This window comes from Papilio machaon, chromosome 17, assembly GCF_912999745.1.
Source record: "Papilio machaon chromosome 17, ilPapMach1.1, whole genome shotgun sequence".
Taxonomy (NCBI): domain Eukaryota; kingdom Metazoa; phylum Arthropoda; class Insecta; order Lepidoptera; family Papilionidae; genus Papilio; species Papilio machaon.
This window is the reverse complement of record NC_060002.1, coordinates 1,362,846-1,434,934: the sequence shown is the minus strand read 5'-3', so window position 1 is coordinate 1,434,934 and position 72,089 is coordinate 1,362,846. Positions and strand designations below refer to the sequence as shown.

Genomic DNA, 72,089 nt, shown 5'->3' with positions numbered 1-72,089 from the left:
CAGTATTTCCTACATTTGTTACCCCTTCCGATATATTGTCATCATGAAGGGTTGTAGTCCCCAGAGATAGGGGAAGTGGCGAATGCAATCACGCGCTTCATTGCAACAACAACAATGAAATCGCTTGACTTGATAATGACGTGACTGTTGTTCTGACAGGGGTTGATAAGAATGGGACCAGATTAGACTTTGATTTGGCATATTGGGACTGGTAATACGCTGAGAGTATAATCGTGCAAAAGGTACTTTGAAGGTAAATTTAAATTTGATGAAGTATACGTAAAACTAATCGTCCACCCATCCATAGTAATGACCTTTATTATTAATATGAGGATAAATATAATCCTAGCACAATACATAATTTATTCCTAGATATGTTTTCTTAGTACAAAACCTACTTTCACCTTCAAAAATCAATTTTTGTCATCACGGGACGACTTTAAAGGCTCTCATAAAAAGCTGGCAATATATTTAAATGCCTCTAGTTGCAATCGTATTGAAAGCTATTATGTTCAGCAGTGTACATATAACAATAAAAACAAATTGAAGTGCGCAAGTAAACATTATTTCTATTACTTTGATTCTTTTTTTCGCAGACTTAAGTACGAGTTTATCGAACAAAATTTAAAAAAAAAAAATACATTGCGAAAAATAAAAAATAATAGTCGAAATGTTATAGAGTTTGTAGTCTGCATAATTGGATGCTCATATTTTAAAATATTGAAGACTGACCTGGTCAAGGTTGCGGGAGTACTGGATGCGGGTGGTACAGGACCTGGCATTGGGGCAAACGATGGGAGAGGCCTACGTACAGCAGTGGAGTAACATCTGACTTAAATATCTAGTAAACGCTTAAGCAGGGTTCTCGAAGTTTACTATTAGCATAGAAACATATTAACGTGTCGTTATTAAGAGATAAACTTTGTAACGAGTTACAAGTGGTGGAATTTAAATAGGAAATGTTGTATTTCCGTGCGGCGTCTCGTGAGTTTGATCGCGCCATCTTACTTATGCATAACTTGGGTAAGTTAATTTTAACACATTATTGTGTACAAGCAGTCGGTCGCAATATAGAGAATTAAAAGAAATGTTCGTTTTTTTAAGTCTCTGCAGACTTCACGGACTGTGGAATTTTAGAGCTGAGATTCCAGACTGTAATCGAATTCAGTTTTAAATTTCATAGAAATCTGTTTCAATGAATGTGAATGGCTATAAAGGTAGAGGAAGACCAAAGAAAGTATGGATGGATTGCTTGAAAGAGGATATGCGTAAGAAGGGGGTAAATTCAGATATGACGGCTGATAGAGATGTATGGAGGAGTAGTACATACTGTGCCGACCCTCTATAGGGATAAGGGCAGGTTGATGATGATGACAAATCTGTTTAAACGGTTCTAGAATTACACTGTAACAATTATCTATTAACATATAAAATAACTAGCTGTCGCCCGCGACTCCGTCTGCGCGGAATTAAAAAAATAAGTATCCTATTCAGTAAGTTAGACCAAAATACGGATGGATACATGTGAAATTTGATTGAAATCGGTTCAGTAGTTTTGGAGTTTATTGACAACATACATCGTGACACAAGATTTTTATATATATAAAATAATAACAAACAATTTTTGAGTCGTAACTGTTGAAAATATCTTTATAAATTACTGTCGGAATAAAGTTTCGACGTCACATTTTCGCTTCATACAAGTTCAAACGTCGAAGTTCAAACACAAAATGCAAAGTTTGCTCGAAACTTCACCAACTGATGTCTTGCAAATTAGGTACCGCAATAATCTACATATAAAGTTTGCGAGATGTGTTTGTTGAGCGTTCTTAAGTAATTGACATCGCGAACGTAAAACATTTACGTTGATATCACACTTCAGTTTATAATCTTAAGTGATATTAAAGACTGTCCAACTAAGTATACAAAGCGATATAGAACATAGTCTTGAAGAACACATGGGCTATTAATTAAGTTTTTTTTTTCTCACGGACGGAGTCGCGGGCGACAGCTAGTATCTCTATAATTAGAGCGTCTATAATTGTTATATAGTGTTAGATATTTGAGCTATAAATCTTCAAGATGTCGAACAGTAAAAATACTTGCAACACTAAAGACAGTCTTTAAGAAGACTAATGGTATAGACTTTGATGTTTATTTACGAACGCTCTCTGGAGCTACGGTAAAAAATTAACGCTGCCATTTTCCAGGCAAAGAATGTTTTTAATAACGTTGCAAAATACTACTAGCAAACAAATTTTAAAAGCGTATTTTAATTTTTCAATTGCTTGATGAAATAGTATGAAATGAATTGCGGGAAAAACGATGTAAAAGTTTCTTTTGTATTCGAAGTTACTTTTTTTAAAACAAAAAACAATCTAATAATTAAGTATTAAGACAATTCTTACCGAATTTATTGGTATTGGTTCACTTCTTTATCCTTCCTTTCAATTACGAAAAAAGATTATTACCTAAAACGTAATAGTTAAAACGTCAAAAACTCAACAATACTACTAAAACACGAAATTATCTTTTACAATTTCAAAGCGAACATTGTAATGATTAGAAATAGAGAAAGGATAAGAGTCGCTATTAAATGAACAACAATACAACAGACTACAAAGGTAAACATAAAGAAGACAAAATTGAAAGATGTCTTGTTCCGTCTTATCACAATAAACTGCAAAGAGATTAAAAATGGAAGTTCTTTACAGGAATTTATCTCGATGTACGTTTATTCAATGACATGTGACATGAATTTTCAAATAAAGAACCAATAACATAATTAAAGGTACACTCTTGGTAATAAAGCTGTGATGACGGGTTGGTAGCTGGTAGAGGAATTTAATAGATAATAAGTGAATTTGATTAAATGAAAACATTGTACTACTATTTATTGATTCTCTTAACAGGTTTCAAGTTCTTTTTTGTTGAAAAAAAAAAGTTGTAACTCATTTTTTTATACCGCAAATTTCGAGACTATTACGAAATATTTACGATTGATCTGCCAGTTTTTTAATTCAGCTTTTATATTATTTTTTAAACCCACTCTGAATTATATAAAGCACTTACTAAAAAAATGAGCGAAGCTAACAAATTTTTGCAATTTTACTCGAAACAATGCTAAAAGCAAAATTTTAGGTATACAGGATTTTTATGACGCACCTTTTTTCCCAGATAAAGGGAACAAAAGGTGAAGTCGGCACGGCGCGAATTCAGTAAACATGAATGGTGCAGAAATGATAAACTCCAGAAATCCTTTTGTGATGCCGTTGAACTTGTGTGCGTTTTGAATTCTGATTTCTTCCGTGGATTAAATAATGTAAATAGCGCATGTTAAATAAGTCCTCAACACCTTTATACTACTACTATTAAAAAAAGTAAAAAAAAATTACTTCAACCAAAATGTATTGAACTTTGTCTAGCATCTTTGGATAAAAAGAGTGATTAGAACTTGGCTAATTTATTACAACACATACGTAACTGCAGAAAAGCTTATAGAATTAAAAAGAATCTTACTTGGAGAAACTCTAAGTACCGTTTTTGTTTCGTTTTCAGAGCGCCTAGCACGAATATTTGACAAAATATAAATGAAATTTGTATGTGTACTTTGCGGCCGTTAGTATCGCTGCACGAATTTTGTCGATGTCGTTACGAAAGCGTTGTCTATGTGCATCACTTTGTTACTAATACGCTTCCGTGACTGGGTTTGAGGCGAATGTGTCTAATTCAGAAGCATCGGTTGGAAATATCAAAGATGAGTTACCAATTATAACACTTCATACAAGTATAACTTAAATCCCTTGCGTACCCGTCGGAGATATTGTTCCCTCCAATTCGCTAGACATCAACTGTCAAAGTTTCCCGCGCACCCGACGTTCGGTACATTCAGATTTCGATGCTCAAACAGTCTCGAAGTTAGCTCTTAACATATTTATAAGTTGATTTATGAACATACTAGCTTTTACCCGCGACTCCGTCCACGCGGAATAAAAAATAGAAAATGGGATAAAAACTATCCTATGTCCGTTTCCTGGTTCTAAGCTACCTGCCCACCAATTTTCAGTCAAATCGATTCAGCCGTTCTTGAGTTATAAATAGTGTAACTAACACGACTTTCTTTTATATATATAGATATGATGATTTTTGATAGTTCATGTTAACAATAAATAAACTGTAATAATTCAAGAGAACAAGTCCTGGGTTCGAATTCGCTATACGAACATAAACATAAAGCATATGAGTACTGTAGTATTTGATTAAATTATTTCACTTCTATACTTATGTTTCCACTGTGGACACTTCTGTACAAAAAAATCGTCATACTTTTATTTTTTGGAAAACATAATGAAATACATAATTATAGTATGTTATATTTTATATAGATGTTTCAGAACGAGAACTCACTATATAGTTGATAAAATTTAATATTAAAACAGCTGTTACACGTTAAATAGTAAAACCACGCTCTAAAATACACACTTGAATATTTTACAGTTTTTAATTTTACTCCGAATTAAAAAATGCAAATCCCTCCACTTTTTGTTTCCCCTCAAGCATACCAGATGACTGTGCAATTACTAACGTCTATTACAAGTTACAACCGAGGGGCTAAAATGTTACATAAACAGGGCTATAAATTAACTTCTCATTTATTAAAGAAAACTCTCGTAGCGATGGTGAAGTATATTTATACAACCAATACAAAAAAAAAATCCTATGACCCGTCTATAAAGAAGCCTCGCTTCAAAAAGTGTAATACTTTAAATTTAAAGTAGATAATAGAATACCTCACTAATAAAAAATTGTCAGTTAGTGACATAATTTTTATTCATATAAATCTTCTAACAAGCAATCATTTCTGCGTCAGTCGGATAAAACAGTTGGTAAGGAACGCGAAATCGTTACAAAATTTGCTACGAAGAGTATTTTTGTGAATTTCTAAGCAGGAAAAGTAGGCTGTATTGTTAGAGGGAGCAGACAAAAGGTGCCTTTACTTTTATTGCAACGCATAAAGATAAAGAGGAAATTTTGAAGATAAGACACGAAAGTGAGAAAAAATCTTAAAAAGGCTTTTTTTCTGTTGTTTTCTGAACAATGTTTTTTTTAAAGAAACTTCACAAAATGATTAAATTAATTCCAAAATCATAATTATTGTATTTTAGCGAGATAATAATATCGACTTTATTAGAAGTGCATGTTCCGATACTCTCTAATAGATGGCGATGTGGCAAGACGTAATTTTCTACATCGTGATTTGAAGAGTCATGTTTTGCCTGTCATATACATATTGTACCTCTGTATCTAAATGCATCACGTATTCTTCTAGTCATTGGTGGTTGTCATTTGTTAATGCTTTGATCTCTGAAAATTAACGTTTTCAGTAGTAATCGATCTTTGTCGTTGGTCCTCTCTAGTCAATTGTTTTGTCATAAATTAGTAAGGTAAATAAAGTAAATTATGACTAAAGAGGAACAATGGCGATTGTACCTAGTCAGACTACTCCTAGGCGAATGAAAGACAGTGTCGTAAAAATCAGACTCTAACATTCGGTATTTATGAAAATCTCTCTGAATACATTCTGATAGTTTCGACAAACACGAAGAGAAAACTTGAGCAAACGCTTCGGAAAGGTATGACTTATGAATGGAAGCCGCCTGGGAAATAAAACTGCGACGCCTCTTGTTTGAGTTGCGACCCTTATCTAAGGAAATATAATTTATGATTACTGCAAAAAGATGTTGTATGAAGCTTGTCAAAGACAAAATATCTAAGACCCCACCGAGCGGCTCGGAGACCCAAAGTAAGCGTGACTAGGCCATGTCAACGAAGCTGCCCAGTTTCAATTGGTTGGATAAGCATAATATGGTTGCCAGTTACATCACGACGTATTCTTACGCCGTCAGAACGTCGCATAAATGTAATAAAAATTTAAAAACACATTGGTTCATCGCAGGGAACGTATCTGGACGTATACATTTCAGCCCGGTCCAATCAGGTGCTAAACAACTGCGCCACCGACGCTACTTCCCTTCAAAAATATACCAACAGTTTTTATTTCCTTTGGTTCAAAATATCATCTTAAAAGGAAGCAGTAGTCCGAGAATACATTTTGTAATTGTTGCCTAAGTTTACCAATTTTTCAACATTATTTTCTATTCATTCTTGCTTTGATTAAATTCATACATTTTCTTTGAATCTATCCCTTGTAGATTTATTAAATCAACGAACAATTTCTTAAGTATAATTAAAATACTTTAGAAATTAACAGAAGAAAAATATGCAGAAAAGAAAACTAAGTTTAATTTCCAGTCCTGCGCACCGCTACGTCAAACGTGAACTGCAGGCATTTCACCTTTATAAGTTAAAGTGAACCTTGCCTAGCTTTAATGAGAGGGTTAAAGGGTATTTTTTCACTTTGCCGTACTCGACGCTTTAAAGGTAACACTGCACAGAGTTAACATACCACTCGACTTCTTAAGGAGTTATTTATAATTTAGTCGGAGAAAAGTTGAAGGCGGCACGTTACTGTAACTTTAACATACGCGCATCGATCCAGACTACTTTTAACTCATGTGATGGAAATAAATTGAAGGATAGTTTATTTAATAATGATACTAAACTAATGATAAATCTAGATATTACTTTCAGTCTATTATTAATACACATTATAGCTTAAGCATAGTCCCATTTAGAAAGTATTACAAAGAATCACAGGGTTTTTAATTCACTTGAGATGGTAAGAGGGAAGAGATAGTCTTTCCCGATTTTATTTTCTGTCATCCGCCCCTGTTTAAATCTTGCTATTATTTATAGCGCTAAATTAGACGCCCTTTGTCAACCGCAAAGAAGGGAGGGTTAGAGATAAAAGGGACAAGTGTTAAAAATAAATTAAACTGCGGTAAAGACACTGCAGCATCCTTAATTCCGCTTACATTTTGTAGTTTGGTGAAAATTTCTTTCAAAAAAATATGCGGATTTTCTCATGCTTCAAAGGTGTATTGATTTTATGTTCCCCTCCTATCATAAAGAACTGTGTTTGACACATCTGTTTGAAGAACTCCCTCACCCTTTTTTCGAATCGCAATTTATGGTCTTGATTTCACTGTTATTCACAAGTTTAGGCAAAATTTGCATGATTTAAAAATAGAAATCTAAATAAATATAAGAAAAAATGTATTTTTTTATTTACCGAATAGTTTATTTATATATCTACTGTTACAGGCTTCTTATTTTCATTTTCGTTCTTTACTTGTTCATTTTTCGCTTGCATATTGCTACTTTCATCCTTCACTTGTTTATTTTCTTTTTTGTTTTCCTTTTTTGTATCTTTTTCATTATTATCATCTTTATTTTTCTTTTTCGCTTGTATATTTTCATTCTCCGTCTGCAAAATCTTCTTTTCGTTCTTCTTAATTTCAACCTTCTTAGGTGGTTCTGGATTCCAATAATACTTTTCATAAATTTTATCCCAGAAATTGTATTCCTCTTGGAACAAATTCCTCTTCATAGTTAATACCTTGTCAATTTGCAAGTAGATTGCTTTTTTGTTTGTAAATGGTCGCCATTTGAAGTTGATTAAGCTGCTCTCGTAAGCAGTTGGATCTCTGAAAATTAAAACTAAAATTTATTAATATAACTGTTATTATCTAATAGTTACAACAAAAATATCTAAGAGAGCCCTGCTTGCTATGCTCTTAAGACTTTGCGGAAATCTTACTGTCATGCTTTAATATTAGTTGAACTATAAAATGTAAAACAAATAAATAATAGAAACGTACCCATATTTAACGAAATCCGACCACATTAACGTCATCCGATCTCTAGTATCCAAATCTTTGTAAGTGTTTGACCAAGTGAAGAAATCTAATAAATAAGCAGTTTGATCTCTGTGACTTGCGCCATGTATCCGATCCATGTAGTTGTGTTTAATATTCATATTACCAACATATGCGAACTCATACAAATACGTAGGCTTGTTAGATGTAGCTGCATGATGTTTTGCTGACTTCATAATCGAATATTTGAACATTGAATCAGAGAAATAGTCAACATAACTCTGTATATTCTCCAAATTTACTTCTTCGCCTTTAAAATAGTGTTGCTTTATTTCCTTAGCAATCTCTTCCTTTAATTTTTCATCTGAAAACTTTAAATCGACTGGTAAAAATTTTGAAAAATTTTCAGTCATCGCAGTACGCCATTTACCGAATTGTATTAATCTACTAATACCTTCCATATTAGCAAAACCAGTTAGTACAGGTAGTTTCTGATTTTCTCCTTTCTTTAGTATATCTGTTGGTGATTCAGTCAAAAATGGTTCGATCCCTTCATGAACGTTCTCTATACAAGGTGAAAATCCGAAGGTACTATTAGGTAAGAAGAAATTTAAACTCTTAGAGACAAGTACTTCAGGGGTCGCATTTAAATAAAATTCCGACAAATCATCTAAATCTCCCGTACCATTATATCCCATAGATATTGCGATATTTGTTGCAGTACTAATTGGATCTCTATTTATAGTGAAAGGAGATAATACTGATCCACTTTCTAAAATAAGTTTATCAATTAAACCTTCAGTAGATTTAGTAAACGTAAGCAATTCAGCCATAGCAGCTCCAACACTGAATCCAGCAAGGGTTACTTTTGTAGGATCACCGCCGAATTTGATTACGTTTTTGTTGATCCATTTTAATGCTGCTACCTGATCTTTCAATCCAGCATTACCAGGTATTACTTCATTCCCGAGACACGCAAAACCTAATGCTCCTAATCTATAGTTAAAGCTTATAACTATAATGTCATGTCTGACCAGATATTGAAATTTAGCCATATTTCCATTGCCACCTGAAAATGCTCCACTATGAATATAAACCATTACTGGTACTAAATTTTTTTCTGTGGCTACTTTGGGAACTAAAAGATTGATCACAAGACAATCTTCGTCTCCTGATAAAATAGTCTCTTCATCTTCTTCTCCAGTATAATAAGTTTGATAACAAACCGTGTTTCGTATTTTCGCATCGAAAACTCCCTTCCATGGCTCTACCGGTAACGGACCCTGAAATATTATTTAAAAAAAAACATTTGTCTAAATAAAATCCGAAAATATAACTATGTAATTTTACGAAGTTGTTTTTTTTTTTTTCATTGACAGTGGATTAAAAAGGATTAATTTTAGTTGATATGAAATAAACAGATAACATGTTACCTACTTGTTTAATAATTGTGTGATATTTTTTCAATGATTAAATTCATTAGAAAATCTCTCAAAATAAATTATTTGGAAAATTTACATGAACACAATAATTGAAAACTGCAACATTTCGTAAATAAAATTACAATCGTAGTTATTTCATAACAACTAAGAGTTCTAATTTTTTTTATAACAGAAGGAGGCAAACGAGCAGCGGGAACACCAAGGTGTTCATCGACGATTTTCATTTGTTTTGTGTTCATTTTACTATAATTGTCTAATAAACTTACCTTATATTTGTCACGTCCTTTAGGAGCAGTTGCATACGGCACACCATAAAATTCATAATAATCACCATCCCAATACTTCTCACCCCTAACAAATCCCTGTTCTAATTCAACAGTTCTAAAGTCACCCTCGGCGTACACACAGCCGAAAAACAAAAACACTAACCACCACATATCCGAACCATATAGTAATAGTGTTTTAAACGTACTTAATAATTCTTTAACGATAAGTTATCTGTATCTTATCATATTGACATAATTTTTCTGATTTAATTAATACCACGTCAGTTATTTTATATCAATATTCTACTGACGTGTAAACATGCTATTAATTTGTAGATGTTAAGCATAGGTTTACACTGTTGATAATATCAGAGATTTCAAAAGACACCAATGGAAAGAATCGAAAAAGGCAGATTTGAAGATACAGTTACGGAATTGAAAAATATAATCTGCCGATTGTTTATTTTACTCTGTTAATTTATATAACTAGTGCTAATTGATAATATTACTCTGATTTTTTTTATAATCACGCTTAAAGTTAAAAAGTTTTTCCAAAAACCAACTTCAAACGCTCGACCTGAAAAATAGACATTTTCAGTTTCGATACCTACAGACCGTTGAAATGACCGTATTAAAATGTAATTATAATATTGTCTCTTTTTTTTTCAATAGGAATAAGAGGGATACAGTAATGTTTTGATACAAGTTTGTCGACTGGCATCGCTTAACGTTAGGATAACGAAGTAACTAACTAGATAGCTTTTGTTTAAAGTAACAACAGTATATGTAAAAAAAATATCTATTAACGTTTTGAATAAAATTTTGTCTTACAATATTTATTACACTAACAAGTAGATAAATATTAAAACGTGTATATTTACGTTTCTATGATATAATGATAAACAAAAAAAGAAAAAAAAAACGGCAGAAACAATAAATCTTGGCGTTTACGAGTATTGTAAAAATTCATAAAAATAAGTCGTTTGAATCTCTCGTGAAATATCGCAACGTTATAAATATCAGGTTCGTTTTCGCTTCGTTACATAATTAAAAAATATCTACGGCTGCTTTTGTCGAAATTTATTCGAGACGTTTCTAATTCGTTGGAACTGTAATTTCCCGGAGGATATCTCGATTTATGTCATAAGAGTTTAGCGATTTAATAGAGTTATTTAATGTAATGAACATTATTGCCATATTTCTGTGTAATGATCAAAAAGGGAATAACGACTGAGATGAAGAAAGATAGATCGATATGGAGTTAAATTGTTTAAACTTTCGTGAGACATCATAATTAATTAATTAAGACGGACGATCAAACGTGAGTTAAGCCGTTTCTTAATTAATTGATCGATATGGAGGATGGAAGCCTGATGCGCCGACCTTACGTAAGTGGGATAAGAAAAGGGAGATGATAATTATTACAGAAATTAATTTATAAACAGACACAACTTTGACCAGCTATAACCCCAATATTTCATAGAGTTTAGTCGATAGGGGGTAAAAAAATAAAAGCGAGTTGCCTTAAATTAATTTTAAAAAAGCAGTGAACTTCCAGCTCCAATTTACCAATAAAGTGAACATATAGTTCTTAGTGTTTTAGTGTACATTAAATATTTTACGTATTATTGAAATAAAGGTAAAAAAGCTGAAAATCGCTTCAGTACATTATCTTGAACCACTCATTTATTCCCTGCATTATCCTCTAATATAATTCTCAGAGGTCGTGAGTTATGTGCTAATGTGTTCCAGTAATGGGACTACTTGAGATTACAATTAGTCTGTTCTTATGATATTAAGCTTTGGTTTCTTACTATATGAGTTTAATGAACCGTGGATTTTCACAGCCGAAACATCGCAGAGACGAATAGTATGTTTCTGTATGCTCATTTTGGCTGTGTAAACCTACGACAATAACAGAATATTTTAGTTTATTTTTTCTGAGGAGTGTGTATCTCAGTATTATTTCTCGTTACCTTTTCCTTTCGGTTTTAATCTCCACTATTTGACGTTTCATCCATTCAGCCTCGTAACGCCCACTGCTGGGCATAAGCCTCCCCAAAGATCGCCACGATGATCGGTCCTGTGCCACCCGCATCCATGATACTCCCGCAACCTTGACCAGATCATCGGTCCATCTTGCGGAAGGCCTGCCCACGCTGCGTCGACCTGTACGTGGCCTGTTTACGTTTATGAGCGTTTTTTTTTTCAGTTCCTAACTTGTCATAGCGTAATGATAAATAGTAAAGGCTGTGAAATTCCTTAATAATTAAACGGACAAATGTAAATCGAATTTTTAATTTCGATGGTCATTTGTTTAAGTGATGAAATAGATTCTTTTTTTTTAATTAAGCCATTGACTTCTATGCAGAACAATATCAAAAAATACTAGAATTTAAACAGAGTGCAGAGAAAAAGTTCACTTATTTAGAGAACAAGAATATATTTTTAGAAAAAAGAAACAAAGCTTTAGAAGAGAGGATCGAAGAGCTGGAGCAGCGAGAAAAAGAAAAAAATATTGAAATAATTGGTTTGGAAAAACAAAATAATGAGGATATAATGGAAGTCATCAAGAAAATCTCAATTAAATTAAACTTAAATCCTAAAGAGATCGAGGATGCCAAGAGGGTAGGCAAAATAAAAAGCAGCGGCAAACCGCAAGCAGTGGTCGTTACATTACGCACGAAGACTGCACGAGATCAGTGGGTAGCTGCGCGCAAATCTAAAATCGCTAACTCACTATTGTATAATAATGGCAACGACAACCCGATTTACATCAATGAGGATATTACCAAATATAAACGACAGTTGCTTTGGGAGACGAAACTTCAACTAAAGTCAAAATTTAAATACATATGGGTTCAAAATGGAAACATATTGGTGAGAAAAAATGAGACAGAAAAAACTATTTACAAAATTCGTAATGAGAACGATATTGAGCAAGTTGCGGGTAATAGTCTAAGAGCCCGTGAACCCCAGACCTTCGTTATTTTATAAAAGCTGAAAGTTTGTCAGCGCATGCTCCCAACACAGGTAAGAACGATGGACTATTATGAAGTTTGGGTTACCGTGGCTTTGGCAGGTAAACGGTACTAAAGGTGTGTAAAATACCGATCTAAATTCGTCAAATTATAAAGTGTGATTTTTTGGTATTACCTTCAGAATATTATTAAAAATCACGTTATTGATTGCCAGACACTTAACATCGTGGCAACCCCTTGCCAGACACCCCTAATGTTCATGAAATTATAATTCTACTTATGTTATAGTATAAAAGCTGATTTTTATATATAATACTTAGGTAATAATTAGATGATGTTTCCTCATCAGCCAGACATTTTTGATAGTTCCAACCCCTTGCCAGACAATGATGTAGGGTCGCTGTAGGAGCGAGCGCGAGACAGTATATGTATGGTGGGTGCGAGTGAGATGGCGAGATAGGTCTATCGCGATCCCTCAATAACAGATTATAAAAAAAAAAAACAAATAAATAATACTCAAAAATTTTATTAAAAATATATTAATAACATTACAAGTTATTATAGAGCAAGAGCCCGTGAACCCCAGACCTTTATTATTAGTAGTAGTAAAAATAGTATCCATTTCAATGGAATTCTCTGCATATATTCTCTCCAATGAATCAGTATATAATTCATGTAAATGGAATTATATACTGATGACAGCGGCCATTGTTGATAATATCTTCTTCTATGATGCTACAAATTTCATTGAAAGATTCTTGGTGGTACTCTCGATAATGATGCCAATCACTTTTAACAGATATTTTCGCCAATGAAAATATTTTATTATTAAACTGAATCCTACAGTCAGTGTGATAGTATATTTTCGGATTTGCAATACTTTCCAATCTACTTAACAACTCATTATACTCTTTTTGATTTTCAATGCTAGACATTATACGAGACTGAAATTGGTTTTTATCACCTTCATGGAGTGGAAGCATTTTTGATCTCACTTGTCTCTTTTTTTTATTGCAAAATAAACAAATTTTTTTACTTATATCAACACTGGTATCACTTGAATCGAACTATTTACTTCTGTGGTTGCATTAGCATTTTCACTCACTTCTTCAAGTCCGCGAATGTCCACAGCTGCCTGGGAAGGTTAAAGTTCTGTTGATTGAGAAGCTGAAGGTGGGTGTGATACAGTTAACTCAGACAAATGCGATGAACCTGGTATTGAATCGTCTGTTGATATATTTACGTCTTTAGATGGCTCTTTTTCTTGCTCTGTTTCAACAGTCTTTTTAGAATTTTTAGGTTCTGGGGTAAAATATTTTTTCATCAGTCATAAGTCATTAGTCATTTTAATCAGTATAAGTAAAAAAATTTGTTTATTTTGTAATAAAAAAAGAGACAAGTGAGATCAAAAATGCTTCCACTCCATGAAGGTGATAAAAACCAATTTCAGTCTCGTATAATGTCTAGCATTGAAAATCAAAAAGAGTATAATGAGTTGTTAAGTAGATTGGAAAGTATTGCAAATCCGAAAATATACTATCACACTGACTGTAGGATTCAGTTTAATAATAAAATATCTTCATTGGCGAAAATATCTGTTAAAAGTGATTGGCATCATTATCGAGAGTACCACCAAGAATCTTTCAATGAAATTTGTAGCATCATAGAAGAAGATATTATCAACAATGGCCGCTGTCATCAGTATATAATTCCATTTACATGAATTATATACTGATTCATTGGAGAGAATATATGCAGAGAATTCCATTGAAATGGGTACTACTTTTACTACTACTAATAATAAAGGTCTGGGGTTCACGGGCTCTTGCTCTATAATAACTTGTAATGTTATTAATATATTTTTAATTAAATTTTTGAGTATTATTTATTTGGTTTTTTTTTATAATCTGTTATTGAGGGATCGCGATAGACCTATCTCGCCATCTCACTCGCACCCACCATACATATACTGTCTCGCGCTCGCTCCTACAGCGACCCTACATCATTGTCTGGCAAGGGGTTGGAACTATCAAAAATGTCTGGCTGATGAGGAAACATCATCTAATTATTACCTAAGTATTATATATAAAAATCAGCTTTTATACTATAACATAAGTAGAATTATAATTTCATGAACATTAGGGGTGTCTGGCAAGGGGTTGCCACGATGTTAAGTGTCTGGCAATCAATAACGTGATTTTTAATAATATTCTGAAGGTAATACCAAAAAATCACACTTTATAATTTGACGAATTTAGATCGGTATTTTACACACCTTTAGTACCGTTTACCTGCCAAAGCCACGGTAACCCAAACTTCATAATAGTCCATCGTTCTTACCTGTGTTGGGAGCATGCGCTGACAAACTTTCAGCTTTTATAAAATAACGAAGGTCTGGGGTTCACGGGCTCTTGCTCTATAAGATAGAATAGGCGCCGGAGCCGTGTGACATACACCATTGAGTACCCCTCTATAATATTCGATTGTATAAATGATATTGCGTCTAATATTTACTTCTCCAGCTACGGTAATTCGAAACTATGGTATGAAGATATGCAAAAAGCAAGTTTTAATTTTAACATTATGCACCTTAATATACGCTCGTTAAGAAAACACTTTAACGAATTATTAGTCATATTGAATCAATTAAAGTATAATATGCAAATAATAGTTCTTTCCGAAATTAATGTTAAGAAACATGAGCTATGTCTGTACAACATAAAAGGCTACAATATGCACGCGTACACGCGTGAGTCATCGAGGGGCGGAGGACTGTTGCTATATGTCAATGAACACATAGACGTATCAGTTGAAACACTGGAAACGACTACGGCAGAAATCATTTACGCAAAAATTAAATACAACACAAAAATGTTTCATATGATAAGCTTATATAAACCTCCAAACAAACCGAAAACTAAATTTATTGAAGAGCTGGTTTTTATTCTTAACGAACGAATCCCAGACGGCGATGATGCAATAATATTGGGAGACACAAACATAGATCTAATGGACACCAAAATAAGTAGCAGTGCTGCGCGGTACAGGGACAGCGTGTGCGAGCGCGGCTTTGTAGGCGCGCTACCGACGACGCGGGTAACGCGCGAGGCGGTGGCGGGAGGCCGACGCGAGCGCTCTTGCATCGATCACCTATGGCTGAGGACGCGACGGGACGCCGCTTCGAGTGCACGTGCCTTTCTTATACAATGTTGTTTGTCAGACCATCATATTATAGGGATATCGTTGAATATTAAGCCGCATGATAATATGGCAAACACTAAGACATATGCACCCGTGGAAAAAAAAGTTATCAGGGATAATTTAGTTAAGAAGAAATTAAAAGAATATGACTGGTCCCAGCTACTGCAACTCACTTGCCCTATTATACTATACGAGAAGTTGGTAAGAATATTTAATCATATCTATGACGAATGTACTGTTACAGTTAAGGTAAACAATAAGAAGCGTTATCGTCAACCTTGGGTTGATAACAAACTATATAACATGATAATTAAAAGAGATTCGCTTTTTCGATCCTGGAAAGCCTCGCCTAATAATATGAATAAGCGACTAGAATTTACAAAATATAGAAACAAACTAAATAAGTTGATTAACATAGCTAGGAATAAGTATAGACAGACTCAAGTAAAAAATTGTAATGGGGATACTAGGAAAGTATGGGCATACATAAATACATGGTTAGGTAAAGAAAAGGGAAACATAGATAATGTAATAAAAAAGTACATGGGACAAAAGGATTCTTTAATCAATATTTGTACTAACTTTGCTAAAACTTTTACCAAAGATGTTAAAGATATCAAGCACACATGTAGTGAAAAATTTCTAAACAAAAAAGAGTATGTCGAATGTAGTAATTTATCTTTTAGGTATAAAAAAATTAACGAAATTACAGTAAACAAAATTATTGACAACTTAAGTCAAAATAAAGCACCGGGGATAGATAGAATTAGGGTACAGGACATAAAATATATAAAAAGTGATATAAGCCCAGTATTAGCGCACTTTATTAATATGTGTTTAAAAACAGGATATTATCCAGACATATTAAAAAAATCTATAATTCGCCCTATTTACAAAAATGGCTCCCATTTAGATTACAGCAACTATCGCCCCATCGCCTTGCTTTCAGTCATTAATAAGATCGCTGAAAAAGTGGTGGTGGGGCAGATTAGCTCGTTCCTAGAGAATAATAAGATACTGTCCGAGTGTCAACACGGATTTCGGCCGGGTCGGGACACCAGCACTGCGCTGACGAAGTTTATGGATACAATTAACGAATACCTAGACAGCGGAAAGCAAGTAATAGTACTGTTTATCGATTACAAAAAAGCGTTCGAAACTTTAGATTACAAAATATTACTTGAAGCTATGAGTGACTGTGGCATCCGGGGCCCAACAAATACATTTTTTAGCAATTACTTAAAACAAAGAACACTACAAGTTATGGTTGACAATGTTACAGGCGAGGAAGCCAGCGTCAGTCTAGGTGTCCCGACTGGGTCAGTGTTCGGCCCGGTTGGTTTTAATTTGTATGTTAATAGTGTTGCCAAAACAATTAAGCACTCCTGTCTGTACATGTACGCTGACGACATGTGTTTAGTATATGGCGATAAAAATGTGACACAAATACAAAAAAACATACAGGCTGATTTTGACAGTATAACAAAATGGGCGCACGATAACAGTATCGTTATTAACATAAGTAAAACTAAGTGCATGCGCATATATTCTCCTTATAATAGAGGAGCAAAAAGTATTAATAACAGTGACATAAGTATTACAGGGCATTCGTATCAGTGCCTCCATATGTCTAAACAAGCTTGTACGTGTCCGCAATTGGAATATGTTCAAAATTACAGATATCTTGGTCTAATAATAGATGAACACTTCAATTGGAAGTGTCACATAGATGAGGTTGGTAGGAAGCTATCGATACTCTTAGGAAAGTTTTTTTACCTGAAGCAAATTGTAGATATAAAAACTTTATATATGATTTATTATGCACTTGTAGATTCTCTCATAAACTATGGTGTTGCTGTTTATGGTAGGACATTTAAGTCATATTTATTAGACATGGAAAACTTGCAAATTAGATTTTTAAAAAAACTAGTGAATAAAAATACGTTAGAATCATGTAAAAAAGATTACAATCAATTGTTTACAATAAGTAGAATTTTGCCTATAGAAAAGAAAGTTAAGTTAAGGATTATATTAGATAACTATTTCAGAGAAGAACATAAAATTAAAACAAACAATATATACAAAACCAAACGGGTGAGAGAGGGCCAATATGTTACAACTAGGGCAAGTAATTACTACGGTGAGAGAACAACCAAATATCTTGTTCCCAAATTGTACAATGCTATAGAATGGCTTAGAAATGACCCACATCAGGTGATAGCATCAAAAAATGTTGTAAAAAATAAGCTAAAAAAGTATTTTTTAGAAAATTAATTACACTTAATACCTATAGTAGGTTTAGTATAACATAATGAGTGTCTGTCGCCATCAAACTGCTGTGCAGTTTGGCGACTTTTTATAATTCTTGTATAGTGTAATTTTTTTGTGAATAAATAAATAAAAAAAAAAAAAAAAAAAAAAAATGTATTGCAAACCAGAAACATCAATGTCTTTTGTTTTAGCATCAATAAAAATTGCATTTGCGAAAATTGATGTCAACACAGTGAAATTTAAATCTTTCGCAGCGCACTCGGCGCCGTCAAAGACAATTTGCTCTTTCATAGATTTCCAGTAACGCGCTATTTTTCTTACTTGTTCATGGATTTCGTTCGAAAGAATCTTCACGGTGGAATAAGCCAGTGTTGAACATATGACGTTTGCGCACGACAGAGACAAACGAGAAAGCGGATTACGAAATTCTTTTATAATCAGAGGACTTTTAAAAACCAAGATTTCCTAAAAGTACATGAGACTGAAGTATACTTGGTATGGTATAATCTCTATAAGACTTCTGTGTTGCCGTTTAAAAAATATCTATCTTTTGCAATCGCTTTGTCATCAAATAAGCCACAACAATATCAACATTTAAACAGGGTATCAATTAAGATCAAAAATAGGCTAAATAATAATAGACGTGAAATCCTTATTAATATTATTTATGAGAAAGTAACTCTGTCTGGCTCGTATTCACACCAAAACTACTGAACCGATTTAAATGACATTTGGTACACAGATAGTCTAGTTTAGACCCTGAGAAAGGACATAGGCTACTTTTAACGCGAATAAACGCTACCCGAAGACAGTATTTCAGGCGGACGAAGTCGCGGGCACAGCTAGTAGTATGTATGAATATAAATTTACATTTAACAAAAGTTATTTAACTTGAAAGAAAGAAAAACAACGCCTGAAAATACGAATAGCAAAGAGTCTTAAAAGCGAGGTTGCTCTTAACATTCATTGAAAGTCTACGTGCAGGTGTGAGATGTAAAAACACAAATAAGATGCTTCTTTTATTTCCCCGCAGACTCGAGTTTGCCTGTCTGCGACATGCTGCGGTATTTGTCCGGGTTTCCTCCACGTATTAATACAACACAACTGTTTCTTTTGTTGATAAAAATTGTTTTTAGAAAAAGTATTATAACATCTGTTGAGTATGGCTGCCCTATATTGTAAGGAAAAATGGAAAGAGGAAGAGAATTTGGGGAAGGACGCGTGAGGGACATATAAAGTGGAAATATTATCTTTCTGTTTGTCTCCTCCTACGTCAGTTAAAGGTAGGGAAAGGTCGCTTCGCCATTTCGACGAATTTAGGTTTCCACTTGCTTGTTTGCCACCTTAAATTATTTAAAAAAAAGCTCTCAAATGAAGTAAACGTCCATTACACTTTTAATTTTTTAGTCATTTTGTGAAAATTGTGAATTAGGTGAATTATATTATATAATTTACAAAGCTTATGTTATGTAGTTATGAGATAAAATAGTGTTGCATTAATTTAATAATATCATTAAAAAACAAATTTAAGTCATGAAATTAAATATCATTTTGTAGTTGATAAAATAGCTTTAAAGGAATAACTCGTGAAAAGTTTAGCGCTTCGTAAAATTTGTTAGCTATTTAAAAGTTAAAATTAGTTTCTAATTTTAAGGATTAATTAAAATGAAACAATTTGTTAGCAAAACTCATATATATTTTTGTTTTATAATAGATTATAAAATCTTTTTGAACGATAAAATTCACTTTGTAATAGATTGTTCCATGAAATTATAAAATATAGAAACATGAATTAGAAATGTAGAGATTAAAGTTTTTTTTTTAAATAAAGCTAGTCGTTTGATCATTTAATAGCGAATGGCAATAACATGGTTCTAGCTACTTTAATAACTATTAGTATAAAAATATGATAACTTAATGCAACACTCAGTAATTTAATCATTACATATGAAAACCCTTAGTATAGATTTCTCATTTTTAATGTTCCTATAGTAACCACTCAAAGACTATGAGTGTCACTTACATGTTATACATAATATTACTCGACTCCATATAATTAATTACGAACATTCAGAGAGAAGAACACATTTTTTAGTTTTGATATCCCTAACTTTGGGTACATCACAGAAGCAATCCGGTATATCGCAAGCTCCGACGAAACCGGCCGGTGGGTCGTGCACTTTAGGGTTGTCACAAGATGGCTCGGCTTGCCGAGGACAGTAGAGCACTGAGTGTTCTCCGGGTGGGCATTTTGCTGTGGAAATTTCATTATAACTTACTTTTCATTTTTCTTTTGCAAAATGTTTATAACTAAACTTTGCCATAAAATAAGGAAAGCCCATCCCCTTACTCAAATAACAAGAAAATCGTAAAAGGCTCCTTAAACAATTTTAACATTTAAGTAACAATGTTTTAAATAAAAGCAGTAGTATAATGTTACCAAAACCATAGATCAACTCAACTCCATATAAATCTTATAAATGCCTATAAATAATATCGTTATTACGACTGAATATTGCCGGTCCCTTAGATGTTGTTATAACCGGATTTGCTATAGTTACGTACTCACCAATAGGTATGCCTTGCCCTGCCACACAATATGCAGTTACTGTCACAAATAATAACACTATTAAGTTCTTCATATTGTCTTTGACAAAGGTTCACTTGTCTATGAATGAAAATATTACTGCAGTGTTTATATATGTTGGGAATATTACGCGTCATTTTAAGGTACAGTTACATTGTGACGAAACGTTTTTTTTTTGTACGAACACGAATAAACGTCGAATGTATATAAAATTTAAAGTTTTTAAAAAGTGGAATTAATTGATGGAATATTTGAAATTTATTTGTCGAAAAGAATTATTAACACTGTTCATTTAGAATTTCTTTTTAATCCTATATTAATAGAAAATGCAATTTTTACTAGTAGAGTTATTTTTATTTCATAAAAAACAGAACCAAGGACACAAAAACTACACCGAACAAACATTCGCGGAGTTACCCGATAAAACATTCGTCATAATGAAACACCGCTTTATTATTTTACCGGGGATTAACTTTGTACTATACCACAGTAATACAAATGCACGATCACGTTTCCATTTTCCTTGTTATTTATAATTTGACCTTTGTTATGAACTCCGGGGAAGAACTATAAAAACAATTAAGTCAGAACAGTGGTAAGATTCCATAATAACATCTTTTGCACGAATGGACTGATCGGTGAAATAATGCGACGACACAGAACACCGGCGTACGGTAAATGTAATTGCTCATTTCGTCTAATGAGTATGCGTGTCGGCAGTCTTAAAGTTAGTCCTCTTCTCCTTTTAACTCTTTTCTTATAAGGAAGTGATGGGAAGGGGAGGTGAATTTGGCAGAGGAGGTAACGAAGTAGAATAATAGGAAAATATACTCTTTCTGTGCGTCCCCATCTTTCGATTTCAGGTAGGCAACTCATTTACAAATGAGAACGGTTATATTAAAATTTGCATACGTTTTTGACATTGAAGGGGCACGCTACAGACCTATCATAAAATAGTTTGATTAGATTATCATATATTAGTAAGATAGCTTTGGTAGTCTATAGCGACAAATAACATTTTGGGGAAATGGGTGGTAAATTAACATCCTTGTCTGTAATCAGACGAAGTCGCGGGCGACAGCTAATTTTTAAATAATCTACCTTTGTAGAGTCCGGTCTTCAAAATAACTGGTTTAAGGAATCCTTATTTGTAAGAATATATGACGCAAAATAAGATAAAAAAAAAAAAAAACTTTAGCAATACAAACGCGAGCAATTTAAAGCGTGTATCCCAGATTGACAGGAACCGCAAGTAATTGCATACCGCTCTCTGACTGTGACATTTTGACAATAATTGAATTCTTTTTGAATGGCGTGCCGGATTAAAAGATTGCTTTCTGCTATGGATAGAGGTATTTTTTATTATTTTTGTATCGTTTATACGTAACCCAACCTAAAAAAAAATTACCAACGTAGATGAGATATTTTTTATTACGGAAAATTAACAAAATATATTTTTATGTGTATTTTATAGTTTGAAATATAATTGAATGGTATGTTATTGGTCTGAATTTTAACTGGCTAATTTCCATTATAAAAATGACAAGTACCCATGTATTCAGTATTCCCAAGTAGGGTTGATGACAGGCAGTTGGCCGACCGTTAAAAAATGAAGCCAAATCTTTAAGGTTTATAAAATCTTGTGCGCTGAACCCACGTGAATGGGATAAGGCCAGGGAGATGAAGTATCCAGTATAATATATTGTGTACTTAATCCTTGTTACCCTTTACCACACTTATCGTTGGTTTCTGATACCGAGTTCTCCGTTTAAAATATATTGTTATCTCTGTTTTGTTTAAGATAATGAGAGGGATAACGATATGTGTTACAAAGATTTTAGTCTCAGAAATCAACGGTTAATGCTATTGAGCAGAACCTCTATAAACTTCACATTCTATTTCACAGCTGTTTCGAGTTATACTCCCGTTTCGAATGCAAATCCGCTATTCGTAGTCTCATAAAATCGGTTTCAAAACTCCAACCGTCGTAAGCCGCTGTTTTAAGTTTTCCAATTTTGTAGGTAGTGTTCGAAAACATTTTTATAACCTCAAATACAATTGACTTGTTCCGCGTTTTAATTGAGAAAGAAAGTAAGAAAATACACGGACTATGACAAGCTTGTGAATGTAAATTTTTGTTACAAACTGCTTGGACCAGCCCGTGTATGCAGGCCCTTAAATATAATAAAATAAGGCAAGTTAAATTATTGTCGAAAAAGTGTTTGTCAAACAGTTATAATAAGTAACTTCCTGTTTTATACACATACTCCTAAGCTTTCATCCCTATGCCTACTTTACACGAAAAAGAACTTTATCGGTCTTAGCTTAAGGTCTTAATTCGAATGAACAGATTAAATTCGCAAAGGAAACACCTAATTTGATTCTCTTCAAGCGAAACGAAGTAAAGAGATTCTTTTAATGCACGATAAGCGCTTTACTGATTCAATTCCCTACAACATGCTTACTTTGCGGGTATATTTAGAACTTTTCCGTATCGTAATTTTATTTAGTCGTGCGTCGGTGGCTCAGGGGCACTTGACTTACAATCTGCAGGTACAGGGTTCGAATCCCACCATGTATCAATGTGTTTTTCCAATTTCGATTTACATACCTACGTATAACCCGAAATTGTTACGGTGAAGGAAAATATTGTGATGCAACCTGTACACTCACTGAAGTTTCTTCTCAGATATGTGCAGGGCCAGCATGGTTGACTATGGTCTAGTCACCCCTAGGGGTAGGCTCCGAGCCCCTCAGTGGGGACGTATAGTGAGCTGATGATGATGATGATGATGATGAATTTTATTTTGTCTTCTATATAGACTGACACTCAGAATTACGTTATTAAGCTAAGAAAAAGCCTTAGCGTAGAATTAATATAAAAATTTTTATACAATAGGCTTCTGTTACAGAAATACCTATTCAAAGACAAATTTCATATAACTTATTCAATTTGAAATAAGAAATCTATTAAATTATTCAAACTTTCGTGAGACATTATCATTAACTTATATAGAAACGGCTAAAACACTCACTGGCTAGTTTCGAGCCCTTCGGGGGTCCTTCATCAGGGTGAGTGGGACTGGTATTATTTCGCGGACGCGGCCTGTCGCTCACTGCAGTGCACGCAATACCAGTCCCACTCACCCTGATGAAGGGCCCCCGAAGGGCTCGAAACTAGTCGGTGACGACACCGGACACCATATACGTGAGTGTTTTAGCCGTTTCTATATAAGTTAAGAAATCTATTTATTTATTTTTTGTAAATTTTTTGTTATGCCAGTGTAAGCTTAAGATAAGATAACATAAAATTTTCATAGATTCAGAGATAATATTAGGTCCTGTTGTCTCTACTTTTTATATCAAGACGTTGTTTCTCCCTCTCAACTAGTAATTGCAGTCTGCAGCATATGAAATTCTCTTTAATTTAATTGATAAATTCAGATTAGCTTTTTTATTTGTGTTCTAAAATAAACCTTATGTTTATACCATCTAGAATTTAATTTGAACGACATCAGTCACAGAAGCCACTTCATTCGTCTATCACTAACCAAGTAAATGAAACCTTTGAATGTACGATATTTTCTTTGACTAATTCAATTTACTTGCTCCAAGGTAACCTACACTGTACAATTTTTTAGTTCATTTTTATACAACAGTTCCTTTGCAATGCAAGTGGAGTAAGAAACTGGCGTAATGGATATAGTAATTAATACCTTCAGTGACTAACCACTAGGTATAAATTACAATGCATTTGAATCGTCTTAGCAAAAATAAATTACATCACCACAAAATAAGAATACAACAAAAAATACTTATAAAACGTTAACTGTATTGCCAGTTGTCGTTGATTCAACAATAGATGGCGCTTTCATTTATTTACAAATCATTTATAGATGGTGCTGGCGACGTTTATCTAATTTTCATCTAATATATAAAATTCTCGTGTCACAGTTTTCGTTGCCATACTCCTCCGAAACGGCTTGACCGATTCTCATAAAATTTTGTGAGCATATTCAGTAGGTCTGAGAATCGGCCAACATCTATTTTTCATTTTTTTTTTTTTACTGCGCGCGGTCGGAGTCGCGGGCGACAGCTAGTTTATTTATAAATCTTTATTTATAATAGTTACCGGAAATATTTGTATCCGTGTTTTGATATACAAGTGTTCTCTAGTTGAATTAAAACCTTTGTGATTCTAATTAGTGCCCGTAGCCCGTACTGAGAGAAACTTTCCATTGTCCTCAAGATACCCTTCCTGTTGTAGATGTTAAAAGATTCAAGCAAAATCATTTATATGTTAATGATTGTATTATTTTACTTGTTAAAGGTTTAATTAGACTAGTTTTGACTATAAAATAAACCCTTATGTAGCCATGAATTAATTCAAAGTTTGTTTAAGGGGTAAGTTAAGTGTCGTAAAAATTTAACAACAAATTAATATACAGTAAGAAGAAATTATTACTGGCGTCAAGAAAATATGTTCTTCAATTTATATTGTATATTACTTATGTTTGTATATGACCTCGAAAATTTATAAATAAATTAGATACCATTCCGGAGTAAACGCTTGATTTGATTCCTCGAATATGGAATGGAATGAACGGAAAAAAATCATTCATTTATATCGTAATGCATTTTATCAACTCAATTTCTATCGACATTTATTCGACATATTTTCAAAAGATTTCATCATCCTTGATTATTATTGTTATTTTTCTAATGTTTTTTTTTCTACTTTACATCTCGTAAAAGTTACAAATTACCAAAGAAACTGATTGAATAATAATTAAAGTGATAAATCAAAGAACAATTTTATACTTTACTAGCTGTCGGCCGCGACTCCGTCCGCGTGTAGTTAAAAAAAATAAATGAAAAATAGATGTTGGCCGATTCTCAGACCTACTGAATATGCTCACAAAATTTCATGAGAATCGGTCAAGCCGTTTCGGAAGGAGTACGGGAACGAAAACTGTGACACGAGAATTTTATATATCAGATTAATTTAATTGCATGCATTTAATTTTGATCAAATTTTGATTTAGCTGATACATTGTAATTTATATTTTATGACGTAACTTAATGAATACATGTATGCTAAGATCTCGCCAAATAAAAGCTAAATACTTCAGTGCAAAGAAGTCCCTTGGTAAGACTAAGGAGGGAAATTAATTTTGCCCGCTTTTTTACTTTGAGCGTTGTGACTTATAGTTTAAACGCCTTTACCGATTTTGAAAGTAAGGTGTCATTCAAATTCTCGTCACATCGTAGAGATACAGATGTGCAGGTTCGTTTATTTTTTAAATCAGGTACTTCTTATTAAAGAATCATTAGTTTTCCATTTTTAAACGCCTGCTGCTACAAATTTTGAAGTCATGTCCGTTGCAATATTTCATTACGTGATTGAATAATTAAAAAGTAAACACAGACCGGCCTTTGAATCTTCACTGTGTAGCAGACGGAAGCGATAGCTCTCAATTAATATTTGTCAAGTGTATCGTATCAAATGTTTTAATTTTTTAATTTATTGACAGTCAATATCAGATATACCCGATATTAGCTACAATAAGTAACCCTGTGCAGAGCGTAAGTATGCGTCCCTTTGGAGATCCCGGGACTCTTACCAGTTGCACTTGAGGATGACCACCGAGGGGGTTTTTAGTGAATCAAGTCTCATATAACCCTGTTTTCCCCCCAAAAGGCAGGGGTATCTATTGAAGATTAAACCCCCTCCCCCCCGAAAACAACTATACTATTAGTAACACTGAAAAAAGCTTTGTTGAATTAATGCATTGGTTTTTACTTGTCGACATTCAACATCCGAACAAGAACATATCGTTATATCTATTATTTAGAGATTATTAGTGGACATATTAAAATGTTTGTACTAGAAGCTTTTGTTCAGGTAAATTGTTTCTATATTTAACTTAACCCAAACTAGAATTGCTAATTTTGTTATATGAAATGTTCTTAAAAATAAAATTTACCTTCATATCAATTCTTTCTTAAATGGTGAATTCCTGTCACATTCACAAAATCAATTTACGTACAAAAAGCATTGTACTCATTCGAAATATAACAAAGACCACGAAAAAAAAGATTTCAATGAGAACGCTTTCATGAATCACGTTTCGGGCTCAATTCGATGATTGCATTTGACAGTTGGCTTACTTTGTAACTTATCTCTATATTTTTATATTATCTAAACAATAAATGTATTATTTTCTAATAAAATAGTATATGAATTCAAGATCTATATGTATACTAGCTGTCGCCCGCGACTCCGTCCGCGCGCAGTTAAAAAAAAAATGGGGGGGGGGGGTTATGAAAAATAGATGTTGGCCGATTCTCAGACCTACTGAATATGCTCACAAAATTTCATGAGAATCGGTCAAGCCGTTTCGGAGGAGTACGGGAACGAAAACTGTGACACGAGAATTTTATATCTATCTATATATCTATATATATAAAAGAAAGTTGTGTTAGTTACGCCATTTATAACTCAAGAACGGCTGAATCGATTTGACTGAAAATTGGTGGGCCGGTAGCTTAGGACCAGGAAAAGGACATAGGATAATCTTTACCCCGTTTTCTATTTTTTTTTTATTCCGCGCGGACGGAGTCGCGGGTAAAAGCTAGTTAGATATAAAAATGAATCCCTATCCCTTGGTCACGCCATCACATGTGAACGGCTGGACCTATTTCACTTTTTTATTCTTTGTGTTTGTTATTGTCAGGAGAAGGTTCTTATGACAGAAAAAAATTTAAAAAATCAAATGGATGGATGGATAAATGGATGGATAATAATGTTTGTTTGAAGGTATCTCCGGAAAGGCTTAATGGATCTTAATGAAATTTGGTATAGATATAAAACATAGTCTGGAAGAACATATAGGCTACATATTAAGTTTTTTTTTTAATTCTTCGCAGACGAAGTCGCGGGCGACAGCTAGTCTTAAATAATAATTGATATATGCAATCATTTAGTGATACTTATTAATCGAATAAACAAATTGACTTGATTATAAACAAATTGAAAACAAAATAACTTGATTATTTTAATGTCGTTTCATTTAAAGCAACAAGTGTTTAGTTTGCTTATGAAAATCGGTAGATAAAGCGCCGCCTTCACAAGATTTTACTATTCACTGCAGTAACTGACTAGTGTATAAAAAGATTGGTGACTTAAATTCTAACTTTAATCTTGTTCTCTGATGTTTTTAAATGAAAGTATGAAATAAATGAATACGAATTTTCGAGACCACTTCTACAACAATTCCAACACAAACAGGGCATCAATTCTCAACAGGCGCGTATTATTCAAGCGAGGTAACTGTAAAGAGGGTGAATATGAAATGTCATTCAAAAGCATTCAATTATCGAAACGTCATACACAAAGCTATCAACGTAATTACTTGAGGTTAGACTCCGTTGTGTGTTCACTTCAAGTTGGATGGATTTAATTAATTTTTTTATTATTAATAATGAAACTACGTGTGCAAATTCGATATTAACTACCGTATGAGAAATAACAATGAATGCGCGTCAATTGTTTTTTTTTATTTTCCACATTTAAACAAAAAATTAAAGTCGTAACTCATCATCAGTTCACTATATCGACGCTGAAAAGCATAAACGCTGTAACCCTTGAAATGGCGAATATGTTTTTCACACGTTAATAATTTCAACCATTATCAAACGATAATGATTTTATTACAGGTTAGCACAAACTACACAACAATACCGCATACCGCATGCTTGTAGACGTATCAGCTCACGAGTTATCATTTTTTGGTTCTCCTGTAAAGTTCATACTTTCGGGGTTACAGCGTTTGCGCTTTCCAGCGTCGATATGTCCCTCATTGAGGTGCTCGGAGCCTACAATAAGTTAGGGGTGACTAGGCCATAGTAAACCACGCTGGCCCAGTGGACTTCACACATATCTTTTTGAATTTCAATGTTTTCCTTCACCGTAAGAACGTCGGATAAATGTACATATGTAAATTATGAAATTGGTACATGGCGGGATTCGAACCTTGGTTCTACAGATTGCAATTGAAGTGCTTAACCCCTGAGCCACCAACGTTCAATTCTTAACTCATTCCTGCTTAAATGTAAAAACGTCAGATAAATTATGCCATGATTAATATTCATAAGAATAATCCGCTGGTGCCCGTTCAGCAGCTCAGCTTTCAATCGAACATCTGCAGCGGCTCGAATAAATTTGTTGCAGCGACACAAGATCGCTTCGCAACGCCGCGGTAACGAGATCAGAGGCACGAATATTTGCGACACGCGACTTCGTAACGCTATCGACGAAACATTTAAAATTTTTATGAGATTATTTGGTATACTTTATGGCCGGTGTCAGCGCACAAATATTCGTGCTAGGACCTCTGATATGCACGACTTTTAATTGTCTTCTTTTCTGTGTGGCTTCCCGTAACTGGTCATTTGTGTAAAAACATAATACCCTCCCTTTTAATCTCCTAGAAAAAAACGGAGACAATTATATTTTTGAAGTGATTATATTTTCAAATCATCCTAAACAGAATGAAATGTATAATAGCAACACTTTGTGAGTTGACTTAACTTATTAAAGTTGCGTGCGCAATTATCTAAGCACGACTTCCGGAACTTAGATTCGCACTTAATTAATTATACGACCTACAACACGTTCTTTACAGTTAAAAGTCAATCTTAAGGTGTGTTTACACTGACGAATAACTCACATAAATAGTATTTACTACTATCTGTTTTCATACAGGAGTTGCAACAGTGGAAAACTTAATTATTAAAGAGTTTGCCTCATTAAAGTGTGGTAATAAAAGATTAGTTTAATTTTAGAGCTCTTACACTACAAAAACAGTTTTATTTAACGAACAGTTAGTGTCGGTAAGATGTTGTTGTGTGAGTTGTTAGCACATGTTTATCAGAGGGCCTAGCATGAAAAATTGCGAGAAAATATTCGTAACATCAATTACAAATCTCAAAAAAAGTTTGACATATTTTGTCGACATGGTTACGAAAAACACATATCTCGAATATTCCTGATGAACCCTTCACGCTATTTGTAGTATAGGTAATTTGATGTAACAAAATGAATTGTTACACTGTATTAATTACGTTCACAATTACATGACTTTCATTTATGTCAACTCGGAGTGAAATTTAATTAAATCTTAATTTGTCTTTTAACCAACGCTCGTTCGTAGAATATTTATAAAACATATTCTGTAATTAATTTTTATAATACTTTACATATTAATTTAATTTAAATAAATAAATTATACTTACATTATAATAAATTCAAATAAAGTATTATCAAGGATAACTTGTTCACAGTATCTACTCTTTTTATTTTATTTTATCGTACAGCAATTCCACAAATGAATGAATTTCATTATATAATACAATTACTCTTTACAGTTTTCCTAGGTAAATTACAAATGATCGTTCGGTGACACGTGGGGCAGACGATGGGAGCCTTTAAATTAAACGCACGCCGCTTAAGTGCCGTAATAGCGTAGCTGGAACGCCTCCCTCGTGTTATCCGAAAGGTTCGGATGCTATTTTAGGAATTGCAAATTTAAATTTTTATTTTTTTTATATATAATTTTATTTGAATTAATTTAAATTATTTTGAAATAAAAAGATATATTTTTATAATTAATATGTAGTGCCTAACATTTTTCACGTTAAATTTGTAAACTTATCAAATAAACAAAAGAAGGTATCATTATAAAATTATTGAAGTGGTATTTTTCTTCTTTTATCAAATGTTCAACAGTAGCATAACAATTTTGATTTTGTACAATCGCCACGGTAATACGAAAGTAGAAATGAACACAAATAATACCACTGATATTGCTGCAATATTATATTGCAGCATTTCCAATATCTGCAGACGGCCTGCATAAATTGTCTGCAGAGACGCCGAAGTTTGCGACAGATCAGAGGTAAATTAATCCGAGTTTAAGATAAGAGCAGGTTCAATTTACATAATACCTTAGCTATTTTGAATTATTATAATAGAATTCTTTACGCGCTGTAGGATACTTCAGAAAAAAACCTTTTATTTGTCTTAGTAGAGATACTTATTGTGGAAAAAATAAATCTATTACCCGATGTATTTTTGAACATTTTAATCTTACTAATATTATATATGCGAATGTTTGGATGGATGGATGGATGTTTGTTAGAAGGTATCTGCAGAACGGTATAACGGATCTCGATGAAATTTGGCGTATATATAGAACATAGTCATAACACGTAGGCTACTAAATTTTTTTCAATGTCATGCGGACGGAGTCGCAGACTAATGTTAAAATGAAACCGAATTTCATGTGAAGAATAACATCTTTGAATCCAAATTTTTATATGCTTTTAAGTACTTTAAAAACGATTTATTATATTTAATTCCAAATCCTAATAAAATTTATGCAAAAAAAAACGTTTACATTTAAACATTTCAGATTATCCCGTCTTTTATATTAGTTGTCAAGCAGAATCATTGAATTGTAACGAAGAGAAAAGACACCTGTCAAATTTTTTCCATTTACAAGAATCTCTGACAGTTGGAACTTGTCACAACAGACTCCATTAGACAGTTGGTGTAATTCATAAGATATAAAGGTCAATCTCCACTGTTGTATCACCTGTATTAGCAATATGACCATCCCTTTCATTCTATTTTCATTAAACAGAGATAACAATAGTTTTCTATTAAATGTGTTTCGACAGTTAACGATAAAGATTCTAGCATCATTGGTAAAATAGCATTCGCGCGCGAATCTGTCCGCGCAGAATTAAAAAAAAAAACTTTGTAAGTCTATGTGTTCTTCCGGACTATGTTCTACATCTGTGCTAAATTTCAGCAAGATCCGTTGAACCGTTCTGGAGATAACTTCAAACAAACATCCACCCATCCACACTTCCAAACATACGTTTTTATAATATTACTATGTGTCACGCGCGACTCTGTCTGCCGCGGAATTAAAAAAAACCTTACTAGTAGACTACGTGTTCTTCCAGACTATGTTCTAAATCTATACCAAATTTCAGCGAGATCCATGCAACCGTTCTGGCGATACCTTCCAACAAACATCCATCCATCCATTCATCTAAACATTTGCATTTATAATATTAGTAACGTTTCTGAATTGAGGTGTTATTTATATTCAGTCGATCTTGTGGGTTTGTTATTTACTCGTATATTTTTTTTTTTGTTAAAGATAAATTCCGTTCTCTCATAAATTGTAGTGTGGTTTTTGTTTTGAAAATATACGATTATACGACGCTACACCTGAGCTTTTCGGAATCGTAATAAAGTTTTTGCGGTAACCCTTTTAAACCTGAAAGGATTGGCTTTGTCACTTAAATTCTGACAGGGTACGTTTCTATTTTTAAAACGAAAAAAGAAACTGTAACAATAACAAATGAAAAAAATACAAGAAAATTCATAATTGTTTATTAATTTATCAAAACTTCGCAATGGAAACAAGTTAAAATAAACATAAAAGAGTAACGACGCAATCAATGCAAACTTCTTTCTAAAAGCTTAGCCACGATCCAGCAATTTTTAACTCCATTAATACTTTAGTTAATAACCAACAAGGTATGTAAACCGTTGTCTTACAAATACTGTGGCTACGACGTAGGCACCTCAAATACCGCTACACTGACGGCGGGCTTGCTACGTTCGATCAGTTTTCGTAGCACTCGTAGTACATCGATGAAATGTCGGAATGTCTTGGTCTAATAGTTTACACAGGGTGTTTCTTATTTCATTTGACATTTAATCCATTTGGAAAATTTCTTACAACTACTACTGTCAATACTGTGTAATATTCAATTGTCATTCAACTTCTTGGAAACTAAACATTAGACAATCAACATTGAAGTTTGTAATCCTTACCTTCTGGTATTTCACACGTTACATGAAAAAAAAAAACATTCTAACGAATAGTAAATAATACTTACCTACTAAAGAAAAGCTAAAAAAAAATAAAGTCATTAAACTTACTGTTGCCTTTATTTATATCCATATCGTATTCCAACTAAACAATAAATTAAATATTTGTTTAAATTGAAACACGCTGTATAAATTGTGGTATGTGCTAAATAGAACGTTTGTATCGCATGTCGGGGAATACTGAGCTGCCAAAGATGTCATACTGGTTTAGCATTCCCGATTGCTTCGATCTATCTCATATTTACCACAAAAATCTATCTACGATATTGTTGAAAAGGATTATTAACATAATATATGTTAATGACAAGGAATTAATTATATTGTTTTTATTCTTATGATGTTTTCTTGGGAGTTTAATTATAGTTATTTATATGAACTGTTGATTAATTTACATACAAGTCAACGTCATCTTAACAATGTTTTGTTTTTAAAAATAAAATGTGCTACTCTCAAAAATATACAGTTAGACGATGTTCTAAAAAATTAAAATCTATTACTCCGCGGACTATCTATGGAACTAAAACTATTTTTGTCGAAGGCGTTCAAATGCTTGTTATTTTTTTTTTATAAAATGTATTATATAGATAATAAGTAAATAAATAAATGGATAGATGTTATAATAATAAACTTTATTTATTGCCATAATAAATTGCAAAATTTAACAATACACGGGTATTTAGAAAGTACAGTGATGGCTCAGCTTCGCCAACGCCGGTCGGGATTAAGTGTCGAGCTGGTTCTCAGCTACCAGGGAAAGGGGGGCCCTTTACCAACATAACTAGTCATCAGAAAGGTCATACTAATAACAGGATAAGATTTTGATATGCAATTGCAATTATACGCTTAACAATGTTATCAATATTGATTATTTAAAAAAAATGATAAAACAATCTATAGAACATTGTTGCTAGCTCTTATCAAGGAATTATTACTAATTTTGTAGACTAGAATCGCCTTTGTTATTATCAATAGAGTTTTGAATTTATTATCGAAACGTTTTTTTTTTTATATTTTGTCGCCTTGTTAATTACGAAGTTGGAAATGATTCGTGTTCTATTTATTATTGTGTTTTGTTTTACACTAGTCTACAGTCAAACAGGTACGTTTATGTTTTGTTAATGTGTAATACAACACACAAACACTATAATCAAAAAACTTGAGAGGTGTCAAGGGACACCCGGATGGAACGAAGTTCCTTTCAATTAATTAGTGAAGGAACCAATGTTTATTCTATGAATAAAAAACTTAAGTCTTCACAAGAAGTACATTTTATTTCTAGGAATTTTCGTTATATATTGTCACGTCGTTGCCATGGTGAAGTAGCGCTCATTCGTCTATAGCAAAAAGTGTCGTGACAACTTTTCGTAAGAATTTTTTCCGTCTAGCCCCCTTTCACAACGCGCGATAAGGAACTTCGTTCTAACAAGCATGCAAACGTTTTAGAGTCGTTACAGATAATCCGGCGTCTTGCTTTTTCATTAACAAATAGTAATCATATTCGAGGTAACAAAAAAGTAATGAGATTGAATGTGGATGGCTATAGAGGTAGAAGACCAAAGAAAGTATGGATGGATTGTGTCAAAAAGGATATCCTTAAGAAGGGTGTGAATTCAGATATGACGGCTGTTAGAGATGTATGGAAGAGTACATACTGTGTCGACCCTCCATAAGGATAACGGTGGGTTGATAACGATGAATCATATTCAAAGTTACCCACACGTGAATTAATGATAACTTAAGACACTGTGTTGTAAGTATATACTTAATTCGCGCAAAACTAAAAAGAAACTTAGTAAGTAGCCTTTGTGCTTTTCTAGACTATGTTCTACTTCTATGCCAAATTTCAGAGAGATTCATTTAGCAGTGGAGATACGTACTAAAAAACATCCATCTAAACTTACATTTATTAGTAAGAGCAAGATGTAAGACAGCCGCTGCCTTTTTAACAATATTTTCTTTCAGTGAACAACGTTCGTCTAATCGAGCCCATACCGTACATGATCAATGTGATCTCAGAGACTGTGCAACGGCTAGAAGATGCTGAGTGGTGCAGCTTGAAAATACCCGATGTCACTGTTGATTTGAAGTTCGTTAAGTATTATTAAATTCTAAATTTCTATTAGCTCGGCTATGGTAAAGCACTAATTGTACGTGTACTGGTGTGCCTCGATCCCACAGATACTTAAAATTGAGTTCTGTGTTGCGTCTCATACAATATTCCGAGCCGCCATTAAGCTCGAATTGTACTACACCGACCGACATCACTTACCTTCGAATACTAGAGTTTTTAAAGAACTGCAATATGTAATATCATATCAAAAACTTTTACAGCGAAGTAATATTTGGTGAGTCTGTGAAGGGTACAGTCGCGTACAGAAACGGTTTTGTAGCGGCGATACAACACGTTAACATCCTGGAACATAGTCTCGGTCAAGTATGGAGGTTCGATAGATTTCAAAATACTACTACAGTTGAGGTCACCGGTACTTTAAGGTTTGCTGACGTCACTGTAGGCTTCGATGTGGAAACGAGGATAGAAGGAACTATCAAATTGTACACTGCGGAACTACTTGTGCCGTTAGTACCATTCGATATGCGGGTACGTAATTTTTGAACCTATTCATGCACAATAAAATGAGACTCAGAGTCATAGTCCCGACCTACTTGTCTTCGTTTGCACAGATAAAGCGTACATGATATTTTGCACAGAGTTCTCATTTAATTATAAAAAAATATTACCTCATAAATTTCACAGATGGCGCTGTTAAAAATGTATTAACACATTTATGTTTTGTAGGTTATAAGGGACATGTTCACTGAAAATGTTAACGTGACCGTTGTACCTCTCGCCATTACCAGAAATAGAGTCAAAATGGACTTTATGCCGGTAGATGACCTCACTGATGTCTTATCTAATTTGGTGAGAATTCGCTTAATTTTTACATTTGAAGTTGTACATGTGAACAGTTATTTGAAATATATTGATGTCTTTTACGTACGAGTATCCAAGTTCCACGTACACTCTTAGTTGTTACGTATTTCGCAAGCATTGTCATAAGAAAACACCGATTCTACATCACTATGTCATCACTATCATCGTCATCGTCTTTATATTCTGAGGCACTATAACCGCGAGTCTGGGTCTCGTCCAGTTCTCTCTGACTCTTGATTTCCAGTTTTGTAATAAAATTTCTATATTTCAGTTCAATTTCACCTCTATATCTGAAGCTGCGAACGTATGGGCTTCTGACTTCTTGAGACCGTTCGCCCTCAACGCCGTCGAAAACGTAGTCGATTATCCTGAGATTTGTTATGACTGTCCAGTTGTGTAAATAAATTTTGTAATTCGAATACAGTCTTATTTTATTTAAACATTATACAAGAATCTTTTTTAGGAATAAAAATTGTAATAATAATGGTTTTATTATAACGTAGCTTTACTGTGTGAAATCTACACCAAAAATAAAAGACGTGAAGAAAGACTTCATGATAATTTGACAACCATGCCAACAGCCAGTGACATCTTACTATATACCTTATTAATATTATAAATGCGAATGTCTAGATGGATGGATGGATGTATGTATGTTGGTAATTTCACAACAGCTCAACGGATCTTGATGAAATTAGTCACAGATTTATAACATAGTATGGGACAACACATAGGCTACTTAAGGGTTTTTTTAATTCCGCGCAGATATAGTTGCGGGTGACAACTAGTTTTTTCATATTTTATTAGTGGTTGTATAAGATTTAAAGAAGAAAATTCGTTTTAGTCTATATCTATAAAATTAATAAAATTGAAGTGTCTGTTTGTTATAACATCAAAACAAAATCAAGTTACGCGAACATGATGTATTTTTAAAATTCTGTCTGTCCTTCTGTCCTCAAATTGGGGTTTATTCTAGGACATCTTAGAAACCGCTGGACCGATTTTAACGAAACGAGTTCTTTTTTATTATTTTAATTTCGTGCTGACGAAGTCACGTGCGACCGTTAGTATTTTTAAATTGTATTACGTAGACTACAATATCAATTACTTATCTGATAAAATCTACATTTGTTTATCTTAATAATTTATTGATTATAACATCATATTTAGATAATATGTCTGCTTTAACAATTTAATAGAATAATTAGTGCTTACATGTGAAATTAAACAATGGAACTGTCGAATATTGTGTACGCGTTTGCAATAATTACCACAGTCAGTAGTTCAAGTAACAGAGGAGGTGAGTACGATGATTTACGAGTATACCAATTTTCATAATTATTTAACTTGCCTTTAGTAAACTAATTTGATTTAATAAACTAGCAATCCGTCTTGGCTTTCTTTCTGTAGACAATCTGGTGACAAACATTTTGTCACTACGGCCCTACGCGTTCTACATTTTACAAAGTTTTTAATTATATTTAACTAGCTGTCGCCCGCGACTCTGTCCGCGCGCAGTTAAAAACAAAACTAAATGGGGGGGGTTATGAAAAATAGATGTTGGCCGATTCTCAGACCTACTGAATATGCTCACAACATTTCATGAGAATCGGTCAAGCCGTTTCGGAGGAGTACGGGAACGAAAACTGTGACACGAGAATTTTATATATCTATATATATAAAAGAAAGTCGTGTTAGTTACACTATTTATAACTCAAGAAAGGCTGAATCGATTTGACTGAAAATTGGTGGGCAGGTAGCTTAGAACCAGGAAACGGACATAGGATAATTTTTACCCAGTTTTCTTTTTTTTTTTTATTCCGCGCGGACGAAGTCGCGGGTAAAGGCTAGTTAAATATAAAAATTAATTGGTTTTATCTTTGTAAAATTACTATAAAACAATTTACATTGCATTATTTATGACATCTTAGTTTTTAATCAATTAACTATTGTTGCTTTATTTTTTTGAACGGTAAAATTATTTGGTAATTTATACAGCCCGTTCACCCAGTTTGGTTGGTGGATATGAATATTACCTTAATGCAATGCAGGAATTGGTTTTTGAATTGGAGAAATATGGTTGGTGGAACTTAAAAATGTTAGACGTTACTCAAACACTAAAGTAAGTACATAGCTTAATAGAAGATTTAATTATACATCTGAATCCGCAGAAAAAGACGCTTTCCATAGATTTGCAATTGCAGATTCGTTGCCTACCTTAAATTGACGGAGGAGGGGAAGCACAGATAAATAATATTTCCCCATTCCTATGCGTCTCCTCCTACGTTAAATAAACTTACATCTTTATAAGAAAAGGATGGGAAGGGAAAGAGGTCTAAAATTGGCACACTCATCAGATAAAATGCGGAATTACTGCCACTTTGCGGCTATGTGTTAGAAATAATAAACATAATAAATAAAATAAATAAAAAAAACATTATGAACAATAATTACATTGCACCTTCCTTGTCTCACGAATGGTCAGCTCGATAATCTATTAGAATGTTAATAACATTTTTATTGTACACTTCAGCGAACAAATGTACAACTGGCACGTGTCCGGTACAGTCAATTACACAAATGGTTTCGTCATCTCCATAGAAGAGATTGACTTATCTGATATTTCCACTGTGATGACTAGTAGAACAGTTAACAACACACTAGAATGGCACGGGAGTGTCAGAGGACATGTCAATCTGAGAGATGTGCGTGTTGGCTTTGACGTCATAGTCAATTTAGACGGACAGCCTGAACAGAGATATACCGGTGTCTTCACACATTCTTTAATAAGGATCCGTTGTACGGTAAGTAAGTTGTTGACCACAATCCGCAATTGATATTTGATTGTAACTTGATATAAAATAGCAGTAACGTCAATTGAAGCAATACATAAGAACATAGATATATCTAGTAGTGTAGTGCATAAGGGGTCTATAGAAAGGAAGTACAGTCAAAATCTGTTATAACGACATCGAAGGGACTACTCATATTGAGTCGTAAAAACCGATAGTTGTAACAACCGATGACAGGTATTAATAGGAAAGATATGTATGAAATTAAACCGCATTTTGTTTACTTCAATACAAACGTATAATATAAAAGAACAATATCATTTTTCCATCATTTTTGTACGCATCTAGTGTCATTGCGTTTTATTACGTAGCGATTATTAAAAATTTTTGCATAGCAGTGTAATAGGTGACGCTGAACGCTAGTTGAAAAATAGTAGAAAATAGGAATGAAACAGAAAACATTGAAATCAATGTGAAAACAGCAAATCTACTGTTAAAACAGTAGGGTTGGTAACACTGGACTTAAGAGATATGACGAAGCGGGCCTTGAGGCCACGGCATGCATGTGCTTTGTTTCTAAGAATTACAAAAGACCCTAAACTTTGTTTACTTTTACGATAATAGCCATTGACTATTATACTATGCCAGATGTGGATACTGTTACCTATTCAAATTGTTTACAATACAGCTGAGCCGGTCGTTCTACAGATATAATTCTCGAAAACATTAACCAAATGTGGTCGCTTAATGCGGTATGTCGTAGTAAACAATGTCGTAAAAACCAATGTTTTCGATAAAGCGGTCATATAACATTCAGCCAGGACCTTTGATTTTGGTCAATTTAACCGGTATGTTGTTCTAAACGATGTCGCCATAAACGGTTTTGACTGTAATATTTTTATGTTGCAGATGAATAAGAACATGAACGATAAAAAAAAGACGGTGTCCGCGGAGACAGCTAACTTGAATGCAGGCAGGGGCGTCCGTATGATTTACCTACCAGCAAACCATGTCACACAAGTTCTATCTAGACGGGTGAGACACTTTGAATTTTTGTAGGGGCCAAGTAACGTAAAGAGTCACATTAGTAAATCGCTCATGCCCGTATCACACAGACTTAAAACTGTATTCATAGCAGATTTCTTTTTATTTCAAGATTTAATTCGTTCCGATAGCTTTCAACAGAATAATCAAAACTGAATCTATCTGAGTTTACTCTGTGTTTCTAAGTGCTGTGGACTTTAATTTTGTCTTTTGTTCGCTTTCAAAGCTGTGTGATGCAGCTGTTGCTTTATCAGTGACCATGTTTATTTTTATTCCAGTATCTACCCCATGACAACTGGGATAGTGTAAGCAGTTGGTGCAGAGACGTTATCCAGCCAACACTGCAGAAGGTTGCTGAAAAAATACAGTATCCAAGTGTCTGTTTTGCCTGCTAATATCAACAAATACATCTTGCTTTTTTAATTGAAAATTGCTCCATCTATTGTAAAACTGAAACACTAATATGAAATTAAATAAAATTTTATAAGAATTGGTAAACAGAAGTAAAACTAGATGGCGGTTTACTTAACTATTAATATCCATTTAATGCATGATTTTTCATTGCGTTAATATCAAAGACAAATTGAAATGTCCGAACTAAAATTATTTGGATTATTTAGCTGTAATTTAGAATTGTATTAATTTGTGATATCGATTCAAAGTGATTATTTTTAAAAATTCAAATCTATTAATTTAAAACATTTTGCAATTGAAAAAAAAATATTAAGGGCTTAATAAACGTAGTGTTGTTAGTACAGTGTTTATTTTTGCTTAAACATATTTCAACCCATTTGTACCACACTCATTAGACATTACCAGAAATCATTATCATTAAAAGATTATGCGTAGGCTTCCAAAATATGATCTTGACAAGTAAACAACATATGTAAGGGTTTTATATTATTTAAAACCACTTAATTATTATTCTTTTTTATCATAACACCGTATAAAATACCCTACAAATACAGTGCACGATTAAAATTTAAAAAGACGACATCTATTGTTGTTGAAACAAACCAGCAAACCCTCAAAGTGTTGGAGCACATTCAAAGATGGCGCTTCAATGTCATAATATAAAAAAGTCTAATCTAGGAAGGGGAAAAATATCCTGTTTCTGTGCGTCCCCTCATCTTTTGATTACAAGTAGGCAACACATCTGCAGTCCATGGCAGCGGTCGCTTCGCTTTTTCGGCGAATTCAGGTGGCCGCTTGCTCGTTTGCTGAACTTTGAAAACTTGAACTTGAACTTGAAATTTGACACAAATGTAGAACATAGTCTGGAAGAACACATAGGCTACTTATATTTTTTTTAATTCCGCGCGGACGGAATTGCGAGTGACAGCTAGTTAAAAATAGATTACAAAAACTATGTCATTGTTTGTAGATACAATTTTTTATTTATTTTCGGGAAATTAACGCCAAAAGCACAAAATAATAAAACAAATATTTTAATTTATTTCAGCAGCATTTTATTACAACGATCACTTCTTGTATCAACATTACAACCTTTACAATAATACATTCGCATCGGATAATCTCTCAATAAAACATTCAAAAAATTATTACACTCTTTAACATTATTTACAAAAATACATATTTACAGCGGAACTTCACTAACATAATAAATTAAATAAAGGACGCGATTTTTCTCGTCTTTTTTCATTAAGGTCCATTAACACTACATTTAGATTAACGGCGGGCTACATGTGGTAACGGACGGAGAATTTATATAACTATTAATTTGAATATCAGTTATTTTTATTTTTCATATTTTACTGAGCTTCTTAGATAGTCGACAGTATTGAAGTAAATATTATGAGTATTAAAGTATTATTGAACCACTGAACATAAAGAAACATTAGTGTCGTGTGATCACCCTCTGTGGATAAAAATGAAAATGATAAGAAAGTTAACATAGTTGTATCAATAGGACATCACGTTACCACATGTCGCCTTAAGTCGCCAGTCCTACACTAGTATCACACGGCGGGCCGGGCGGCTACACGAGCACGGTGAGCCGCTCGGGCGGCGGGTGTCGCGCGGGGGGAGGCTCGGGTGGAGGGAGCGCGCGTTTCGTCAGCTCCTTGTCCCGGGGCGGAGTGTTATTACGCGCATCTGCATTCTGAGCCTTGTACAGTGAATGCGCGCGAGGCAATTCCTCCGCCGGTCTATCATCACGCAAGGGATTTGCGTATCGACGGAGATTCTCTTCATTCTGTAAATTATTAGACTTCTCTTCATCGCGTCGTCTCAGGCGCTCCGCCGCGGCGGCTACCGCTGCGGCTCGTCTTCTATAAATGAACAGAGCTAAGGCTGCACCAGCTGCGATTAGTAGGAGTGATACTACAGCTGCTAGAGCGATGAGAGCAGCGGATGAAGAGCTGGCTTCGGCTACGGGCGGCGGCGAAGACGCGTGCACGACGCGCAGTCGTAGCGCAGCGCCGAGCAATGCATGCTGCGCCAAACGTCTCCTGGATACCAGCTCACTCAGAGCTCTCACGGCCGCCGCTAGAGCCCCTGCGTCTGCCTCGCCGGAACTCATGTCACCTTCAGCTCCTTCTTCTTCACCCGCCCACTGTAACAAGAATAACAGTAAACATCAAAATATTTGATAATACAATATTATTAAACTTGTCTGACTGTTTTCCCAAAAACTCGGTCACCCAAGTTACAACTACAAATATAGATCAATAAATTACCAAGGCAAGATCCAAGGCATCATCATCATCAGGCGCGAGATCGCAGAGTAGAGCGAGAGGGGGCGCAGGCGGGGACCTAGCAGCTAATGCTGCGGCTAACGCACGCCGCAGAGCTGCGCAGGCGCGTTCAACGTGCGCGCCACGTGCCAGCCGTTCTCGTGCTAGGCGAAGCTCAGCCCGCGCGCAGCCTGCTGGCGGGGCTCCCCTGGCGCCGGGCCAGCACGTCGCGGGTGCGGGTAGTGCAGGTGGCTCCACTCGTCTACCAGCTACGCGTCTGCATTCACCAAGTGGTGCGCACGGAGGGCGTAGGCAGAGAGCGGGTGCCGCTGGCACACAAACCTGATTAAGAGATTAGACAAAATTTAATCTCTCTATTTTAAGATAAGGAGTTTTTGTTTTCCAGTTCGACCGTTAATCTATGAATGTTCTAAATAAACTTGATTTGCCTTTGTATGGTAACTCACCTCATCAGTGCGGCAGGGCTGCGCGCCGGGCGCGAGGCAGTCGGGCAGACCACACCAGAGGCGCGTGCAGGCCGGCGCTCCAGCGGCACAGCGACACGCGTTGCAGCCCCACCACCACGTGCCGTTGTCCGCTCCGCACACCGCCGGAGCTGTGTCCACGTCCGTACCCTCTATACCGAGCCCAGCAATCACTGAAAGATTTATTTATTTTTAAATACTCAATGAAAACAACACAAAAAAACAACAGAACCACAACACTTACTTTCCAAGCAGTGTCGAGCCAGTCGAGCTGGTGGCGGCGGACAGACGCACCTCGCGCCCCGCTCAGCGTCAGAAGCACAGGTCGCAGGCGCGGGGCAGGCGGGCTCGCAGGCCGCCTCCGCGCACTCCGTGCCTGTCCACCCCGCGGGACATTCGCAAGTCCACCACCCCGCGCCCCCCACACAACGCCCACCGTTACGACACGGAGTTGAAGCGCAACCGTCGACCGCCCGCTCGCATCTAGTCCCAGTCCAGCCTTCACGGCACACACACGCCCAACCAGAAGGCACAGCAGCTTGAATACATGATCCTCCGTGTGCGCAAGCGCAACTGGTCGTCGGTGGAGGAGCTAGCGGTGCGAGTGGGGAGGGAACTGTAGGCGGAGCTAGTGGAGCTATGGGTGTTTCACACGAAGGACCGATCCACCCAGCGGGACAGGCGCACCGCCAAACACCAGGCTCTCTGATGCAAGTGCCTCCGTTAGCGCAAAGTCCCTCGCAGGGGTCTCGTTCCTCCAAGCGCACAGAACAAGTTTCACCTGCAATATACGTCAATATTTAGTAACTACTCTACCCATGGAAAAATCAGAACGCTAATGCAAAGGTAGTATTTATATATAAACAGAGTAACGACATACCTGTCCAACCTTCACGGCATACACAAGCGAAACCATTGGTCTTGGCGATACACGTGGCGTTGTTTCGGCAAGGATTTATGCTGCACTCGTCTACTTCTGAAATCATGTCATGTAAATGTAACATACATAAGATAAACTTAGTGAAATGTGGAATAATAGATTGGATAAATGAAGAAAAGCCAGAGAAATGAAGGGCTAGAAGTGTTTGAAAGAACCCAGAAAAGTAACTCTGAAGTTGTGAAGAAGGATGTATAAAGAAACTAGCACTCACGGTCCCTGGCGGCGCGCTGCGTGCAATTCTTGCCGGTCCAGCCGGGCGCGCAGTGGCAGTAGTAGTCGCTCTGCGCGGTGTAGCACGGTGCCCCATTAGCGCACGGCGAACCCGCGCAGTGGTCTCTATCATCCTATACAAACAACAACCTTTATACTATACACTGATAGCTCAAGAGATCTGATTTTTGGTTATATTAATCTGAACCAGCTCATTAACGAGATATTGTCATTTCATTTTTATTAATCGTATAAAATAATAATTTATCGACCAAATTTCAAACAAAACACAGCTTACATTTAAAACTCACCCGGCAGTAACGTCCAAAACAGGAAGGTAGCTAGAAGCAGAAGTTTTGTTAGTGTGTTAGTGCAGATAGATAAAAATGTGTTCGGTCAAGTTAAATAACTTACACATTTGAAAGAAATTCTGAAATAAATGTTAGTAAGTATATTATTATAAGAAATGTAACGGTAATGAAAAGTCGGTTAAAAAGATGAGAATATTGAAAGATGAAATCGATTCATATTGGCTGGAAATTCAATGAATAATTAGCTAAAGCATAAAATTAGCCAAAACCCACTTTGGGTCCCTGCGACAGGAGAATAAGTAAGTTTAAGAATATATATCGTTTATTAAGGCATCTAAGATAACAAAATAATTATAAAAGCGTAAAAGGGATCAATGAAAGCGTATACATTTAAATAACTAGTTAATCTGAAGATCAAATCACACCTCACAGTCCGTTCCAGAGAATCCAACGGGACAGATACATCGATAGGCATCAAGGAGATCAACGCATTCGCCTCCATTCCTACAAGGACGGGAGGCACAATCGTCCACATCTCTCGCGCAAGTCCGTCCCGCGTAGCCCGCAGCGCATGCGCAGTGGAAGTCATCAACTAAGTCGATGCATGTTGCCCCATTGAGGCATTGCCCCGTGCAGTCGTCCACGTTGACCTCGCAGTCCCTCCCTGTCCATCCCGCGAGGCAAGCACACGCGTAACCTCCAGCAGTATTGTTACATGCTGCCGCGTTTACACAAGGACCGAGGTTGCCTTCGGCAGTGTTGTTTTCACCAGTTTCCGCGCATTCATCGACATCTAGAGCAATTAAAATTAATTACAAGATTGAAGCAAAACATTAAACAAACTCGTATAATTAAATGAGACCTAGAAGTCAAATGGTTCAATGAAAATAATACCCCATAAAGTTTAACCCCAGATTATCAAAAAGTCATTAGAAAAAACTCACCATCAGTACAAGTAGGTCCAGTCCAGCCAGTGGTACATTCGCATGAAAAAGCGTTAAGCCTGTCACGACACAGTCCACCGTTTCTGCAAGGAGAGCTCGCACAGTCGTCTACGTCCGCGTCACATAATGTTCCAGTCCATCCCGGCTCGCAGCTACAGACAAACCCAGGAGGGGTAGATGATAGTGCACAGGAACCATGTGCGCAGGGCTGTGGGGCACAAGGGTTGTCCACCCTTTCACAGTCGACTCCAGAGAAGCCCTCAGCACAGGTACAGAGGTACTGATCGGGTGCTGTGTTCTCACAAGTACCACCATGTTGGCAAGGCTCATGGGTACCGCAGTAGTTGAGATCTGAAAACGTACCATTATTTTACACACTGTAAGGAAATCAATTGTAGTGTAATGGTAGTGAAACATTGTGTAATTGTGGAAAATTTGTAGTTTATAAAGTTTTCCACTTCTGAAACCGAACCTGGGCCTATGATTCATCAAGCACGCTTTAACCCCGGGGCCACGAAGTTTAATATTCGGAAATTTACACACAATTGCCACGTCGTATATTATGTAATCATGATTTATTATTAGTGGACAATGAACAATTACTAACTGACGAAGGCGAACGTAAAATTAGACATATATAAATCAGCTCGAAACCGGCTCAAAAGTTCAGCTCATCAGTATAGGCTTGAAGAAACGAGCTTCGGCTCAACAGCTTATTTGGCAACACAAGGCTCAGTGCGATGTACTATAGCTATGCCAGTCGACGAGCTGGCTTTAAGCCGAATGGCAAGTCAGAGACCAATCTTGCGAACAAGGCTCCTTATAAAATAGACCGCACGCTTTACATCTCATACTGTTCGGTGATTTGCAGCTCGCGGCTTGAAACATAAATCATAACTCTATAGATATGATGGCGATTGCACACTTTTTCGTGCTTGCCTACAGGTATATATTGTGCCGATCTGAGAATAGATTCACTTATCTGCGTCACACGTGAGAAACATAAGCTGATCTATCTACATTTCAATTATTTAATAAATTTTCTTTTCTATGATTTTTATTTTGATCGTTCGCTTAACAGCAAACCGATTCGTCAAAAAATGCCTTTATGTAGAAAGAAGAGGATAAGGGGATGTTTGTTTGTTGAATAAAATTTACCCACCTACGGAGTATACATGCAGCATATAACACTTCTATAGCGCGCATTTTACCGGTAGAGCGCCATCTATTGATGTGTGATGAAACAAGTATCACCAAACACGTGTAAAACTAACATTGAAACGATTGGTTGTCATCTTACTTCTAAATAATACTATTAAAGTAATATAAACTAATATTATAAATCCGATATAATGCATGGATGGATGGATTTTTGTTAGAACGTCAAAAAACTTAAGTAAATCCTTTTTAACTGTAGCTGTTATGTCATTTTGCTTCTCTTATGCCATTATTATTATTATTATTATTTATTTATTTATTTACAATACAATAAAAAAAAAACCTAAAATAGAACTATGTCCCACAAAATTATATAAAATAATTTGACTGTGGGATCAAGAAATTTAATTTAAATTTAAATTGATATAATATAAAATTAGATTAGTATGATAATTAAAAATTAAATTAAATTTAAATTTATATAAAATAAAATTAGATAAGTATGATTATTAAAATTAAAATAAATTTAATGAAAGTATAATGAAATCAGTTATGGCAATGCATGTAATAAAAAAATTTTGAGCTTTGTTTTAAATTTACCTTTGATACTTTCATCCGTAATGAATGCAGGTAAACAATTAAATATATACGGTACACGTTTTTTAAGAGTTCGGTCTCCGTATATATTATGTACCCTGGGCACCATATATTTACCTGCAATCATTGCTCGGGTATTGTAGGTATTACATATATTTTTAAAAAAAGAAGTATGTTCACGATTGTTAACTGCAATTAAATATTTATGTTTGACACTAACAGGAAGTATTTTACATATTTTAAAAAGTTTGAATGAGTCCTGATTATATTTTGATTTTGTTTTTTTATCCACAAGTAATTTAACATATCTTAGTTGAATATTTTCCAGTTTAGAAATATGGGTTTTATGTGTGAGTCCATAACAATCGAGAGCATAATCGAGTATTGGTTCCACTAATGAATTATAAAGTAATTTTAATGTCCCTTTTGGAACTCGAAAACTAAGATGATAAAATTTGCTAAGAATATTCCTAAGTTTCTTACATAAAAAATTTACATGTTCAGTAAAAGAGAAATTTTCGTCTATTTTTACACCTAAATATGTTGTACATTTAACTCGTTCTATTTTGGTTTGCAAACACAGTTAACCAGGTTGTTATGAAAGCAATCAAAAGAATGTGCAACTAATGATGGAGGTGACTCTGTTAAAGGTAAGTTCATTTTCCATCTCCATGTAGGTTTTATGTATTTTCTGCCAGAACAGACCGCGACAGCAGCGCCTCTCTCACTGGCTCAGATAGCTTTGTTTGTCTATACAGTACGAAAATAATTTTGTGACACTTATTTGTCATTAACAAGGCTAGTGAGCATCGTATGTCAAAAATTTACTGAGAAGATTAGCAGTTGTGTAACTAACCTTGGTCGCAAAGGATGCCTCCCCAGTTGGTGTCGCATGTGCAGTCCCAGGAAGAACCGTTGCAGTAGCCGTGCTTGCAACCCGGGTACGGCTGACACTGTGAACACAGCTCCCCTCGCCAGCCCGGACGACAACTGGGAAACAATAGTATATTAGGATATCTGGTCAGATTATGCTGGCCCAGTGCAGAATGTAGCCTCACACACATCGTTGAATAATTTTATCTTATAAGCTTCTAATTAGAAACTATTTCATATCTTTTTACATGAACCTTATTAATCATGTATAGCAATGCATAGTTTGAAACAAATGATTCCTGTAAAGCGAGGCAAAGACTATTTGGAGTCTTGACTCTGTTGAAGTTAAGTTTAAAGGAAAAAGAAGAATTTTTATTTTCATAAATTACTAGCTGTCGCCCGCGACTCCGTCCGCGCGCATTAAAAAAAAATGAAAAATAGATGTTGGCCGATTCTCAGACCTACTGAGTATGCTCACAAAATTTCATGAGAATCGGTCAAGCCGTTTCGGAGGAGTACGGTGACGAAAACTGTGACACGAGAATTTTATATATTAGACTAATTGCTTCTGATTTTTTAAAACTTACTCGCAATCACCTGGACGATCGCAGCGTCCGTGCGTCGGATGACACCCCTCTTTGCATACGGCTGGAAATAATTATTTTTTTTACAAATCACATATTGAAAACATGATATAGAATTTTAAGTTAAAAGAAAATAGAGTGAATGGAAACTTTTGAACGCCTAATCGTAGGTTTCTGAGAATAAAATATCCGTTTAAAACATATTGTTCTCTCTGTTGTGTCAAAAATAATGACAGGGATGACGATATGTTTTATACAGCGATTTTGATCTCAGAAACCCGCGGTTACTCGTGACATAAACTTGATTTATAACTAAAACACTCGTACAAAAAATATATTAAAAAAACAGAGATATTTTTATATCTATTTTTCATCAGGGAAAACCAACAGTAAATAAAGTAACTTACGTTTTTCACAATTGTCTCCTTGCCATCCTGGTAGACATCTCTTATCACCTTCTGACGAGCAGGAGTAGTGTCCAAACTTGTCATCCCTTGGTCTACAGAAGGTCGTACAAGTTGTATTGTAGTAGTTGGCTTGGCAAGTCACTCGGACACGGTAAGCCACCGCCGCGGCGGCCCCGGCATGGCGTAGCGCATGCCATTCTTCTCCTGGCTCCACTATACCCGACCACCATGCTTCCTCTATCAGTCCTGTTTCTTCTGAAAAAAAAAAGAATAATAATTAATTTTAACGTGAAATTAAATGTAGTGCGTCATAATGAAAAGGTAAGAGGGGCGATTATTTTGACTTATGCCCACCGGGTCAGAAAATTATGTTTGTCGTCACACGCCGAACTTGCTACAAGTGAGTATGATAGTTGCGTGTTTATATCACAAGATGGCGTTAGTTGTATTTAAAGTCTCAATACACGGAATAAGTAACGACAAAGTGTTGTTACTTAAATCAAAAGGTAATTTAAATAGCTAAAAAAAAGCTTTTTTATTTTTTATTTTGGAAAAACACAAAGTAGATTATAAAAAAGTAATCACTCTTATTAGTTTAAAATATTTATAAAATATAATAACGTTTAAATATATAATATAATATAATATAAATATAGAAGACTTTACCTGGATCTGTGTAGTTAAAGTCATCATAAGCTTGTAGAATCAACGTAAACGATCTCTGCAAATGAAAACTATCATTAATAGAGCTAAAATAAAGAGGTCAAGTATTTAGTAGCAACTAATCTTTGTCAAAAAAGTTTTTAATAGGAATCATTTTTAAAAATCATTGTATTTTATGTATTTTAAAAATTTTGATTCATTTACAATGCTTACTATAACAGGCAACAAATATGTTTATTCGAAGATAGAAACAGGTTCAAAGCTATAGTGTAGTAAAAGCAAAATAGAAACCAATACTCACCGTCCATCTAAAAGAAAAAGGTAACGCCAAAGTATAAAGTGGATCAGCTAGAGTAAACGAATCCGTTCCCAGTACAGGTGATGCTGCTCTACCGAATGAGCAAGCGCCCGGGGCTGCGGCGGACTGGTACTCTTTGAGGCAAAGAGCAAAGCGCGTACGACAGGCGCGTGCACAGCCCGCCGCCCCGGGCGTAGCGCCCCCGCAGCACCCGCCTGACGCTAGCTGCAGACGGTAGTTGGAGAACTCGAGGATCTGCAGCTCAAACACGCCCGCCCCCGCCGCGCACTGTACAACGAATAACACGTGTTAACGTATAACTCATTCCATGCAGAAAATTTATATCATATTCTAAATGAACGCATACTAAGGACAGGGAAATGATTCCAAACGAACACCCCAATTTTGTTAACAAGCAAAGTTCTTTGTTACTAGGTTGTCATTACATAAATATTTTCATAGCAAAGTTTGTAATTATATGCTAAAGGGAAGTTTAGTATTAGTTTAAATATTTCGGAAAATATTCTCTTGGAATACAACATGTAGGTTCAATACCAACTAACGACATTAAAAGTATAACAAACATTGACACTAGATGGCGCTGCTTGGTACAATGTTGTTCTCATATTTCGGCAAAACCAGCAATGGAAATACAATTTAAAATAAAAAAAAAAATCAGTCGAATTGATAACCTCCTTCTTTTTGAAGTCGGCTAAAAATAGAGCCTTCCCCCACCTCAATCGTTATGATTTTTAGCCGACTTCAAAAAGGTTATCAATTCGACTGTATTTTTTTTTTTATGTGTGTTACCGCGAAACTCCGCCCCTGGTGGTCCGATTTTGATGAAAAATATTTTTCAATAAATAATTAAACAGATTAAAAAATTGGGAAATAAACGATATATTGTTAGTCCAATAAACATAATTAAATATTAAATCTAAGCTCAAATTTCTAATATGAAAACCTATATAAATATGTTTATGTTAAATCAACAGGATCCAATTTCAGTTTAATGGTTTCTGCAAACGTAATAATATCTTATGACTTCATTATTTAAAGAGAATGAACAGGGTATGAAATTTCATTTTAACTTTATATTATACTAGCTGTCGCCCGCGACACCGTCCATAATTAAGAAACGTAATAAGTAGCTTATGGTCTTCCAGACTATGTTCTACATCTGTGCCAAACTTCATTAAGATCCGTTGTACAGTTCCGGAGATACCTTCAAACAATCATCCAAATATTTGTACATCTATCCATTCATCCATCGAAATATTCGCATTTATAATACCTGTTAGTAAGATAGAATTACGAAATGGAATTATAATTTAATAAAGTTAATTACATTTAATATTCTTTTTTAATTTTTTTTTAATTAGATATAAATTAATTTAATATTCCTTTTAATAGTCGTATAATTTATAATTAAATCAAACATATTTTAAAACAAAAATTAGTTTTATTTTATATTAATTAAAAACAGTAAGTTAATTATATGTCTATATTAAGCTATTTTTAATTATATTCTCGGCTGTAATAAATTAACTTTATTAATTATGTGATAAACGGGTATCATCGTACCAATTTACGTTATGTTAACCATTTTTTCTTGATGTTTTATACCTATATAAAATACCTATTCCTTTATCATATCCTTTTCTATCTACTTTTATACCTTATTACATATGCTTTTCTCGTAAAGAAATAGAAGATTATCCTTATCTTTCTTGTCAAAATCGACAGTGAAAACCTACGGTTAGGTCAAAGCATTTACGCATTTAACATAAACAGAGTAATCCAAATAAAAGCATTTGAACATCAAAGTATTTACATCCTGTTTGTTTATTAGCTTCATACAACATCGACTATTACTTAGACCCGCAAACACTTCGCCCCCACTTTGTCTAATAGGCGGCTAATTCCAATACAAAAGGCTAACCGTGAATGTACAGTCACGCACAAATGCGTTGAACTCTAATGCATTGTACTAAAGTTCATGTTAGAGTTTGTTTACGCGAGTGTACCGGAGAATGGCAAGCTCCGCCTTGTAAGCGACACGCCTATTGCCTTTGTTACCTCCGCCCATCTGTTTCAGAAGCTTTCACGCAGCTTACACGGATACTAAGCTTTCGGTATGAGCTTTTGCGGTCGCGATATTAATGTTGTCAATTCAAAGTACTAATAAGTATAACTTTACATTTATGATCTTAGAATGTGTCTGTGCTTCGTTTTTCAATTTAAACATGTCTTCATGAAATATAAGTGTTAAAGTACGAAGTAGTTTCATATTCCACTGCGCAAATTAGTATAAAGCTTATGTTTTTATGTTATGTTGTGTTGTGTTTATGTTATTTTATGTTTATGTTGCCGAGTTGAAGTTAAATAAGAAAATGTAACATTACAAAAGTAATGAATTATATATATTTAGAATATAAATACGTTAAAAATTAAACAGAAACATACCTGTTGTTCTATTCGATATGATTTATCTTAGTAATTGTTACATTTTCGTAGTTTTCGTAGTTTCTTACTATATCTCACTAAAATTATAAATGCGAACGTTTAGAAGAATGGATAGTGGATGGTAGATGTTTGTTTGACGGTATCTCCGGAACGCCTCCACGGATCTTGATGAAATTTGGCACTGATGTATAACATAGTCTGAAAGAACACAAACTAGCTACTTATTAAGTTTTTTTTAGCATTTTTTTTATAATTAAACTAAGTATTTATAGTTAACTATCTAGTTATAAAGTTCATAACCAAAATTTAATTCAGAAATAGCTTTATAAGCAATATTAAAAGGTACTATTAAAGCGAATTTTAAAAGATTGAGGTTATTGATGTGCAAATTCATATGTGGAACATGATAAGTAACGAATTGATAAATGTGTAGGCATTCTCGAATGTTCATTTGGCGTTTTATACACAGACGTGTTCGGGTATGGTTGCCTTAATTCAGCTAATAAAATATCACACTAGTTAATATTTATATTAAAATCGTAATAAATCGTAATCGATAACAATCGATTGTAAAAAATCGATCATAACTTGTATAAATATCAATGGCCATGTGTCATCGGCCCGCGCAGACGACGACTCGATACGGTTTTCAGTATGAATATTAATCCAATATTTACATCGAATACGCGAAACCAGTTCTCCCGATTAGGCGACGTTGAAATTCCCACGGAACCGGTGATAAAATTATTTATATATTACCTCAGTGTTAACGATTTTGTGACGAAATGTGACCAATCTTATCAGTGATGATACTCAGCAAAGTAAATCCGATTGAAACTTTAATCTGTTATGGTTTTACTTTGACTATGAACTCAATAAATTCTGTCACATTACAATCACATAAGTGCATATCATCCTAACAATAACGGAAAATATAAACGTCTTCATGAAAACATACTGACCCAAAAAATTACCCAGTTACCTAAAACGAGCGCACAAGCAAGAAAGTTAAAAACTGAGTTTTTATTTGACAGAAGGAAATGTACACGTTTAACAAGTCCTGTCTCTTAAAAGTCAAAGGTGTCTCTTAAAAAAACTCCCGTTTATAATATCCGAAGTCAGCTGTAACCCAATGACCTTTAGGACTGCCCTTCGTTGTGTCGCGTCCCTTTTAAGATGTTGCAGCTGAAGATCAATGAATAGAATGCAGGGGTTTGAAACCTTTAATATAACACGTTTTGAAGTATGTCATTTGAGTGTCGTAGTAAAATAAAAGGTCAGCACCCCTGTATAATTTCAATAGTATATCACACTAATATTATAAATGCGAATGTTTAGATGTCTAGATGGATGGATGGATGTTTGAAGGTATCTCCGGAACGGGATAACGAATCTTGATGAAATTTGGCACAGATGTAGAACATAATCCGGAAGAATACATATGCTACTTGTTATAGTTTTTTTTTTGTCCCTCGCGGACGGAGTCACGGGCGACAGCTAGTCTGATACGAGTATGTATCTGGAGTTATAATTTCGTATATTTAGATAGACTAAGCTCAAAATTTCTCGTTAATATAATATGAGTATGTTATTTAATATTTAAATATTATTTTCATAGCTATTAAGACTTTCCATAAATTATGTTAAAGTTCAAACTTTGCTAATTTTAAACTTTAATATGAAAAGGGTACAGTTATGTGCAAACTAGTATAGAGTTATCTTAAAGTCCACAACCCATTAACGAAGTCTTAAGATACTGTTACTGAGATAATTGTCTGTTATACTTTTTAATTAAAATATGTTTAAATTGAAAATAAAATATATCGTAAAAAAACATATAAAAATTTTCCTGAAATGTTATCATTTTATTTTATTTTAAATAGGTTCAGTAAATAATGTTTAACTAATCATGTTCTGTATTATTGCATATTGATTATTTAAATTTTCTGGTTTTATATTAAAAAAAAGACGATTACATAAATAGTCTAATTTGGAAATCTAAAAGTCGTTAAAATTAAATTATTTTAAATTAATCTTTTTATTTATCTTTAGCTTTAGAAAAAAAAAACGAAAAATTAGGTTAGTTTTTTTTCAAAGTTGATATTTTTATACTAATTATTATTTCATATTTGCCCATAAAAGTAGATTGGGGTAAAAAAGTTTTTAAAATTTGCTAGCTTTGCTAAATTTGCTAAATTGAGGCTTGAAATATCTTCAAATGTTATAAATTAAAGATTTAACTTATTTTTAAATATCAATGCAAAAAGTATTTACTATCCAAAGCAATATTCTTTGAGTCTCAACTCCGAAAATTAACGATACTTGAACTTTCTTCATCATTCCTAAAGTTTTTATTGACCGCGTAACAAAATCCTGGAACTCCAAGGTGACCTTTACCGCGATTAACAAATCTTCAATAAACCGATTGCGTGTTTACTAATAAACATTTTTATAAATAAGTAATACTTTGTTAAATAAAGAAAAAAATGAAGTCCAACTGAATGTTTAATTTTAGTTAATTATATTGTTAAGTTAATTATTTTTCTTTATTAACTGCGTAGGTAATAGTGATTTCTGTAGCTCATCTCTGTTTTCTTACACTATTATACTGAATGTGCGTTCTGACATTCTAAATAATATTCAAATCGTCTACTTATCAGTCGAACGAAAACCCGTGTCATAAAAAAACATCAAAATTGAGTGTAAAAACAAAAATTCTTACTCTACTATGTAACTTTTTTTTTAGTAAGTTTAAAAAAATAAATCTTAATATTAAAAATGCGAATGCTTAGATGTATGGATGGATGTCTGTTTGAAGGTATCTCCGGAACGACTCAACAGATCTTGATGAAATTTATCAAAGATGTAAAACATAGTCTGGAAAAACACACAGGCAACTTATAAAATATTTTTTTATTCCACACAGACAGAGTCGCGGGCGACAGCTAATATTACCATAAATAAAGAATGATATTGCTTATCGATAACCTTCTCAGTCACAAAAATCACATATTTTATTTGTACATAAAAAAAAAATTGAAGATAATATTTATTACCATTAAATGGATATATCATGTTTCCTTTAATACAAAGCCTTAATAATAAACTGTTTCATTAATACGCTAACTAATTTACCGTGAAAAAAATCAATCGATAAAAGAAAATATTTGAAACTAATAGAATTAAAAGCTTTTGCAATTTTTATTTTGATAAATCTCTAATCTTATACAAAACATAATTTATTATTCATAGATACTCCTTAGAATAGACTAAACAAATCCATTATCGTATCGAATAAAGTAATAGGAACATTGTTTCCCACGACCCCTTTTAAATTTAATATATGACGTAAATAAATTTTTGCATAGAATTTTGTTTTGAACATTACGACTGTGAATATATTATTATCAAGGAATATTATTTTTATTTTTAGGTAAATGTAGTTTTTGTGGAATTTTTAGAAACGAACCAATTTAAAATAAAATCTTAAGTCTACACAATTTCTTTTGATGATTGTATTTTTGTGTAAAGATGCTGAGCTATGACATGAAGCTGTGACATATGAGTTGTGAAAAGAAGGGATAAAATAAGTATGAAAATATTAAGGGATGTTTGAAACAAACGACGATCGTAGTCAACCACACAAACAAATAAGTAAAAGAAATTGTATGTAGATGTCTACAGAGCTAGAAGAAGACCAAAGTAAGTATTAATGAATAGAGTGAAACAGAATATACATTAAAAGAGAGTGAAGAATCAAAAGCTATGTAACTGTACATTATTATTTTTTATTGTAACAAACAAAAGATTCGGCAATGAAAGTCTAATAATGTCTTTGTTCTTCTACAAGGTTTTCTGTACTTTTGTTAACTTTAGTTAGCCTTTCAGTGTTGTATGTAAGTTAGTATATATCAGCTCACTATACGCTCTCGCTGAGGGGCTCGGAGCTTACCCTAAGTTAGGGGTGACTAGGCCATAGTCACACCTAACCTACCCAGTGTGGGTTGGTTGACTGCACACACGTCATTGAATTTCTTCTCAGATATGTACATCACGATGTTTCCCTTCACCGTAAGAACGTCGGACATATGTACATATGTAAATCCAAAACACATTGGTACATGGCGAGATTTGAACCCAGATCCTGCAGATTGCAAGTCAAGTGCTTAACCCCTGAGCCACCGACGCTCTTATTCCACAATGACATTCCAATTAAACTTTTAACTGGAATGGATAAAGAATAGAAGAAGACGATTTTACTCTTTATAATGTAACGGATATCCTATAATGTCAATTCTCAGGGCTGGCTAATTTGATCATAAATATAAACGTTGAATGAATGGCTCGATCAAATGCAGTCGAAGAAGTATATTGTATACCCACTTGTTGTGAAATAAATGACGCTCAAAATGCTTAGGCTAAAAAATTGTCACAGAAACATAGGTGCTAAAAGCTGTGGGAAGTGAATTTAATTCTTTGGTAGTCGTCTTGCGAAGACTCAAGTGTCGCGCTGGCAACACGTGATTTTATCTATTAATGACTAACAATGAACCAGCATTAGCATATCGTACGGCTCCATGGCATTGAAAGTTAGACCGCTACAAGCTTTTAACTATTGTGATCAGCCCGCATAATAATTATGTCTTAGGCATTCAATATTCTTCTTTGGAAATACGAAACACGAAGTAATACAAGTTTACTTTTTGTTTCAGAAATTGGCAACAATGTAAGCGAAATTATCACTTGCTATTCAATTTATATATAAATAAAAGTATGGATATACTATATTAACGAAATACTTGTAATAAATTTAGAAATGTCCTTAGATATGGAAAATTTCATAATGTGCCAACTCATCCTTAAGGAAATAACAAGGCAATGATGGTCATGATTTAAGATCAAGATATTTTTGTTATATAGTATGATTACTAACTTAACCTGGGTTTTATAAGAACCTTTAAAAGTATTGAATAATTACTCTAATAAGTATGTAAAAAGATTAATTTTAAAAGTGGTAGACGCCAGCAACATCATTTGTAGCATGAACTGGCAGACTTAACCTTTAAAATACCATGAACATATAGAAGACAATCTTTCTTGTAATGAATGTGCGTATCTTAGGTCTAATTTTAGTATTTTCTCTTCCACCCTTTTCTGACAAGAAAAGGATGGGAAAAGGGGATGCATAAGATTAAGTTTCCTTCATCGATTAAAGGTATGCAACGCATTTGTAATCGCGGATGTTTACAGGCTTCGCTTCGCTATTTCGGCGAATTAAGGTATCCGATCGCTCGTTTGTCACCTCATAATGAAGAAAAAAGATAAAAGATATTCAAGAAGAGGGATATTTATAGAGAATCCATAATATTATTGTATCGGGATATATAGGTATATCTATTAATTATAAACAGGTTTCGCGGAAGTATTGTATTTCAAATATCACATACATGAAGCAAAATACATAAAAATGTTTATTGCAACAATAAAATATAGATTAATTAAACGATACTAATAAAATAACTATAATTTATTTAATGGCTATTTAAAAAGAATATAGAATAAGGAATAAACTAATATAAAAAAGACAAATATCAGAAAATCTTAGAACAAAATCTAAATATAGCTATCAAATGGAATGTTGAAATTATGGCCAAGTAGCAAAAAATCTTTTTAAGTAGCCTATGTATTCTTCCAGACTATATTCTATATCTGTGCCAAATTTCATCAAGATCTGTTGAGCCGTTCCAGAGATATCTTCTAACAAAGATCCATCTAAACTTTCGCATTTATAATTTTAGTTAGATTTCTGTCAGTTATTATTTTTAATCGATTTTATTAATCGTTATTCATAAGAAATACTTCATTATTTTTTTTTTATTTACTAATATTATAAATGCGAATGTTTGTATGGATGAATGGATGGATGTTTGTTTGAAGGTATCTCCAGAACGGCTTAACGGATTTCGATGAAATTTGGCACAGATGTAGAACATAGTCTGGAAGAACACATAGGCTATGTACACACATTGTATTTTTTTTAATACCGCGTGGACGGAGTCGCGGGCGACAACTAGTTGTTAAAAAAATATAGTAGCTTTTGTTTTATTTGTTATCAGATTGAATATATTTTTAAATTACATTAACGAACAGAATATAATTAAATGAAATAAGTCGATTAATATTATTCATAAAATACATTTAAATTTTTGCTATTTATTCGTTAGTAATATTTATTTCACCAATAATTAGTTAATTAAAATTTATAATATAATAAAAAACTCATTTTAAATTTTAATCAATTGAATAACATATCACATTTAAATGTCCATGCATTTTAACTATAAATTGAATAATTTATTTAATAATTCACTAATCTCATTAATCCTTAATAATATTATAAATTCTAATGTAACTCTGTCTGTCTGTCTCTGTAACGCAAATATTCTGAACTGATTTAAATAAAATTTAGTACACAGATAGTCTAGATCCTGAGAAAGGACGTAGGCTACTTTTTAGGCGAAAAAAAAATTGTATGGAGTTGATAGGGCGGAAAGAAGTTGTATGAAATTATCGTCATTTTTACACGTAGAAGATTGAAACTTATTTTTTATGCTGTTAATTTCGTATAAGTATATATGACATTCAAAGTATGTAAAAGTTTTAACAGCATTGGTAATAAAGAAAATAATAAGAGGGAATAATGGATGAATGTTTGTATGGAAATATGTAATGTTTATGTGTATGTTTTAATCTTACTAATATTATAAATGCGAATGTTTAGATGGATGGGTGGATGTTTGTTTGAAGGTATCTCCGGAACGGCTCAACGGATCTTGACGAAATTTGACACATATATAGAACATAGTCTGTAAGAACACATAGGCTAATTATTAAGTTTTTTTTTATTGTTTTGCGCGGACGTAGTCGCGAGCCACAGCTAGTTTTTTAATAAGGTTAAGTAAAATAAGTAGCCTAAATAATAAAAAACGCTACCAGAAGATATTATTTCACGCAGATGAAGTCGCGGGTACAGCTAGTCTATTCTATATAAAAATTCATATAACATATTATAAAATATTTAGAAGCAGAATTATGCTCTCAGGGTTCACGGTCGAAAAGCTAATATGTAGACGCACTAACCTTGATCCTAAATCATATTGGAATTTGTGGAAAATAAGATGATTATTGAAATTTTATCTTTTACATGGTAAATATATATGAATATATAAGTTAGCAATCTTTATTTAAAAAATCGTGTACATCTATTTACGTAATCCGAATTTAAATATATAAAAATAATAAAAATTGTGTTGTTCTGCATACCAACAGATTTTCTTACCACTGGTACAATATACAGGTTTTTTTTGTACAGTATAAAGCTCACTATTTTGTAATAAAACATTACAGAAGCTACTTTGAAAATTTTCTTATAAGGCTGAAATTACGCTTAGAGTATAGATGAAAGTATTTCTACTATAAATACGGAAACAAAATGAGATTATTGAAAACGTTATCCATAAAATGTAATGTTAAAGAACATCTACAAAAATATTCCAGAGCTTAAACTTGTCATTTAAGTCCAAAAATGCGCACTTTTTTTTTTGTAAAGCTTATGTAAATCTGAAGCTCGAGCCACAAATCGATTTGGAAGTCGATACACTGGAGCCCCTTAAGGGAATGCACACTTTGATGATATAGGAAAAGATGATTAAGAAGTAAGCGTCAATGGTAACATAAACATTGATCCTGAAGTACTAATCAATATTACAATAAACTTAGATAGCCTAGGATACTTCAATTGTGAAGAGCACTTTGATGGGGAAGAAGGTAATGAAGTACACTTTGTTGGGGAAGTTGATGGAAGAGTAATGGTTTATGGTAAAGACATACTCGCAGCATGCAGGCGAGGGCGAGAGCGACCAGCAGCGCCGGCCGCGAGACAAGAGCTCGGCGCATCGGATCAGATGGGCGCGGGGCGCCGCGACGCGCGCGCCTCGCGCATGCCGCCTGCCCACAGACACGCACTATGTTGGCACTGTATGCGCACTGCACTCAACACCGGCTGCGTACGAACACTGACTGCGCATCGACACCGACATAAGCTGCGCATCGACCTCTCGCCGCGGGCGTCCGCTGACGACTGCCGCGCGCCGCGCCGCCCCGCCCCCCGCGCCCTGCCCTCCGCTGAGCTTAACTTCAACTTTAACTAAGTTACAGGGCCCGATGCTCTCGCGCAACCTCTCCGCGGATCTCGCTTTGTTACCGCACAAACCCACCACGCATCTTACAGCTGAGCCGGTAAGTCATTGATGATAAATCTCATTTGTTATGATTTATGTAATAAGTAAATTTAATAGATAGTTTTATTAAGTTGAGCTTTCACGTGAAAATATTACAATTTGAAGATAACTATTAATTAGATATGTTAAATTTGTTTACTCTTTGAATTTACATTAGTGCTAATATGACTTCTTGTTTGTTGCATTCATAGAATTATTTTAAGGTATTTATGGTTAATCACTTCAAATAAAAACGGTAGAACGTACTATTACAAAATACCAACACACGTAAAACATTCACAGTTATGTAATGTTTAATACGGTGCATCTTTAGATTACATTTGCATAAAAAACAGGTCTTTTTATAAAGACCGTAAAGCTCAAAGCTAATAAGGTAGTTACCACACAAGTCGTACTTAGCTAATTGTCTAAGCAAATCATAATTCAATGACAAGATGCAAACGCAATGGAATTTCATTTCAACAAAACAAAAGCAGGATGTGATCGCTGACATAGTTTTCTCACAGAAACAATGCGCACTGACTATAGAGTCACGAGAGTAGAGACGGACCCGTGACGTAGCCGGAGTAACGTCCGCCGGGCGATCAGTATGCGCAGTGCGCGGGCGCATGGCCCGATCTGACGCCCGCTACGATACGAATAGTACACGATATGACCATTTAACTATCCGCATTTACATTACTATCATGGATCTAGGTTATAACAATGTCTCGTTTTGTCGTTTGAATTGTCTTTTACGCGGATCTATTTTTAAAGTTTTAGTTAATTGATTTGTTCTTTTAACTGTTGTAACAATTATCAGGAATTCTGTCTATATTCTAACATTTGAGTGTGCATACCAAAATCCCATAAAAAGACTGTTAACTGCAACAAATTCCTTTGGACTCTTCAGTACATTTGAGGTTTTCTGCCTTTGTAGTATGGTAATTTCTGAAGCTGTTAAGTGAAAGCTTCTAAGATTGAATCCTTCTTCTTATTAACAGCTGTCTTTAATATTGATAGTCGTTTTTCTCCAATACAGTAATTACTCTACATATTTACTAATTCCAACAACATCTATTTCTACTTAATTGCCACATCACTTTCACAAACAAACAAAAGTAAATCAAGTTCATAACGTAAACAAATCGCTTGTATATCAAATCATAGTGTAGAAATGCATGTCATACTGCACGGTAGAGAGCGGCGGATGTGTGTGTTCCCACGGCGCACGCATTCTCCGCGGCGCCACGCTCGCGAATCGCGTCCGGTCAACGCTGCTTTTCGCCAACAAATATCACAGCCTTAACTTAAAGATGTAAACAGAGACTGATTTCCATTCAACATAGCGACTTTAAAAAGAAATTTAAGCTCGACCAAATGATAATGCTTTAGTCTGTATAGCGCGTGAACTGTTCATTCTTGCAGCAGCTAATACTGCTTTGGAATCTACCATAGTTTAAAACAAATGCGATTACAGTACCCAAAGCAGAAGTCAATGCAGCATCTTGGCGGTGTAGCGAAGAATCTATATATATAAAAGAAAGTCGTGTTAGTTACACTATTTATAACTCAAGAACGGCTGAATCGATTTGACTGAAAATTGGTGGGCAGGTAGCTTAGAGCCAGGAAACGGACATAGGATAGGAATTTTTACCCCGTTTTCTATTTTTTATTCCGCGCGGACTCGCGGGTAAAAGCTAGTATTAAATAAAACATTAGAATATGTAAGTATTTATATCCTTTTTCTGTGAGTCTTTCCTTCATTGATTAAAAGTAGGCAACGCATCTGCTATTGCAGATGAGCAACGGTCAATTCACTACTTCGGCATATTCAGGTGGTCGCTTGCTCTTTTGCCACCTAAGGAAATTAATAAGTATTATAAGATATATGTTGTTAAAAATCAAGTTTTGAAAAACATAATAGCAATTTAAATGACACATATCTAAGGTCTACGGCTTTATTGTTCAGATGTTTAGACATAAAAGACCGTTTTAATGCGGCTAATGATTCAAAAATCAAGAAATAAAAAGCACAAATTACCGTATTCGTACGGTGAACAGGAAAAAAACATCAGTCGTGTCTAAGTCGAAGCTTCCGAATGTTTGTACCGTCACGACTATTATGTGCAACGTGGATGTCCGTTCATGAATTATGAGCGATGTTGGTGACCAATTGTTTGGGCAAATGTCGATCGTGTTAAGTACATGCTTGATCTTTTTGGATTAATTTATTTTCTTTGGTTCGAACTGAATTTTATTTGGTCAAGTACAATCTAGAACTTAATTTCCAAACTATCTTGTTTATTGTTTAAGAGTGGGAAGGGAACGTAGACTTAATTTATACCTCCGGCAAGCACACTGTTCAGACCAAACGCGCTGTGGTAGTGGTCTTTCACAGTTCGACTCGGCTTATTCGTGCGCCAAACAAACAGTGTTTATGCGCGATTAACCACTGTAAAATAAAATCTTATTATAAAGTGTGTAGTGATAAGACTACTATGATTTATAAATAGTGTTATTTTATATTTGTAAATGGTGTATTCATAAATAATATTTGATAATCAAATAAGTGCAAGAAAAATGTTAGTTTTAATAAAAAACAAACAAAGCTTATCCCTTTTTAATATTTATATTAATAACTTTACAGATGTTTAAAGACAACAAAGTAACACGTGTTCACAATTGTAACAAACAGAAAATGTAATTGGTAATAAACACCCCCTCGTAATCGTTCAGGGCAATTAGTAGGCATTGTGTAGTGTCCACTTTAGACTTATGACCATTCTTGGTTAACCTATTCTATATAACATTAGTCATTTTTATAATTGTCTCATGCAGTATACCAGAGATAGAGAAATTGACAAGCAAAAGGTAAGCGTGGTATGGATATACAGTGTAAACTCTTTATAACGAAACTCAAGGGACTGAGCATTTTTTGTCGTTATACAGAGTTATCGTTATATGGAGTGAACAAAAAACAACAAAATTAACAAGATAAATAACATAAAATAATATAAACAATAATACAGATAATAAATATTTACTGTCTACAAATATGAACACATTTCTTCGTAATAGAGAATGGCGTATCGCTATAAAGAGTGTTTCAATATGTGGGTTTTAACGCAAACCAACCAAGTTGGGCTCACTTCTACGTTACAGGGAGTTTATTGTTATAAAGGATAACGTTATAAAGAGTTTACACTGTATTATGATGGGAGATGGGCACATAATGAAGAAAGTTATGAATTTGAATATAGATAGCTACAAAAGTTAAGGAAGACAGAAGAAAGTATGGTTGTATGAAATGTCATATGTGTAAGAAGGGAATGGATTCAGATATGAAAGGCTGATAGAGTTGTATTAAAGATTGTGACCCACTTTGTTAGTAATTGTAAGGGTCTGTAGATAAAAACACTAATTTTTAAATGTCACTCGCAAGTTATTCATACATTTTGAGTTTACCTAATTGATATTCTTTGATTTTAACTTTTACATTGTTCTATGTCAATCATTATAAAATAAACAAAAAAAAGTATTCAATGATTACAAAATCCATCTTAGAGAATGACATATGCTCAACAAAAAAATAAATTGGATAATTTCGATCAAAGAGTTCCTATTCAATTTATCACTGGCCATTTGACGTGTGCAAGTTATAGAAAAAAGAAAATAAATATTTGAATCTTTGTGTACATTGTAAATGTAAGCTATTAAGGTTCATAATTCTATAGCAGTTGAACGGATAATTCAGTAATGAAGTCTATTGTGAGGCCAATCATTGGCTGTCACCGAAAATGCGCTTTGTTAGCAGGCCTTGACCGACAGGCACTTGTGGTGTCTTTAATTCTAACATTGAATGCACCGTTAGTTATTTAAAACCAGTATCTTTAGCAGTGATAATGAAATTTAGAATGTAATTTCACACACTTATTTAGAAGGTCCCCTTATAAAGAATATGTTAGAAGGGTATGCTATTGTGAATTTATTCATAACGATGAAGACATTAAAGTTCAAAAAGAAAATATTGTGAGGTTTAATTTCTTCAGTTCATAATAATAATTAATTTTACGTTTGTAAAATACAATATATCTTGTTTGGATAATGATCGAAACCAACAAAACGGGTCAATAATTTTCCCTTAGGCATTATTTAAATTTATGTTGTTCCTAGACCCTCTGTAAGGTAATATGAGATGATAGTCAAATACTTACCTCTTTTATAGCTATTGCCCCGCATCGACCATTTTTATCGCGTGACAACTGTGCTTGCAAATGTCTTCATTTTATCAGACTTAAAACTAATCATTGTTGAGTTACACCTGGAGATGAGAGCACATGTCGATCGCTTACCAATGGTCGCATGTATCCAAGGGGGGCTTAGTTGAAGAGGGGTTTAGTGGGAGGGGGTATAGACTGGCAGATAAATGGGCGGAAGCGACGAGATGCTATCCCGAGACACATCCGTCGGTTACAGATAGCGCATACACTGCCGCGGCCACCGCGCGGCGCTTGTCACAGTCTATCAAATACAGTAGTCATTTGAATAGCACGAATGACATTTATAAATTCATACTTGTACATCTACTTGACATAGTCAGATATCCAGTAAGGTATAAGTGTCTTCAGTAAGAAAAATACGAATTATGGTAAATAGATTCGAAAAACTCTAGTCAAGAAGTTGATAGAAATAAAAAATTGGGTTCGCGGTACCCTTATTCAATAGAATATAAAGAAAACATTAAATGTACTAAGTCAAAAGGCAATGCTTGTCTGGTATTTTGGTTCATATATCAATGGAAATATTTGCTAGTTTATAATGATGTATGAGTAGGTTAACTTTTATCAAAGTGGATGCGCTGTGTTTCTGCACTGTGGCCTAAATTAATCTACCGAAAGTGCAGTTGAGTACTACTTTGTAAATGAGTTTCGATTGGAGTTAATACGGGATTTTTATTTGACATATATTAATGATACTCTGTAGTTATTATAGAGATTTTTTTGTGTTACAATATATGTAAAACTGTGTTATATGTCCTTACTAGCTGTCGCCCGCGACTCCGTTCGCGCGGAATAAAAAAATCATAAGTAGCTTATGTGTTCTTTTAGACTATGTTCTACATCTATACCTTTCATCAAGACCCGTTGACGACCTTCAAACATCCATCCATCCATCTAAACTTTCACATTTATAATTTATAATATTAGTAAGATTAGTAAGATAGGTTTGCGTTTACTGACATAGACTATTCAAAGTTATTAGATATTTTCTTTTCAGCCGACTTCAAAAAGAAGGAGGTTATTAATTCGACTGTGTTTTTATTTTTTTATATTATGTGTTACCGCGAAACTCCGCCCCTTGTGGTCCGATTTTGATAAAAAATATTTTAATCGAAAGGCAGTGCTTGCAGATGGGTCCCATTTTTTTTTTTTTAAATAACTAGAAGACTAGCAGATTTTCTTCTTGCAAGCTAAGTTTTGAATGTCGTATCAGGAGTTCACACTAAAGAAATATTTACAAAAACATGTTGAAAGGTCATTTTAGATAACGAAACATTTTAAGTAAATACTCCGATCAATCCAAACACCAAATATCTTCACAACAACTAACATATGTTTTACTTGAAGGCTCGATGTAGTCATGTAATAAAATACTTTTTTTCTCAACCCTTACTGATTGTTGTTCATAGATATCACATATTGATAGAAACAAATTTTTTTTCTACCAGAGCATCGGCATTTTATAAGATTTTGGTGTCGATAAATAAAGGAAGAATGAGGCAAGTTGACAAACTCACTTTTTCTAGTGCTACGCTAATAATTACTTTAAATATATGGTAATAGAACTTAATTTTGAGTGTGTTATGTTTGTAATCGGTACCTACAAATATATGGATTGTAAATTTGTATGGTAGGCCATTAAGAGACATGGTCACGGTGTCCGAAGATGCACGCCGCTTTGTCGACTGAATGTTTGAACGTTTAAGCATAACTAACGATATTGAAAGTTAAACTCATTTTGTGCACGTTCATAGTAAGTGTAATTTAAACATTTTAATAATGTAAAATATTTTAATACCCTTGAAATGTATTCGTAGGGGAAATGTTTCAACTTCATTAGTGTCATTGTCAGAGTTAGTGATATAAGAGAGTTTGAAGATAATTTAGTGAATAATATTAGCTGAAATATACTTCGGCGGTTAGAACATTTTAAAAAGATAAATTGAGAAAAAAGTAACCAGAAAATAATGAGGTACAAAACTCTACACATAATATGACCAGCCATTAGTGTTATACGAAAGAAAAGAAATATTATAAGTCGTAGTAAACTATAGATATATGTATATATATAAAGGTAATAAACCAAAACAAAGCAACAATGATATAATCTAATATTTAATTAATCTCTGATTACCTCAAGTTGAATTGGTTGGTTGAATTGGTCATATACCATTTGGTATCTTCTCAAATTCTTCCAACCAACACCTGTAAGTGAACGGGCTGGTCACACCACACAATTTAACCATCCGTTAGTAATTCGATTAGCTATTCATTTGTGCAGGCAAATGTTAATGACCTGGGAGCTGGGAGTACATCGATAGTTGAGCGACATATCGCTGCTCCATTTAGGAACGGTTTCTCACGCATCGGAAGATGCGAACACAAATGGGAAATGTAAACATGGCCGAGATCGAGGTCTTTGTGTTGTTAGTGATAGTTCATACTACTGTGTGATGTTATAATTTAAATAGCTTCGATGTTATACATATTAAAAGCATCTAAAATATGCACGAGTCTAAAACAGGCAAGTCAAGAGTCAGCGTTAAATTAAACGCGTCATATAAAAAGTGATGTAAGGTTTTTGATGCACAAATAAAGGTTACTTTATACTATTCATTTGATAAGAAGTAAGAAAGATCTAAATTAATCATTTATTCCTTGGCGACATTTTCTGTACCCTATACTTTTTTACCTGCATCTTCTCTTGCTTCTGACCTCATATGTCTTAACAAGTGTTGAATAACAGACAAATTGAATGACGGATTCGAATCCTCAATCTCATGTTTCATCTGTTTAGGATATCGTATAAAATGATTCATACAGCTGATGTCCCTTCGCTCCGCAGTTCCCACGCGTTGAGGTCCCGGGGTCAGCATCAGTTAGTTCACTAGCAACGCGGACTGAGATCACGTGGCACTATGAGTGATAACAATTAACGCATATGTCGCTCGTGTGAAATCTCTAGCCACTAGGTATTATTAAAATTGGATAATGTGATTCGCCAAATCTTGAATTGTCATTGCTGATAGGTAAATCATTAATATTGTTATTGTTATAATCATTAGCTTGAACCAACGCACTATCAGAATTTTATTATTGTTTAATAAGTTTTTTTATCTAGTATAAATTATTTCATTAGTAATTTTTTTTCCGATATCATCACTGTTATTATCAAGTTAGTTTTCCTAATGAGGTTATGTTTTCTACTTCTGCTCCATCTTAAAAAGAAACAAAATTCTACATATTTAAGGTAATTTAAGGTCTTTTTTAAAGAATTGCTTCGACGTTTAATTAATTATTATCGCGGGTAAAATTTATATGGATTAAACATTGTTTATTTGCAGTTACAAGTGTACGAACGCGGAGCGAATAGGGCTGCCGACAGTACGAACACTGGCGGTAAAAAAACCAATGAGATGACAAGCCTTTGTTTCTTAGCAGATATAAAGCAGACGAAAACAATTTTTTCCCTTGACCCTTGACCCTTTCACTCCATCAACTGTAATCCGAAGACATCAATGTTACACCCGTAATGTAGTCAATTAGAAGGTAGGAAACGACAGCCATTTGATTTCACCAGAAAAGCGAAACAACGCTACCGTTGCCCATATACAACATGAACCTAAAACATTGCAAGTGCATTGCCTACCTTTAATGGTTGGAATAAGAGGACGTACAGAAAGGAGGCATTTTCCCTCTGCTGCCAAAGATATGAGATATGCAAACCCGAAGTGTTACCAGCCCTAAGTCCGAAGCGATTTCTGCGAACAGGTTCCACCGACCGTACCATTGTCAGATTATTATTTTCATTCTCGATTTAACAAGCGCACCGACGCGCCGCGTGATAACACAAAACATTCAGAGTAAATACATTTCAACTTTATCTTAATTTTACATTTTATAATTGCATCTCTTGGGTGGGCTAGGAATTACTTTGATGTAATGAATATATCACATTTATAAATTACTAGAAACGCGTAATCGAAGTAATAAGGTTCATCTGCAGAAGTGGAAAAAAGGCTACTTTGTCTTTTTCTGCCACTTTTGCTTCTAAGAAAACCAGTTAATAAATTGGGCATTTTAGTACGGAAGTTAGCTGAGACACTGACATTTGATACACAATGTTTAATTTTTAACGCTTTGCAAGCACTTGTTTTATCAGAAATTTGAAAACTGATTTTTTCCCTACTACTAAAACATGCAAAACGAAAAACTCGGATTCTTACATCAGGTTGGCTTCAAAGTAATCAACTACACTATGACTATATAAATATAAATTTAAGCACAAGTTCAATGTCTTGATGTAAATTAATTTACAGCCAGGTATGAGTTTTCTTTTTACCTGACCCTAGGTTTGAACCTCTACAATCCAGTACATGAGTCATGCATACCTCACTTCTATTTAGCTTTTTTCATACTTCACTACGATCAGTCGGTTTTTAACTTGTGCTAAATGTGACCATGGATTTAATGTAATGTACTCAAGTGTCGTTATCATCTAGTATGTAGAACATGAATTTCTTAAGACATTAAGGTTTTTTATATATTTAACTTTTGTGAGACATTTTACTGCACTAATTAATTCACGGCTCAACTCACGCATGCTGCTTAATAATAAGTTATTTAATAAAAAGATTATAAAATATAATTAAAAGAAAATCCAAACATGTTCCAGAAATACGTAAAAACTTATCCTCAAAATGTTACAAAAGTTACCACAAACATTTTGCAATAGTATTTTGACCAAAAGCGAATCGTATATTAATATTGCAGTATTGTTTGTAGCTAACACATTTCAGTCACACGCGAGGACCCCTCGGAAAAACGGAATAACTCTTAGCTTTGCAAAAAGTCTAGAGCCAATGAGAAGTAACGTATCGAGTTTGAAATTCGAAAACAATAGGGCCCGGATTCAGTGGGAACGGCCGCGCCGCCTGGCGACTAAAGGTACCTAAATACTACGTATGTATAAATCAACTATGGGATTTAAAACATGGAATCCTTTAATTAGTGAACTATTGAAAAATAAAGTTTTTCTTAACAGAAACAAAATTAAACGATATTAAAATTCGGAATAATTATAAAGAAAAACAACTAAAAAGTTTACATCATAAACGAAAGGACATTGTAAAAACATCTATAAAATGAGTCACGTTTTGTAAATATTTTTGGTGTAATTTATTAGTTAAGTTATTGTTTATAATTCTGAGGTTAACCCAAAAGGTAGCAACAACACCTGATACTAAAAACTCAATCGAAGATAAACCATACCTTTGCCTTTTACAAGAAAAAAAATAAAAAAAACGTTCCGGTCAAGAGTGAACGCATGGGCGTAGTTATAGAGGGCTTCGGGAGCGGGTTTAATTAAAATACCTGAGCCAGCCGCGGTCGGGGTATAGGATAGTAGTCCCTAGTCACTCCCTTTGCTTCTTTAATTGAATTAAACGACGACGCGTGATGTGACGTCACACTGTCTAGTACCGCGTAGACATCGCGTAAAGAGAAATAATTAAAAGAGACATTGTGTTTCAAAGCGAGAAAACGTTTCACTTGATAATTGGTTTGTCAGACAGTATTAATGGAAGAGTACAGGATTAATATCAAAATAATGAACAGGACTGGTTTCCAAAAAAAATTACATGAAGTCTTCTGCCCTTAAGGTATGTGTTATGCAAGTCGCTTACTGGTATATTCCAGACAAGTTACTGTGTTCAGGACGCACTGACCTATAGCCCTAGGGTGAACGTGAGGCAGAGGCTAAATCCTGCAGTAGAGACTGGTTTGGATCAGTTTCATACACTCACAACATGCCGAAGTAAAAAATCTTGCAGGTTGGATGTGAGGGGCTATAATTTTTTTTTGATAGACGCTATTGATGCTTATAAAGATGAGTAAATAAATAAATACAGATAAAAATTGCTATTCTTGGCATAGAGTTTATTTCAATAAGTAATTAAAACCAATTAATATTAGTTACTTATTCTTTTTGAATTATTCTTGTCTGATGCTTTGGATAATCCTTAAAAGCAAATTAAATTCTATAAAGAATCAGGTTATGCATAGTTGCCTATTCTAAATGTTATGAATTTCTTATTGTATCTCTACAGACAATGTTTTCTTTTTAGCTCTTTTTAATTCCTTCGGCAATGCAGTTCGTTGCGAGTTCGATGAACAGTTGAGTTGTCGGCCCATAGCCCACGGCAAGGTTGCTTCGTTACCCTCGCCTTGTGTTCCGATGTCTGCTGTTTTATGTTTTGTGGATTTTATTGTTACTTATCGATGTACTAGATCACGATGTTCCAGAACAGATCGAAATATGATGTTTATTGCTTACTAGCTTTTACCCGCGACTCCGTCCGCACGCAAAAAAAAAAAAATAGAAAACGGGGTAAAAATTATCCTATGTCCGTTTCCTGGTTCTAAGCTACCTACCCACCAATTTTCAGTCAAATCGATTCAGCCGTTCTTGAGTTATAAATGGTGTAACTAACACAACTTTCTTTTATATATATAGATAGATGTAACGAACCTTCAACTAAACTATAGTAACAAATATATACTAACAATTTCTGCATTCAGCCAGATAAGTTGCTAATTTAATTTTAAAACAGATGCAATATTTTGATAATCAAAACCAATCTCAGTTATTTATTTGTCAAGTTATTATCATAAAATATTTCGTATATGGTAAACACAAAAAGATTTTCGTTAAAAATGCTTAACGTATTTCTTCCTGGGACATAGTTCATAGCGTTATCCCATCCCGTCCAGTAATCGTCGGCCGTGTTGGATGATAAACATTGCATTGTATGGTATGCTAGACAAATTGAATGAGTGTGTCGGTGGTCGCTCGTCGGTGGAACCGGTCGTGTCAAGTGCACACGCACACTAACATACACGTATAATCTGACAAATATATCTGACCCGGTGAGAGAGGCGCTCTTATCGCAGTTAGTTCTGTCAAAAAATTAAAAATTACACACAAAACAAGACAGCTGTGGACTGACAAAGTTATCTGACCTGGTTGTCACAAATGAAACTATATTTTGATACCCTATCGCCTCCCATTTCAAAAAAGTATCACTTTCTTGTCGGACTGTAGCTGTTTTATCGAGTCTTGTCATTTTCGATGGCGAATTAGGTTTTATATATCACAGAACCAACCGTGATAACAGCAATTGTTTCAACGGGTCGAATAAGTTTGTAGTACTATAAGTATATATTGTTCTGTCAAACGGAAGGTTCCTAAACACATCAAATTATCAATACATTTTGTTTAGAGTTCTAAAATGTCCCGTTGAATCTATTTCCATCATGTAAAATCAATCAGAAAATGTTACGTTAACATTTTACATTTAACATTGGACAAAAATAATGAAATAATTACTTCGTTATTTTTGGAAAATAACGGTCTTCGTTATGGTTGTAAAATATAAACAATTAAGTAGAAAAATGCGTCAATATAACTTATCGTATCCCAGTTGAAACTGCTTTTTAGTTTGTCAGGTAGCTGAATTCCCTAATTTCTTTAGTCTTTTTTTTGTATTCAAGTATAAGGATAAAAAGGTGGCTTGTGTCTGCCTCACTATCTAATAAATTTAGTATCTATCAGCCCCAGTAAAATAAC

The 72,089-nt window shown here is 34.2% G+C and overlaps 4 protein-coding genes across 4 annotated transcripts; 2 read left to right on the top strand and 2 right to left on the bottom strand.

The window, feature by feature from the left end:
• Positions 1-7,204: 7,204 nt before the first annotated feature.
• Positions 7,205-9,677, bottom strand: LOC106708631 (esterase E4). Its single transcript, XM_014500168.2, has 3 exons — positions 9,487-9,677; positions 7,782-9,061; positions 7,205-7,607 (listed from the first exon to the last, which is right to left on the bottom strand). The coding sequence occupies exons 1-3, from the start codon at positions 9,655-9,657 to the stop codon at positions 7,205-7,207; spliced, it is 1,854 nt and encodes a 617-aa protein (XP_014355654.2). The 5' UTR covers positions 9,658-9,677.
• Positions 9,678-33,516: 23,839 nt separating this feature from the next.
• LOC106708629 lies at positions 33,517-35,832 on the top strand. The gene is made up of 5 exons (XM_045681983.1): positions 33,517-33,599; positions 34,463-34,586; positions 34,832-35,099; positions 35,298-35,420; positions 35,704-35,832. Exons 1-5 carry the CDS (start codon positions 33,542-33,544, stop codon positions 35,830-35,832), a joined length of 702 nt encoding a protein of 233 aa, XP_045537939.1. The 5' UTR covers positions 33,517-33,541.
• Positions 35,833-36,655: 823 nt separating this feature from the next.
• Positions 36,656-39,717, top strand: LOC106708811. The gene is made up of 5 exons (XM_014500365.2): positions 36,656-36,732; positions 37,431-37,554; positions 37,966-38,236; positions 39,134-39,259; positions 39,547-39,717. The coding sequence occupies exons 1-5, from the start codon at positions 36,663-36,665 to the stop codon at positions 39,661-39,663; spliced, it is 708 nt and encodes a 235-aa protein (XP_014355851.2). The 5' UTR covers positions 36,656-36,662; the 3' UTR covers positions 39,664-39,717.
• Positions 39,718-40,736: 1,019 nt separating this feature from the next.
• Positions 40,737-60,186, bottom strand: LOC106708628 (protein serrate). Its single transcript, XM_045681806.1, has 14 exons — positions 59,791-60,186; positions 49,438-49,722; positions 49,140-49,194; positions 48,474-48,728; positions 48,070-48,130; positions 47,466-47,599; positions 44,855-45,205; positions 44,336-44,703; positions 43,601-43,733; positions 43,330-43,425; positions 42,694-43,230; positions 42,432-42,622; positions 41,968-42,306; positions 40,737-41,843 (listed from the first exon to the last, which is right to left on the bottom strand). Exons 1-14 carry the CDS (start codon positions 59,854-59,856, stop codon positions 41,268-41,270), a joined length of 3,447 nt encoding a protein of 1,148 aa, XP_045537762.1. The 5' UTR covers positions 59,857-60,186; the 3' UTR covers positions 40,737-41,267.
• Positions 60,187-72,089: the final 11,903 nt, after the last annotated feature.

Bases quoted from the DNA above. Each gene is read 5' to 3' on its own strand.
- LOC106708631 (XM_014500168.2), bottom strand. From the start codon at position 9,657: ATGTGGTGGTTAGTGTTTTTGTTTTTCGGCTGTGTGTACGCCGAGGGT. The intron at 9,062-9,486 runs GTAAGTTTATTA...ATAATATTTCAG, and splicing joins AAGGACGTGACAAATATAAG to GGTCCGTTACCGGTAGAGCC. The intron at 7,608-7,781 runs GTACGTTTCTAT...TTTAATTTTCAG, and splicing joins TCGGATTTCGTTAAATATGG to AGATCCAACTGCTTACGAGA.
- LOC106708811 (XM_014500365.2), top strand. From the start codon at position 36,663: ATGGAACTGTCGAATATTGTGTACGCGTTTGCAATAATTACCACAGTC. The intron at 36,733-37,430 runs GTGAGTACGATG...TAATTTATACAG, and splicing joins TAGTTCAAGTAACAGAGGAG to CCCGTTCACCCAGTTTGGTT. The intron at 38,237-39,133 runs GTAAGTAAGTTG...TTTATGTTGCAG, and splicing joins TAATAAGGATCCGTTGTACG to ATGAATAAGAACATGAACGA.
- LOC106708629 (XM_045681983.1), top strand. From the start codon at position 33,542: ATGATTCGTGTTCTATTTATTATTGTGTTTTGTTTTACACTAGTCTAC. The intron at 33,600-34,462 runs GTACGTTTATGT...ATTTTCTTTCAG, and splicing joins ACTAGTCTACAGTCAAACAG to TGAACAACGTTCGTCTAATC. The intron at 34,587-34,831 runs GTTCGTTAAGTA...AAACTTTTACAG, and splicing joins GATGTCACTGTTGATTTGAA to CGAAGTAATATTTGGTGAGT.
- LOC106708628 (XM_045681806.1), bottom strand. From the start codon at position 59,856: ATGCGCCGAGCTCTTGTCTCGCGGCCGGCGCTGCTGGTCGCTCTCGCC. The intron at 43,734-44,335 runs GTGTGATTTGAT...TTGTTTGTATAG, and splicing joins TCTCTGGAACGGACTGTGAG to GATGATAGAGACCACTGCGC. The intron at 41,844-41,967 runs GTAATTTATTGA...TTCTTGTTACAG, and splicing joins ATGCCTTGGATCTTGCCTTG to TGGGCGGGTGAAGAAGAAGG.